This window comes from Halichoeres trimaculatus, unplaced genomic scaffold (genome assembly GCF_033239565.1).
Source record: "Halichoeres trimaculatus isolate MK-OKI-2021-1 unplaced genomic scaffold, fHalTri1.1 fHalTri1_scaffold_7, whole genome shotgun sequence".
Classification (NCBI taxonomy): Eukaryota; Metazoa; Chordata; class Actinopteri; order Labriformes; family Labridae; genus Halichoeres; species Halichoeres trimaculatus.
In genome coordinates this window covers 33,657,687-33,729,033 of record NW_027437185.1, presented here as the reverse complement: position 1 = coordinate 33,729,033, position 71,347 = coordinate 33,657,687, and the positions used below count along the sequence as shown (strand labels likewise).

The 71,347-nt window shown below is 40.2% G+C and overlaps 3 protein-coding genes and 1 non-coding gene across 5 annotated transcripts; 2 read left to right on the top strand and 2 right to left on the bottom strand.

Annotated features, from left to right (window-relative positions):
- Nucleotides 1-31,759: 31,759 nt before the first annotated feature.
- On the bottom strand, nucleotides 31,760-34,225 carry tmem216 (transmembrane protein 216). Of its 2 annotated transcripts, XM_074674563.1 has the most exons (6): nucleotides 34,171-34,225; nucleotides 33,579-33,592; nucleotides 33,386-33,479; nucleotides 32,996-33,088; nucleotides 32,085-32,286; nucleotides 31,760-32,002 (listed from the first exon to the last, which is right to left on the bottom strand). In XM_074674563.1, exons 1-6 carry the CDS (start codon nucleotides 34,178-34,180, stop codon nucleotides 31,987-31,989), a joined length of 429 nt encoding a protein of 142 aa, XP_074530664.1. In that variant the 5' UTR covers nucleotides 34,181-34,225; the 3' UTR covers nucleotides 31,760-31,986. The 2 variants fall into 2 exon arrangements, with proteins under 2 accessions (XP_074530664.1, XP_074530665.1); XM_074674564.1 differs by lacking the exon at nucleotides 31,760-32,002 and having other exon boundaries at nucleotides 32,081-32,286.
- A 1,089-nt stretch (nucleotides 34,226-35,314) lies between these two features.
- tmed9 (transmembrane p24 trafficking protein 9) lies at nucleotides 35,315-40,551 on the top strand. Its single transcript, XM_074674934.1, has 5 exons — nucleotides 35,315-35,503; nucleotides 37,991-38,091; nucleotides 38,172-38,297; nucleotides 38,387-38,533; nucleotides 38,621-40,551. The coding sequence occupies exons 1-5, from the start codon at nucleotides 35,356-35,358 to the stop codon at nucleotides 38,768-38,770; spliced, it is 672 nt and encodes a 223-aa protein (XP_074531035.1). The 5' UTR covers nucleotides 35,315-35,355; the 3' UTR covers nucleotides 38,771-40,551.
- Nucleotides 40,552-41,291: 740 nt separating this feature from the next.
- On the top strand, nucleotides 41,292-49,347 carry b4galt7 (xylosylprotein beta 1,4-galactosyltransferase, polypeptide 7 (galactosyltransferase I)). Its single transcript, XM_074674754.1, has 6 exons — nucleotides 41,292-41,891; nucleotides 44,115-44,438; nucleotides 44,517-44,742; nucleotides 44,918-45,001; nucleotides 45,105-45,209; nucleotides 46,299-49,347. The coding sequence occupies exons 1-6, from the start codon at nucleotides 41,839-41,841 to the stop codon at nucleotides 46,449-46,451; spliced, it is 945 nt and encodes a 314-aa protein (XP_074530855.1). The 5' UTR covers nucleotides 41,292-41,838; the 3' UTR covers nucleotides 46,452-49,347.
- A 17,372-nt stretch (nucleotides 49,348-66,719) lies between these two features.
- On the bottom strand, nucleotides 66,720-66,838 carry LOC141794010 (5S ribosomal RNA). The gene has a single exon (XR_012598457.1). It is a non-coding gene; the product is annotated as a 5S ribosomal RNA (ribosomal RNA).
- Nucleotides 66,839-71,347: the final 4,509 nt, after the last annotated feature.

Genomic DNA, 71,347 nt, shown 5'->3' with positions numbered 1-71,347 from the left:
AGAAAATCTCTGAAAAACAAAGACTCAGAGTTGAAGCACTTAATGATGCTGGGTGGTTTTCTTATTATTGTGACAGGTGGTCTAACAGGTGTTAAGAACTGTTTTTATATGTCCCTTAACTTCTCGAGTTGACAGAGTAACACAGGACAAAGTGTGTTTCAGATTCTTACAATTTTGATACTTGATTGGATATTTCATGTTTGGATCCGATTTTTAATTTTTATTCCATAAAAAGTTTTAAAAACTGAAATAATGAGTTGCATAAACTCCATAGTTTTCAATACAAGTCAAGTCTGTTGCGTTCCAGTTGCGTCCCTGCTGCAGCAAGTCTGAGTCCTTTGGACCGGATATGCAATAATCCTATTTTTGCTTTATGCTAAAGCAGTGACGTCTCAATTTCCAAAAACCAAGATCAAAACAGGAAGTGGTGCATGGAAACACCCCGTCTCACTTGTATTTTCAAACAGCTGTGACAGCCTTAATGAAATCCTGTAAAATCACAGACTCCACACTTGGATCGTCACGACACACTCAGGCTTGGAGCACTCTGTATTGACTCTGCTACACCAGAGTGCCCGGGAAGTTGGACTTCATTTCTGGAGGGAAATATCAGCTAATGATGCACAGTGGATCCCACAGTGGAAAAAATGAGGTCAGGAAGGAAAGAGGTGGCAGGAAAGGAGTCAAGGAGTCAGGAAAGGATGTGTATGTGTGTGTTCTTTCATGGCTGACTTCCCTCGCCGCTTTGAAACATCAAACATTAGTTCAGCTCTCCTGGTTTGTGTCCTCCATCAATTATCTCCTCTCATTAATTCTCTGCCCATCATCCGTCTGCCTGCCTGCCTCCATGTTTGTGATGTCATACCCATGTGACCTCGTCATGTACAGAAGCAGGAGGAATCAAACATGCATGAAGAATCTGCTGTACGCTGCACCTGAGCCACCTTTGATAAAGCGGGTCAGACGTCAGGTCAGGAGGAGACGCGTGTTTGTGTTTCAGCTGAGAAGAGGAGGTGAAGCGAGAGCAAGGGATGAGGAGGGGGTATGTAAATGAAAGGAAAGGAGGGAGCATGCACGGAGGTAGGAGGGTGTGAGATATTAACAGCGGGGACATGGAGAAATGCTGAAACAAGGACGACTTATCACAGGATGTTGAAGAGAAAAAGGAGGAGAGTTTGGGAAACTCACAGGAGAGAAAAGAGGATGAGGAAAAGTGAAGATTACATACAGGGTCATATTTAGATCCTGAACACCGAGGTCACGTCCACAGATAGATGCAGTCTCTGTGACAGCACTGATTTGTTTCTGAGGCAGAGCTTTACAGCAGTCACTGGATACAGAAATACTGACTCAAACACAACATAAATGTGTTTAAAACTATAAATGAACTTTCTTCTGTGGATTCTCGTTGTTTTCATGTCATAGTATCAACCCTTCTCCTTTATGGGATTTCTTCTTCTTTCTTCGTTATCTTTGCATTTGGAGCAGATCATTATTTGATCCGGTTTGTTTTTTGGTCATGGACACCAAACTTTTTTGTGTCTTCAGTGATATCTTTACTACTTTTGCTCCTGTGTTTGTCTGGAGATCCTACATGTAACCATGGCTGCATCGTTTACATGTGAAATCAGCTGTTAGCAGCCTGTAGCATGTCAGTGCTAACTGGTGCAAGGCCTGATGTTTCCCACAAGGCAAGGAGAAGGAGGTGAGGACGACATGCTGGTACTGAGGTGTGAGGTAAAAAGCGACATGGACCTGTCCTTCTATCCATCGTTATTGGGAACGTAAGATCTATCTCCAATAAGATGGACGAGCTAGCTGTGCTAACCCAGCAACAGAGGGAATACCAGAGGGCAGAGTAGCATCATGCTATTCACAGACATGGCTAACGGAGCTAACACCAGACACCAACGCCACTTTGGAGGAGCTTCACCTGCTGTGAGCAGACAGGATCCAGGAGACAGAGACTGAACAGACTGCTGAAGAAGCTCAGTCCTGGACCCTGTGGAGGTGGAGGCTGGCTGACTGGACAATGATGGACAAGTCCGTTTTTTTTTGTTTGTTTTGTTTTGTTTTGTTTTTTTTGTTTTTTTGGCTGGGTGTGTTCATGACTTCTGGTCTTTCTGCAGCCAGCCTCAAGTGGATTCTCAATGAACAGCAACTTTTACCACTCCCACATAGGCTTTACTTTTCTAAAACCTGATGATGTCCCTCGGGTCTGACCTTTTATGATACAATGTTCTATTTTCTTGGAATCTTGAGATCAAAGACAGAATTCCGTCCTTGTTCTCAGAGTTCTAGAATGTCTGCTGTTGCTCAAAGTCTGCTGACTCCTGATTGGTCGATACTACTTAGACAACAAACTAGCGATGTACAGATACCAAATAACTGGAAACTGTGGGAAGAATACTGAAAGCAGGATCCAAGAAGTCGCCATACGGTTTTAGATTTTTTTTATTTTTGTTTTTAAATCTAAAATACAGAAACTAGAACTTGTTTGTGACTCCTCAAACCCTCACTTTATCGCTTTACTTTCTTCTTCTATCATCTTTTGTTTCTTCCTGCCACTTTTCCTTTTCTAACTGGTACCTTAAACTTTTCATCTCCTCTTACTTTTCCTCATCTCCGCCTTTTCATACCTCAAAATTTCTGCCCTCCTTTAATTTTTTTCTCCCTCAGCTTCATTTAATTTTCTCTCTTTGCTTCTTTATCTTTAACCTCCTCCAACTTTACCAAAGATAAAAACCCACAAAAAGGTGACTTTTCCTGCACCACAGAGGAAGTTGTGAAGCTTCCTGGTGTGTGAAGTTTCCTCCAGTTGACGTAACTTTCCTTTAGCAGTCTTTTCTTCGCCTCCTTTAGCTGAAATCATTAAAACGAATCTCTCCGAGTGTCTTTGTTCACCTCGACGCTCCCTTCCAGCTCCGCGAGTCTCGCTTCTTTTCTCCTCAAACTGCCATTCTCTGGCTCGTCCTTTTTCCCGCCTTTGTTTAATTTCTTCTGTAAGCACATGAAGATTAATTGGGCCTCTCTTTCAACTTTTTCCTGGCACCTTTTTCCTCTCGCCCGCTCCCTCTCGCAGGAATGCCTCTCATCATCTTTTCATTAGCGCTACCTCTGCCCTTATACATTATTCAGCCCGAGTCTCTGCAGAGCTCGTCCTTTATTAGACTGTCGCCAGAGTGCATTCCACAAACTCATTAAAAAACTATTAAAGGCTGATGATTTCCTCTGATAAAGCAGAGCCCGTTTCAGGTTTGCTTCTCTGACTGATCTTCTGACGCCGTCAGACGACTATGTTACGACTCAAGTCAAGAGGAACATCTGCACGCCGGCTCAGCTCGGGCTTTTATTCAACCTTTTAAACAGATGTTTAATCCGAGCTGGATCTCGGGAAGCTGTGTGACACCCACATACATTCACCTCCATCACCCAGATTAGATTTACAGCTCACCTGAAGCTCTTTATGAAGACAAAGCTTCCTGTAACTTAACCTCACATCCTGTTTCTGTGTCACTTCAATTCTGCTTCAGTCCTGCAGCACCTCATTTCCATAATATTGCTAAAACAAGCTGAAAGAAAGACTTTCATCACCAAAACACTCGTACATTTAGTAGAGATCTTATTTCCAGATTTTTACTAGACTCGCTGAAATTCTGGGCTCATTGCATAAAGATCTCCATGACACTTTGAAAGGTCCAGCCTCAAACACAAACACATATCTTCTGATAGCCCCACCCCCAAAAGCCCCCTAAAGGGCTGACCAATCAGGGTGAAGGGGGTTTGTGGGGTGGGGAGCCTTAAAGAAACAGCAGCTGAAACAAAGTGCTCCAAACAGAGTTTTTAAACCAGTGAGAGGGATTTTTTACAGGGGCACCAGAGGGACAGAATAAAGATGAAAAAAGGTACAATACCATCTTTAAACATTATTTAAGCCTTCTTCTTTTTCTTGATCTAGTGGTGAAACACATTTTTACCTCCTCCTGGAGATGTTAACAGTCAAATTGGTTGGTCTTCATTAATCAGGTGCACAGAAAAGATGGTATCAAGATTTTGCTGATGAGTATAAACTCACAGTAACCTCAGTTTCACTATTTTAGGTGTAGACCTGAGAATCTGTCAAAGGTGGGTCCTAGTTTCACTGTATCTCGTAAATCATAAAAGCGTGCTGAATCCCGATAAGCTACAGCAAAAGAATAAATACAAATTAAAAATTAAGCAAAAGTTAACAAGAATTTAAGAGACAAATAACCAATTTTACTTTTCTTTAATAAAAATAAACAGATTAAGATGTGATTTTAGCATGAAAAAGTGACAATGATCATATTGACTGTGATTTAATTTTGATTCCAAATTGGTATAACTTAAATTCTACTGCAAATTTAAAGACATAAACTAGATTTTATTACATTTTAACTGAGATTTAATGACAAAAATCCAGCTTTTACTTTGATTTAAAGTTGCTATGAGGAGGATCTGTTATTATTGGACTGCCTCACCACCTTTTAGCCTGGAGTCTTACGCACACTGTCTTCAAGTCATGACTTTTAACCAGGCATGTGTTTGTTCTGAAACAAAAATCTTTGTCCAAGTCAACTTTTTACCAGATATAACGCAACGAGGTAAGGTATTTCATAGTTACATAGCGCTGCTGTTTGAAATGAAAACAAGCTGACCGAGTTCTTACCATAAGTCTGTAGCCATATGTAGTGCTATCAGCAGCCCGGTGCTATGATACGTGTCTGTAATGTGTAACGTTAGTGAATCCTGGTTATGTCCTGTCAGTCATCTACCAATCAGAGCTAACGTAACCTCACTCTTCATTTTATTGATAGACTCTCAAGTTTGAACAGACCACTGCAGAATAACTGCTGCAAACAGATTAGCCCTTTTAGCCTCTAGCTTGTGCTCTATCTCTCTCCTGTTTATTTTTCTTCTGCTCTTCTGTCCTTTTTCTGTCTGACAGTTAGGCTCCAGTGTCCACCATCACTACAAAATTAATCCCAGATATTGTTTTCAGCATGTGGTGTTGTCACAGAGACCTTGGGGTGCCGTAAATCAAGGCAGTCCTGCTCAACCTGATTGGGAAGCTGCGAAGAAGCTATAAAGTAGCAATTCGAAATAACCTATATTGGCACTGACAATCTCATTTTAAAATGTGGATTATGATCACTTTCAAACTCCTCACAGCCGCTTTAACTGTGGTTTGACAACAACAAACAAACTTTACTCTGGTTTATTAACAATTAACAAATTGCTCTGTGATTTAATGATGACAATCAGACTAAAATGATTCTGAAATAACTGGATTAGGATTCTTATTTTTTAAAAAGGCCAGGTCTTTTTGCAAGACAAGAAGAAAATACCTTTAAATTTGACTTATTCGTATAATGGAGTTTGGTTCCTGACTCATTCTCAAGAGGATCCAGGAGGCTTTCAGGTCATGTTACTACACTTTTATATCTTTATATGGAAGCTGATATTGTGATAAAGCAGCTGATTGAATAACACAAGCTTTCAATAGGCTGATTTTTTTTTTTTTTCATTTTATTGAAACAAACTAATTAAAAGTAACAAAAGAGGTCTGGAAACATCTTCAGGGGTTTATTAAGTTTTATTTTAGGGGGTTGTTTAAGTAGGAAGTTTTAGTCAAGGTGAGTGTCTTGACATACATGAGATGAAACCTGACAAAAGGTCAAACCCAGCACTGGGAAAGGTTGCATTAGACTGAAACCTTCCTGTGCGATCAAACGCTGAATCAAACCTCACACTTCCTCCTCTCCCTCCTGTTTCTGCTCCCTCTCAGTCTGATACCTTCAGCCGCTCAGTGATTCCTGACACCTGTTCACAGATGTTCTCAGACAGACTTTCTGTACTTCCTGGAAAACCCAGCAGAGATTTGAGCTGCTTTATATCCAGGGGGGATGTTGGGAGTATTTTGGAGATACAGGCAGCTCCTCTGCCTCCTCTGACATGTTAATTGATGCTTTTGGTGTTTTTAGCGCCTCTGTTCTCGGCTCTCTCTGGGGAGTTGCCTCCTCTCTGTGATTTGCCGTGGGAGTTTAACAGCGGCTGTGATCACACCGGCGCAGATAAGACGAGAGAAACACGCAACAATCAGGCTGGCAGGGTGTCGGCTGATTCGGCGAGGCCTGTTTTAGTTTCAGAGGAAGACTCCGAGGTGTAGAGAGAGTTCTTCATCCAGCACCAAAACAGCTTTCATCGCCTAAATGCTGCTGATGTTACCTTGAATCAAGGACTGCAGTTGCTTCAAACAGAAGACTTCTTAGTGGACTTTTTTATCCCAGTACAGAGCTGAAACACAGATACTTATAAAGTCCTCAGTTGAAGTGATTTCTTTATACGTCTCTCTGATTGATATCATAAACCCAGAATCTCTCTGAGTGTCAAACATGTGATCTTTTTCCTCTCCCAGTTTCTTTTGTGAGTCGTACTGCGTCCCCCATGCTGATGTGTTGGATGAGTGAGTGTAAGGATGTGAGCGGTTTTGACAAACACCAAACTGTGGCGTCTGGGATGAAAAGTCGCTGTTCGTCGAGAATCTGCTTGAGTCTGGCTGCAGAAAGACCGGAAGTCACGTACACATCCAGCCATAAAAACAGACTTTTACGGCATTGAAAACATATTTACAGCCTGGTTCAAAAAACAGCTTGGGTCTAAAGCGCTGATTCCACTATCAGCACACACTGTACGGTGAGTGATTTTTTTTCTATCTCTGCGGTTTAGAAGTTATTTGGATCGTTTCATTTTCCAATCAGGGGCACAGCTCAGGTCATGTGACCGCCGGGCGCCTTGTAGCTGCTTGAAGAAAAACTCACAACTGGCATCATAGCGAATGCTTCACAGTATTGCATTTCACAGTTTCAGGAATAGACGGTTGACATCCCGAATACTTCGTCCATGTTTTATACAGTTTATGGGGCAGTCCCAACCAAAAGAGTCACAGAAGGAAACTGGATCATCTGTGACCTAGTCCCCCAAACCACAAAGCTCAGAGTGATAGAAGAAGGTGGTGTGGAGTAGGGATGGGTACCTTTCACATCTCAAACGATACGGTACCAATTTTCAGTACTTTTGTGTGTGTTTATGTAGTGATGAATATCAATTGGCTTAATCATAAAATCTCAAAGATTTTCAATTTAACATATTTATTTCTCAATATCATATCTTGCAATGCTGTGTTCATGTCCAGCATGGAAAATCGCCTACTCTTCCTCTAACTCAGAGTCACAAGGATGTGTTTAGGTAGCACAACATGGTACCTTTGATTTTATGTGAATCAGAACCTGGTATTGCAGATGGAATTTGGTCGGTACCTACAAAAGTACTTATTTCAGTAGGTCATCCGTGGTCTGGAGGAACACCGTGATTTTGTAGTGCTGACTTGGTCTCCAGATCTCAGTCCAGTGCTGTGTCTGTAGGATGAGCTGAAGACTGATCCATGGAGGCTCCTTCTCATATTTTGAGTTTAATGACAGAATTCTAGAACTCTGATGTTCACAGTAGAATTCTAGAATTTTAACTTTGCAGTTTGAATTCTAGAATTCGAGCATCAAAATTAGAATTTTTTTCTTTTCTAGCTGAGATAAAAGTCAGAATTTTAACATTTTTGTTGTTGTTGTTGTTCTAGACATTCTTTAGATCTCATTCCAAAAAAGCATCCATAGGATTAACTAGAGCAGCAGTCACCCAACCTTTTTTGCACCACGGACCTGTTTAATGTCAGACAATATTTTTACAGACTGGCTATTTTTCTGTCTCCTCACTGGCTCTATTACCCTGCCTAAAGAAACTTTCTAAAGATGTTTGTCTTTTTGTCCATTTTTCTAGCTTGGGGGGTTTGGCGTCCAGAATGAGTCATGGACAGTATGAGAGACCGAATCCGATCATTTTTCTAAATAAAACTTTTTTCAGAATGAGACAATAAATCAAACTGAAAAAATGTAAGTTCAGTATTTTTTACGTGTGGCTCAGTACAAATTGACCCACGGACCAGCACCAGTTTGCGGCGACCACTGAACTAGACAACCAAATCCAGGAACAATGGAACCTCAGGCACCATTTACACAACAACAGTTTTAGGATGAAACTCAAAAGTATTGTCACATTTCTGCAACTCGCACAGAAATGGCGTTTTAGCTGACCTAAAACACAAACTTTAGAAAACAGCCTCCAGAGTGGATTTTTTCTGAAATGCTGGCCCCCGCGGTGTAAACAGTAAGCTGGCATTTTCACTGGAAATGCTGATGTTACGCTCCACTTTGCGCATGTGCACACAGCAGTACAACAGTGCCGTTGTTACGATCGTCGTGGACGACCGTGTTGTGCTTGTGCTGCTGAATCTGCTGAATGTCCTGTCTGTTCCTCCACTTTGGCCCAAATCTACTTCAGTAAAGATCTACTAAAAGCTGCTTCTGGACAAGACAGTTATAGTGCCATCTACTGGTCTGGCATGCTTACTACAGTGTTTTCAGTCCCTCTGTGTTTCTGAATGCACATATTTTCTTTTGCATTTCTGCGTTTTGGAGTGAAAATTTGTCATGTAAATGGGGCCTCAACTTCACAGCTTCAGGACTACCCCTCTAAGCCCTGGCCTTTTTTGGGGTCTCTGCTAGAATGACAAAGCCAAATTGAAAAGAGTATATTTCTGCGTGTAAAATGTCTACTTGAATCATTTTGATGGCATAATAAACACTTGTAAAATTTGTTCAGAGGTGTCAGTGTTCACATTTATGTCACTGAATTTTTCAACTCTGATTTTTTCCCCAGAATTCTGAGTCAGAATTTTAGTAATCTTACTTTTCTCAAAGGTGGCACTACGACACATCACTCAGGTGGGGAAAACTATGCAGCATGGCTCAGCTGACAACAAAGCTTGTCAAAGCTTCTTTTGAGACCTCTAAAATCTGGAACAAGACTTGTTTTAAGACATAATACCATCTTCTAAACCCAAACCAAGGGTCTGAAATATGTGAACACCTCCATTCAGGAAGATACCTCACAGGATGTTTGCATTAAGAGTTAATGTTAGGAGTATGTGATGGTCTTTATCTGAAAATAAACTCATAAGAACAGGAATTTTTCTGTGAATGGAGGAGATATTTCTGTAAATATGAAGTTTTTCTTAACACCCTTTAGATAAAAGTGGTTATTTGATGTTTTTTTGTTGCTCTGAGAGTTTTTTTTCCTGCTCTGAGCTTCATATTTAGTAAAAATGAGACAGAAGGAAAGCGGTCCTGACATGAAATTTGGAGGCTAGGCTGCAGAAAGTGCTGCGAGTAATGAGCGTCTGCTCCAGGTGTCAAATAAGAGGATTACCTCGTTTGTGGGCTTTCAAAAGATAAGTGGGCATCTGAGCGCTCATCCAGCCGCGCCGTCTGAACCCCGACCTTCACAGATGGAGGGGGGCGGGGCTTCAGGGTGGACCCCAAATCCGTCCATCGGGGAGCTGACATTTCCTCCGCTCGAGGAAAACAAACCTGAGTCCCATTCATATGGAAACATTTAGAGTAACCTTTGAGCCGTGTGCTAATCAAGACGGCAGCAGATAATCTGAGTGTAATCTGCTCGCAGGTTCGTCCCTTCAACGCAGGCCGAGCGAGGATCCATCTAATCTGTCAGAGTTAAATGAGATCCATCACAGATCGGGATAATGGCCCCTGCAGATTGTGAGCAAAAATCTGCATTAATAATTCAGCTCCGGGTTTTATTATTCATGAGAGGGAGAGTGAGAGGAGAGCAGGGCAAGCAAAGCTCCGAGGCCGGCTGCTGCTTTAAAGGAGCAGACCGTGCATTTCAATCTGCAGACGGATAAAGCTGATTCAAGGAGTCTGTGGCCAGGAGGTTGACAGAGCTGTTAGGAGAGGAAGGAGATGATCATCAGATCGCCCTTCTCTGGTCCCACCACGCGTTCTGCTTTTTCCACAGCGAATTTAAGTGTATATTGATGAAATGAAGCTGAAACATGTTGATGTTTATCTTACAGCAGCCATACCAAGGAAGGATAAAGAAGTTTGAATCTTGAAACGTTGTAAATACAGGAAACATGATCCCTCTTCGCAGACCAATCATAGGGATTGTTTGGCAACTTATTCCTGTGCTCGTATAGGAAAAGTGCTTGATGATCAGACGTGGATTATAAACCAGGCCAAACTTGCTACAACCATTAGAAAATCTGCTCCTGTCTTTTTCTTGCCAACATAAACTGGACAAACAATGTAAAAACAAAAAAAAAATGCGTAAACTTAAAATTTCAAGGCAACTGTCTGTGCTTTTTGACATTTAAGGCCAACTAAAACTTTTACATTTGATCCAACTAATAAGTTTTTTTTGGGGATAACTTTTTATTCAAATGTAATATAACTCAAAGAGACAGTGAGGACTTCCTGGACAAGCTAACATTAGCACTAGCAATGAGCACTCCACTTTGGAGCACTTGTTCCAAACTGTCACGAGGACATGACTCTTAATAAGGCGTTGTTTTTTTTAAACACTACTGTTCTTTGCTCGAGACAACTTTTTAATGGATACAACCCGATGAGGTAAGGTATTTATCAACAGTTACATGAGCTGCTGTTTGAATCCTGACAACAAGCAAACTTTGTCAGTTTGTACCGTAGTTTAGTAGCTGTCTATATAGCCGCGTTTCCACCAAGCAGTCCGGTTTGGTACAGTTTGGTACAGTTAAGCCTGATCCCGTTTGCGTTTCCACAGCTGTGGAAACTGTCCCTGTGTGTAAGCCAGATGTCCAAAGCCGCAGCTGTTAAATAATAGACTGACGCCGTAGCAGTGCAGCACAGTGTACCCCGCTAATAAATTCAACGAAGAAGAAAAACACAACACAGTAAACAAAGAGCATAGATGGAAGACATGCAGCATTTCATCCTCTCTGTGATTGTCATGTAGCTCTTTGATAGAAAGAACAATCAAGCTTTGTTTCAGAGAAGTCTGTGTGCCGCCAGGAGAAATGCAGCCACTGTCGCAGGGTAAGTGACAATTCTTTCGGCCAATCAACGGTCTGCAGTGTTGTTGCTCCACCCTCCAAGAGCGGATCGGTTCAGTCTGGCACCCATACGAAAGGGTCCCAAAAAGTGAGACGGCTCATCTCAGTTATTTGGGCACCAGTCCTGGGATAAGTCAGTGGAAACGCCACAAAATGCGCGCCATCACGAGACAAACCGAACCAGTCTGCTCATGTAGCTCTACTGACAACCCGGGAATGTGAGAGGTGTCTGTAATGTGTAACGTTAGTGAATCCTGGTTATGTCCTGCCAGTCATCTACCAATCAGAGCTACCGAAAGCTCACTCATCATTTTATTGATAGACTCTCAAGTTTGAACAGACCACTGCAGAATAACTGCTGACTGTGGGTTGGAGGCAACATTAGCACAAACAGTTTAGCTCTTTCAGCCTTTAGCTCGTGCTCTATCTCTCTCCTGTTTATCTTTCTTCTGCTCTTCTGTCCTTTTTCTGTCTGACAGTTAGGCTCCAGTGTCCACCACCACTACAAAGTTAATCACAGAAATCGTTTTCAGCAGAGAAAAACACAGATCTCTCTTCTCTCTACTAAACTTTGGCAGCCGTTGTGGTGTTGTCATAGAGTCATAGCCTTAGACATAGATAAATCCAGTCCTACTCGATGTGATGTGGAAGCTAAGAAGTAGCTTTTCACAATAACCTATAATGGTGAAGATAATCTTATTTTAAAGTGTGGATTAGAGAGAAACAAGCAAAAACATGTTTACAGCCTGGTACAAGAATAAGTTTCAGTCCCCTGTGCTAATGTCTTCATTTATGACCACTTAAAGGCGCTAAATTTATGTATTACTCAGTAATTTTGACCATAAAAGCTCTCTTTGAGGGAGAACATGTTTTTAATTTGAGCACAGCTACAGCTACTGCTTAGCAGAGACAAAGTCAACTACAAACTGTTATATGGCGCCCCCTAAAGGCCTGGAGTACTTATGATTTAAAGTCTCAGCTCTAAGTGTTTGTGTCTTTTACAGATTTTTTATTATTTCCTCTACTTTTGATTTGCATAATTGGTGTATTTGTTGTACATTTAGCCTCAACTTAGCAGCATCTTTTCTTATATCTAAGCTTTCTGCCGTTTTTTCTTTTGCATGTGTTCTTAAAGATGCATCACTTTGGCATTTGCTGCGTATTTCTCCTGATGAAGATCGTTCAGGTCCGTCTCAGGCCGTCTTTTTTTTTTAAAGAACATAAAATCAGATTATTTTCTGTTTCCAACAAGCTGAACTGTAAACTGAACTTTTGTGACTTGTTGTTGAAGCGGCTCGTACTTCCTCTCATCCTGTTCGTCATCGGAGCTGAAGATAATCGTCTGGACAGCTGAGTGGTCCTGTGGGAGCCTGTCTGCCACCTTCTCTCTGAGTCTCATTTGAAGATGTTTTAATCAGAGCTTCTTTAAAGGTGCAGCTTTTTAAAAATCAGCTTTATATCTGTATGTGTGTGTGTATGTGTGTGTGCAGTGATCTCACCTCTCTGCACAGAAGAAGAAGAAGTTTGAGGCTGATTAAAACTTTCTTTTTAATGCACTTTATGACTACAGGTATGTTTAAAGACTGCAGAGTGGAACTGACAAAGAAGAGCTATCTGTAAAATCCGTCCTTGGGATTAAAACCATCACACCTGAGCGCGGAGGCAGAGAGTCGGAGTTAACTGGGTTTTAATGCTTTCTGTTTAATCTGGGTGGCAGCAGCCTCTCACCTTCATCCGTCTCCTGTGAAGTTTCCCTTTAAAATATTCACAGAGAGGAGCGTGTGTTTAAACTTTCAAAAGCAGACTCTCACTGAGATGTCAGCAAAACTGGAGTCAGAGAGCCGCCGCAGCTTTGCGGCTCACATCCATCCAGACCTTTCTCACTTTAAGGACTTAGTGTAAAGACTTGCTGTGATGGAAAACTTCTCGTATTGACGGAGACACAGACGGTCTCTGTTAGAGAGTCTGATTCCTGCTGTAAAGGAAAGAAAAGTTTCACTTCTCTGACTGTGATTGAGTTTCACAGACGCTGATCATTTTCTAAAAATCTCCTTCTATTAAAATAAACGGCTCACTTTTCCGTGCATTCAAGGACACTTAAATGGATGTTAAGCTGATGTTGAACTGATGTTTAACTGACCTCTGTTGTGTCTGAGGAATCTGATGATTAGGGCAGAGCTCAAAGTGTTCGGTTTGTCTGATTCCTGATTGTGAAATGTGAAATCATGGATCTCTAGACAAGTTACAGGACAATACTGGTCTTTATTCCAGGGTCTTCAAACTTGTAGCTGATCAAAAAGGTTCCAAAAACTTTAAAAACAATTTTCAAACACCTGTCATCCGTTAAAAGACAAAATGTGTTGCTTTTAACTAATTTTATATCCCAGCTGTGTGAATTCAAAAATAAAATACTTTTAATTTTAACTTAATGACCACAAATTGATTCCTATAATTCCTATTATAAATAATTCCTCCCAAATTAAAAAAAAGGGTTCCTTTACTTAGTGTAAATTTTAATTTAACGTTTGTAACTTTCAGAAAGCTGTGCAGCCTTCCATTAGAAAATATCTGATATTAAGGTGTTTATTCATCCACTTTCCTCACCAGTTGGCTTGAAATGTAAAAATAAAAAATTGTTTTGAACTTAAAGACTTGAAAATGTTTGTTTATAAATGTTTTTAAAGTCTTTATTGATTAAAATTAAAAGGTTTTAAACTTTTAGAGAGCTGTAATTGGTTTCAAAATGCCCTCTTTTGAAATAAAACCGCAACTGTGGACTCATTTTCAATTATTTCTTATGATCGGTCACCTTTAAATGTATTAAAACATTAAAAATGAACTAAAACAGCTTAAAATGTTTATTTTCAAGTGTCAGTAAATACTGTTAAGTCCAAAATTAAAAGTGCTTAACTTTCATAGAGCTGTACCTATTATCTTTAAGCTTTATCTTTTCCTTAAGAGATTTCTTCATTTCTTCATTCGTTGGTTTTTTTAATCATTTCCATGGTCAGTCATTTTCAATTTTTTGCCAAATTTAAATTTTTAATTTAAAAAAAAATCCAAATCTGAAAGCTTTTAGTTTAAATGCGTTTAATCTATAAAAAAATAAAATAAAGATAAAAATAAATAAATAAATAATTTAAAAAAAAAGATATACACTCCTGCTGGGTTTAAAGTTTTTGTGATCAAAACTTATCTTAAAGTAAAAAGCTTTTGAGCATCAAAAAGGCTTTTAAAAACCTTTCGTGGATAGTAGATTTTAAAAGGAACCCTGAGTAAAAGCAGTAAAAAAGGCTTTTTTTATTCTTAAAAACTTCAAAGAAACTTAAAGGTACCTAAAATTACTTTGTGTTTATTTGAGGACAACGTCCACAAAATCTGTTGTTAGAAGTATTGTTTCCAATTAAAATCAGATAAGATGTTTATCTAAATTTGGTATATATATATTTTTTTTGTTTGTTAAATTTCTGTCTTACTCCAGGTTGTAAAAACTTAATCTTTTTCTGATATTTCTATTTTTTTTTAAAGGGAAAAAAACATCTTAAATAAAAGTCTTGAGCTTTCAGAAAATTTATGTTTAGGTTAATTTTCCTGGCTTTGGAGGTTAATCGCTTCTGTTCAGGCTCTCTGATTGGTTGGTTCAGGGCGGAGCTGACTAGGATCCCGAGTGGGTAAAACACTAATCATTGATGAGAAACTTGTACAAACAAACTTTAATGAAACACAGCTATCTTTTACAGATTAAACTTGAGAAATGACTGTGACTCAATGAGAGTTACTGAAAAGTATTTGATTTCAGGCTCTTCAGCTGATGAATGACTCACCTCTCTTTAACTGAATGAGCTGATAACTGAGCGCAGAGAAAGATAAATACAGACGAGAACAATCACAAAGCTGTCAGTGTTTGGAGTTCGTCCTGTCAGAAGCATCGTCTCTGACTCGCTGACAGAGTTCATATTTTTCTGACAGACTCTCTTTGGTCCGGCGGTGAGTTTTATTTTAATCCCTCTCTCTGAATAAAGCCCATTAGCAGCTGCTCTTTGTCTGCGCTGAGATGAAGCTGAATGTGTCAGACGGGGAGGAACATGAATTAAACATCGGTGAGAGACGGAGAGTTATGAGCGGTGTCCGGTCTAATAAGGCTGAGAATTAACAGCAGAGAGTCTGAACGCAGAGTGACACACACACGTCCGTCTTCATCTCTCTGAGGGGCCGCAATCAAACACAGCTTCTTTAAGACCATAAAAGAGTCAAGTGTTGTCAAAAGACTCCTGATTTCTCACAGGAAGTGAAAAAAAATCTACAAATACAGAAGAGAAACTATTCCACACAGATTTCAAACCTTTTCAATGCTTATTGTCGTACAAAATACAGTTATCTACTGTTTTAATCACTTTTAAAAAAAGAAGAAGAGGGTCATTTCTGTGTCATTTAGTTTTTTTTAGCGTAAAATGTACATTTAAAAACTGATAAACTCTAATAATGTCAAAAGTCTTTCACACCGTACTCATATAATGCATGAGTTTTCTGTGTTTCTCAACCTTTCTTACTTTATCAGAATCCCCATTAGCACTGACTATACGCCCTGGGCTCCACTACGCTCACAAACCTACACACCAACAAAAATAAAACCTTAGAAACAAAACAAAACAAAACCATAAAGGATAAAAAGCTCTCCTTAAAGGCATAGAGTCTAAAAATAAAAAATATCAACTTTTACAGGAATAATCCTGCTTAACCGTCTCCTATGGCTCTCTTGATATGTGTGTCAGTGTTTGTCAGCCTCAACCCCTTACTCTGACTGTATGCTGATGTTTTGGTTGTTTCAGGACATTTCTGGGCAGACAGTAAGTGTGTTTACCTCAGCCAATCACAGCGCACCTAGGGGCTGTTTAAATCACATTTTTATAACGGTTTTAGGGTGAAACGCAAAAGTATTGTTGCATTTCGGCCTCGTGTTTACATGGAAATGGCGTACTAGCCGACCTAAAACGCAAACCAGAGGTCAACCGATATGGGTTTTTTGGGGGCCGATGCAGATGCCGATGCTTTCCAAATTTGGGCAGCCGATGCCGATATTTCCAATTTGATATTCAGGCCGATTGTTAAATAAATATATATTTATCACATTTTTGTGAAACGCAGCAATTTCTGAGCAACTCAAAGAAATTTATTACAACAAGTCGTGTCCAGTCCTCTGAACATTTATTCAGCTTTCAAAACAATGAAATATTTTGTCTGAGTAAACACACAATGTAACAAGCATTAGTAAACATTCACACTCTTCTTAAAATTTCAAAAAAGAAATTTAAACTTATTAATATAATTTGAACAAAAGTATGTAATGTATCCAAGTGGTTCCACAAGTTTGAGGTGCTCATCTTTTTTGTGCCTGATCAAAATTGCTTCATTTTATACAACGGATCAAAAATCGGCTTTTTAAAAGAAAATACGGCCGACGGCCGATAGAGACAAATGTCAAAATATCGGCCCGATATATCGGCCGGCCGATATATCGGTCTACCTCTAACGCAAACTTTTGAAAACACTCTCCATGGTGGAATTTTTCCGAAACGCTGCAGCCGTGTAAATGGTAAGCCGGCATTTTCATTGGAAACACTGACGTCACACTCCAATCTGCGCGAGCGCATACAGCAGGACAACAGTACCGATGTTACGATCATAGCGGACTATTATGTTGTGCTTGTGCTGCTCAATCTGCTGAACCTGCTGAGTATCTTTCAACAAATTGAGCATCTGTTGCTGCACTTCTGCTCTTAGCATTCACCAATACACCAGATGATTGGCCCAACTCTACTTCAGTGGAAATCTACCAAAAGCGCCAACTACAGGCCTGACTTGCTTACTACAGAGTTTTCAGTCCCTCAGCATTCCCATTTAAATGCAGATTTTTTTTTTTACTGTGTTTTAGTGATTTTGGATGGAACGTTGTGAAATCAGAATCAGAATCAAGTTTTATTGCAGTACATTTGCACATACAAGGAATTTTACTTGGTGTGTTGGTGCAACAACTAACAAGAAAATAATACAGATAATACAATACATTACTCGCTGTATATTCTTTAAAATAGAATAGAATATAGGCAAGGCAAGGCAAGTTTATTTCTATAGCACATTTCAGCAATGCAATTCAAAGTGCTTTACAGGCAGAACAAATTATAGAAAACAATTAAAATTCAATTAAAAATGAGATCAATTAAAAAGATACAACAAAACAAACAACAAAAGACAAACAAACAAAAGATTAAAATAGATTTTAAAACAGATTTGAAAAACAGATTATAAGATAAAAACAGATTTAAAGATAAAATTTACAGTGCAAAATTAAAGACAATATATTTAAATGATATTAAAATGAACTGTTAAAATGCTCTAATAAAAGGCAGCTGTAAAAAGGTGAGTCTTCAACCTGGATTTAAATGAGCTTAGAGTTTCAGCAGAGCTAAGAGTTTCAGCAGAAACTATAGAGAATATAGAGAAAGTTAAGATATAGAATATACAAATATACAAAAAAATAATAATAATGAGAAACAGAGGATACAGGGTGCAATGTGGAGCTGTGCAATTTAAAGTTCAGTGGGTGTTCATGTAACGCAAAAACGGAGCCCCAGTGCACAAGTGACTTTGCATGTTGATGATCAGGAGTGGAAGAAGCTAATCAGGGCAGCTACGCTAACGGACGTAGCACAGTGGAAGCAAACCTCAGCAATAAAGACAAAGAGTGACACGAGTTAGCTTTCTGCGAACCAAGTATGTGTCAAAAACCCGTGATTAGCTTGTGCTAACATGCTAAGTCAGGTGCACGGCTCTCGAGTCTCTCCCACGCAGAAATGTGATGCTGCAGGTGGTTGCTAGGCTAGTGACTGTGTTCAACATTAACAGTTCACAATCCAAAAACTGATAGCAGCAGTGTGCATCTACTCTGAAATGTACAGCAATTCCTGATTATTTTCATTTTTTTAATCCAAACAGGGATTTTAAAAAAAGAGTTTGTGTTAAGTAAAAGGAGACAGTTGGTCTAGTTATCGAAAATAATTTGTGAAAATCTTTGTCCTCACTTCATTCCAGCTTTCAAGTGTACAAGCAGAAAGTTATTTTTGCAAATTAAGCAGGCAAAAAACAAGAAATTTCTGTTTAAAGTATGAGCAAATGTATTATTCATGTCCAGTGTGAGCAAAATTTTTGCTTGTTACAGAAGAGGTTGGAAATAACCTCTGTAATCAACAGAATAAATTTTCCTCCTTAAAAATCCACAGCATTTATTTAGATAACACATCTTAAAAGTTGAGATTGTATAAAGAGTTGATTTCATCGATTATGTTTCCTTAAAACTGAGTTAAAACTGTTTTAAATTCCAAATAATTGAGTTTCAAACACCGAACCGAAAATATGTTGAAAAGAAATTCAAAAATTATCATTTTCATCTAAGTTTGTGACACAACTGGAATATTTTCAGTAATTAACGGTTAAAGAGCAGAACAATCAGACTGAAAGTGGTATTTAGTCCTTTTCAAGGGCATGAATTTTAAAACCGAGCTAACAAATGACTAAATTAGAGGACAAAACGGGTCAATTGACTGCAGTAATGAGCAAAATAGAAGAATGTCGTGTAATCAATCTGAAAACACGACACCAACCAGGCGGCGTGTTGTGATTAATTCGGCACATTTTAGATCGTGTGCACACATCCAGATATTTTCACACACGGACCGCAGGATTTATCTCATGTGAGGAAACAGGTGAAGGGAGCAAGTCAGAGAAATACGCCTTCGTTATGTCTCCGTGTTGCTTCTCTTATAGGTCAAACAGGAGATGTTCCCTGGGAGGGGTGAAAGACACGAGCCTGAGGATTCAGCAGAGAGACCAAATGAGGGAGGAGGATCAAATTCTGCAACGGAGAGCGGTGATGTAATTCAGCTTTCCTCCGAGCAGTGCAGAGAGAAGTTTCTATTATCAGTGCTTTGCTTCAAAAAGGGAATAAAGACAGGAATAAAGCTGTAAAAATAACATTTGGATTCAGATTCAGGAAATGCATCAGTCTGTTGTGGCCTGTATTTGTTTTTCAGCATCAACTAGCATTGTTTTCGGAAAATGTCCAATCAGAATCAAGTTTTTAACATAGCTAGTCGTAGTATGCTGCTTTCCCCTCTGCAACAGACATCATTTCATGTTTATAAATGAGTGACCATCTAGGTCAGCCCTATGGCGTCCCTCAGGGCTCAATGCTTGGTCCCCCCCATTTGGCCTTTCCATCGGATCCTGAGTCACCACACTGCCAGACATAAACACTGGAGGAAATGAAGTCCAGTTATTGTTCAAATATCAAGATGGATGGATTGTCACCACATCCTACATTACCTAAAAATGAGGCCAAAATTCCTCCTTGATGGAAACTCAGACACTGATGAGTCAAATCAAGCAGAACAGTCCATATGGAAGTCCAGCCAGAACCCACTGTTGACGTCCACTTGCTGTCATAAAGTGGTTGGACAACAAGCCAGTTGTCAAGGTATCCTCTTTCTCTGGCACTGAACCTCAGGACACATTCAGGGGGTGGTCGAAGGAAAGCAAAAGTTTTATCCAGGTGTTGAAAACAAATGTGATGTGCATGTTCTTTGTTTTTCTAGGCATTTAAAAAAATATTCAATCAATTACAGGAATTTTAATTAATCTAATTAATCACATTTTAATCGCATAACTGTTTAAGGTACCTAAATAAAGAATCTGAATTTTAGGACATTTCAAAATTGTAGAGCATGACTAATCAAATGAATACATGAAGATGACAAGATTTGTGAATCCACATTTTTTTCAACTGGCCAATATCAAAATGTCTGTGTTTGCTGCCATTGATGTACATAGATGTCAATTTGATTGCAACTGTTTACTGAGTCTATTGAAGTAATCTATGTTTTTCAGCTGGGGGAGACGGGTCAGGCGAAGCTTGTCAATCAAAATCCTGCTTGTAAACTTCTTTGGGTGAGAGCTCAGCATGGATATGAGGAGAAGATGTGAGATGACAGAGACATAAGCTGCGTTTCTATTACACTTCTTCACAAAATAAAAGCGGCATTTCGGGAGTTTCAATAAAGAACAATTTTGCCTTGCTGGTGTTTCCATGATAACCAGAATTGCGCACAACCTGAGTAAAGTAAAACATTATGCCCGTTCGGACGCTGCACTCATGATGATGTCGATTCTTTAACATTAGTGTTTTTATTCACTGCTCAAACTGTTGGTCTTGATCACGCTAACTGAAAACAGGCAGGAACAAAACACTGAGGACGCGGTCACACTGGCCAATCGTGCCGTGCCTAAGCACGCTTCAGCCGTAAAGCACGTTTGGAATGGCCAGTATGACCGCAACTGTACCGTGCTCAAGCACGATTCCCTTCCGTGCTTCGGCACGCTTCGAAGAGGTGGGCTTCGGCACGGTTTACTTCATGCACGAGCACAAGCACGCGGACAGCGCGTGCGATCCATTATGTATAATCACCGCGAGCGCATCCCTCGACAATCATTTTAAATGAAGCAGGGTGTTAGAGGGCTGTTTCGGGCAAAAACGACTTAATATAAGTCTAAAAGTCTCTAAAGTTGTAGCAGTGCTCTCTGTGTCTCATTGTGTTGACTCTGAAGAGATCGCTCTTCATGTAAACAGATGCTTCACAATGACGTAGGCGGGCCGTGCGCGTGTGTGATACCTGCTAAAGTCTGGTTGACATAGGGGTAGTGTGACCGCCGGCCGTACTCTCCAGCTGGGGAACAGCGCTGCAGGGGGGCAATCGTGCTTAGGCATGGCACGTTTTGGATGACCAGTGTGACCGCGCTCTGAATGAAGATCATCATCTCCAGCTCACATACTCTCACTCACGCACACAGACCTCCACCCCTCCCTCCTGCTGCTCTCTGGCCCACTCACAGCCGTCCTGCCAGAGTCCATTTGTGTGGCAGTGGACACGTATAAGGAGGTGAGGGAGGTGCGTTGCTATGACAACGTGATGTTTTTGCAAAAAAGGTGTTTCCATTGCACTTTTGCTAGAAACTTCAGTATCCAAACTTCTGAAAAACCACCTCATGAGAGCGTAAAAACTTTTTATCAAAATTTGAGAGGTTTTTTCGGAAATGTGGCGTTTCCAGTACCACTTTTTTATTTTTACGTTTTGCGCAATTCTAGGTGTAATGGAAACACATATATTTTGACTCTGCAAGTCAGAAAAGTTCAGGCAGCTCACGCTCCAACTGAGGATGTGTCGCGATCGTTCAGAGAGTAAGAGCGGCGCCATCATGAGAAAAGACGATGGAGATCATGGAGAGGATCAAAGGATGGAGCGCTGAGATGAACGTGATCAAAAAAAGTGCGTTTTGTCAGTTCTTTGGATCAAAAACAGTCCACTCTTCTTAGGTAGCTCTGAAAATGACTGGCAGCCAATGACTTAATCTTAAGTTAATTTTGATAACTAGATAGATAGATAGATAGATAGATAGATAGATAGATAGATAGATAGATAGATAGATAGATAGATAGATAGATAGATAGATAGATAGATAGATAGATAGATAGATAGATCGGAAAAATATACCAACAGTTTTTTTTATTATTCAGACAGTCATATTCTTGTTTTTCTCTTAATGTGGTTCAGTCAGGAACACTCTTGTCATGGATTTTAACCATTTACTGCCAAATGGATACAGTTTGAATTGGCGTTAAAGCTCTGCTTTTCAAAGTACTCCCTGGGTTAGCCGAGCAGCCTGCTCCAGCTTTCCAGGGAGTGCATAGCAAAACCCCAACACGTATAAACAGATTATACAGATTAATAAGGATACATACAGATCAATAGGATACATACATAGAGTCTTAAAAGATGGAGGCTGGGGTGGAGGAGGAATTATCAAGACAGCAGTTAGTTAGACAGGCGCTGTGATTGGTTGAGAGGGGTTAGCGGTTCAACATCAGCCTGTCAGCTGATCAGCTGACCTGAGAAAAATAGCTCTTTCTTTATCTCAAAAAAGTTATGGTAATTCCAAGATTACTTTATAGATAATTCAGAATGATAGAGATTTTTTTCTGTTTGTTTAATCCAGAAAGATGAGGAAACATTTTCTTTCTTTTCTTTGGATAAACAGTTTCTTGCAAGCCCAAGATCTTTTTTTTTTTTTGTAATCCAGAAAAACAGCAGAATTTGTTTCATATATGAAAGAAACATGAATTCATTCTTTTTCATACTCCTTCAGATGTTAAGCGTAAAGTCACATTTGGCAGAATAAAGCAAATAAAGGAGCACTGTGTCTTTTCTGTCTCTAATGACTCGTTGGGATGAGTTCCTGAGATAAAAACAGGCAAACAGGAGATGAATCAGGGTTTTAGGTGTTTTGTGAGAGTCAGAATCAGCTGATAACCTCCCTGTGTCATCAGCTGATTCTTCTTTTGTGAAAGGACGAAGAAGAGTCAGACATTTCAGCTGCTCTGTCTTTTCTTACACCTGTTTGAGTGACAGACAGGTACCTCTCTGTTTCTCCCTCCCTCCGTCGGTTCATGTGGGCCTCGGCAGCATCTGTGTCATCATTAGTATCATAACCCCTGTAAATATGCATCTTCCTCCAGTGTTTCTCTCTGACTGATCACATACATTATGGATGCTCCGCAGGCCTCTCTCCTTCCTCCTCCTCCTCCTCCTCCTCCTCCTACTCATGCTCTCCCTCTTTCTCTCTCACCACCTTTTATGACAAATGCATTTTTTCCCCCTCGGTTTCCTCCCACATTGGATCCACGGTGCTTCACTGCCACCAAGTGGCGGCAGGTTTTACGCCCCTGGTGTGCGACGTGATTCTTCCTCTCCATCTCTCTGAGCTCTGGTTGTTTCTTATCTTACAAACTAAAGCTGTGAAGTCTGAGTTTTCTGCTTCATAATGATACTTAAATAACATTATGGTGGAAATTTTGCACTGGAAAATCACCTTCAAGGGATAAAACCCCTATGAACATATTGATCTATGTTTACTTTATGTAGCAGCTTAAAATGCGTTGGTATGCTGATGTTCAGCCTTGACTTTAGGAAGAACTGTGAAATATTGTGATGCTAAAAACATCTAGGTTCAATAAAATCACCTGCTTTTTAGAGACCTAAAGCTTTAATCATGTAAGAAAAGGGACTGAATATCACAGTTTTAAATCCTCAAGCCTATTACATTTTGTTTTTAACATTTTTGTTTTCTTGTATCGACCGTATAATAAAAAACAGCTTCTTCCTTGCCTGAAAACATATAGTACTGTGGTAATTCTAAAGCCCAGCCCTGAGAAGATAAAGGCACAGAAGCCTCTGCATCGTTTCTGCAGCCTCACTTGGAAAACTCAGCTTTGGATTTGCTCCCGTGGTGATATCAGGATTTCATTTGCATTGACAGACATTTAGAGGTCCCATATCCTCCTCCTTTTCTGCAGTTTAATATGGATCATTGATGTCTTCATGAAATAGTAGTAACATGTTTTGGTCCAAAAAGCCAATAAATCAAGCACAGCAGCATTGTTTCCAGGCTCTCATAGCCCCTCTGTTCAGAACGCTCTGATTTAGTGGGCGTGGCCTTCATATGTAAATGAGCCACCGCTGATACCGCCCCGCTCTTCCACGTCACTGAGAGCGGGGCCACGAGCTCCGAGTGCACAATGTTTAGAAAACAGCGAAGCTCCTTTACCGTAACATTACAGGCTAAAACAACAGGCTAACCGCAGCTAAAGTTAGCATCCTGAAGCTAACACAGAAACAGGGGAGACACTGAGGAAAAGCTCTTCCATCTGCTCCACAGCACACAGCATTTAAAATACTCACATTTCCAGGGTCCCAGGTTTGTTGGAGGATGGTTGGTAATGCACCTGGATTCAGGACCAGTCTATTCTCTAGCCCTCTGTTAGCCCTCCATCCAAAGTTGGAAAAGCAGTCGGCCGTGAAGTGACTAGCTCACACATGCACAGTTTTACTGAGTGTAGCTGGAACATTTCCTTGATAAATGAACTCTCGCCACTTAGCCTTGACTTCTTCCGAGATGGGAAGCTTGTGCATGGAACTATGTGGCTGTTTACAGCCAAAAACCGAGCAGTGATGGCTCTTCAACTTTGGCATTCTCCTCCCCGCTGCTGGAGAGATTTCTCCCCAGCAGCAGGGAGGGGGTTCGAGGGTATCTGCTCCAGTGGACCAATCAGGTCAGACTTGCTCCTGATTGGTCAAAAAAGAGAATTGCTGACGTCAGCAAATCCCCAAAATCCAAACAGCTCGTTTTAGATTAGGATTTTCCTTTCACAATCACTACTAAGTACAGTTTTTCTCATTAAATATCACGTTTTGTGGGCTGGAAGGAAAGCCAAAGACCCACAAATTTCACTAAAAGACTTAAAGTGATTTTTGCGTAAAATGGGACCTTTAAGTTTGGGTGTTTTTCTGCCTCTGCATTTGTCCACAGAATCCTTTTGGGAAACTTTCAGGCAGCAAATCACTATTAAAGTGTCCTCAGATCTAGCATTCTGTTTGTTTGCACTTCATAAACAGAAAACAAAACAGCTTTTAGAGTTAAAAACAGTTTAACTGTAACACTTTAATCCTGGATGTTGGATTTGTTAATGCACCATTAGCGCTGATATGTGAAACAAGCGTTTTAGCGACGTCCCTCCAACCATCTGCTGCTTAATTCAGGTTTGATAATGAAGTAAAGATGTATTTAGGTGACTTGTTATCCAATCTTTGTAAACACAGCTCTTTTAGGCTATGGTAACTGGAGGGACAGGAATAAAAGGAGAAAATGGGCCAAAACAACAGGTCAGGTCAAGTTACATTAGGATGTGGATGAAAAACAAAAAGCAGTCTGTGTTTCTAAGTTTTATAAATCCAAACTGTTTGATAGAGGAGTTTTTACTTCAGTTTCTCAAAAGATGAAAACTCAAACTAAAATGTTTCCTAACCTTATTTTTGTTGGGGATCTTTGAGGTTCAAGCATCTTTTGAGCTGAAACACAAATCTTTAACTGAACCTAACCACCAGGTTTCTACCAAAACATGACCAAAGTGACTCCCTGTGTGTTAAAACTGTGATGAAAAGGAAGGCGTTTGGTTGGATTGAGGAAAAAAAGATCACGGTTTCAGCTAAGATAATAGATTGAATTTTGATTCGACACGGGGGATGAACCACAGCTTTGAGGGTGAAAGAGATGAATTAAGTGAATTGATGCAGGAGGAGCAGATCTACGGTTAGTCATGACCCGACAAGCGACACCTTTATTTTCATTCAATGGAGAGAAGAGGGAGGGAGACAGAGCTGAATGAACTAAACCCTGAAAGTTGCAAAGTTTTAATTAAACTGGTGGATTTCCAATCAACAGAAAGTGGGCTCCATCATGGAGGTGACGCCAGCTCTCTGCTCTTCAGATCTGTGTTTAGTCAGAGTTAAAAAAGGTCACACACCTGCTGCGTTCTCTGCTGGAAAATCAACGTTTTTTATTGGATCTCTCACCTTTAAACTCCGACTCCCATCATGCCTCTGTGCGTGTGTTCTGCTGTTGACAGAGCATTAGAAAAGCCAACTTCATTTGTTTTTTTATTTATTATAATTTATTTATTTCCTCCTCCTGCACGGCTGTAAACATAAATCAGAGCCAGCCAGCGCAGCGCTCGTATAAATGTCAGGACAGACAGCCGAGCTCATAAACCTCTAATTTGATCTTTATTCAGCGGGGACACGGCGTGAATAAAAGCTCACACACTAAATCATCATTCTCTGCTCTCTGTCAACACCACTCACACACACATCCATCCGCCTGTCTCCTTGGGCCCCGCCCACAGCGCCTCGTTAGGCAGCGCCGCCTGTGATTGGCCGCCTTGGCCTCCTAAGTCATTAAGAGTTCAGTTAAAAGAGCGAAAGAGATTTTTCCTCATTAGAAAGGATTAAAGCCTGATGTGAAACATTTTTAAAGTTAATCATGATGTAATTCAAACAATTTACTTTAAATGATGGATTCACAAACTTTATTAAATTATTATCAAACGTGCCAATTTAAGACCGGCTTCATTATTCTGACTTTAATTGGACAGATGAAGGTTTGATAGAAGATTTTCTGCACTGTCCTCCTCCTTCTCCTTTTTTCTTACCTTTTGCTCTAAATCCTTCTTCTTTCTTCTTTTCTCAGGTCCTCAACGCTTCTCTCTTCTCATCCTCTTCTTCGACATCTCCTCCTCCCTCTTGTTACTTTTTATTTATCTCTTCATCCTTTACTTTCTGACTGCTTCTTTTCTTCTTCAGATATGCTTCTCTGGCTCTTTCCTCTGGAATAGAATAGAATTTTATTGTCATTGTAACAAGTACAATGAAATTGAAGTCACAGCGGCAATCAAGAAAACAAAAGTAAGAAAGTGTATAGAAAGTGCAAAAAGGTCCATAAGAAAATAGATGCTGACAGCCCGTCCATCATACCCCAGTTCAGCCAGTCTCCACCTCCACAGGGTCCAGGACTGAGCCTCCTCAGTCATGCTCCATCTCTGTCTCCTGCATCCCGTCCGCCCACAGCAGGCAAAGCTCCCCCAACACAGCCCCGGAGTCCTATGTCAGCTCTGTTAGCCATGTCTGTGAAAAGCATGATGCTACTCTGCCCTCTGGTATTCCCTCTGTTGCTGGGTTAGCACAGCTAGCTCGTCCATCTTATATGAGATTGATCTTACGTTCCCAATAACGATGGATGGAAGGACAGGTCCATGTCGTCACTTCTTAGCTCACACCTGAGAACCAGCACATCGTCCTCACCTCCATCTCCTCACCCCGTGGGGGAACATCCGGCCTTGCACCAATTAGCATTGACATGCTACAGGCTGCTAACACCTGATTTCACATGTAAACAATGCAGCCATGGTAACATGTGGGATTTCCAGACAAACACAGGAGAAAAAGTAGTAAAAATATCACTGAAACCACAAAAAGTTTGGTGTCCATGACCAGCAAACGAGTCAAACAAAGTAATGATCCACTCCAAATACAAAGATGACGAAAAAAGAGACGAAAAATCACAAGAAACGGAAAAAGAAGAGAGAGCTGCTGCAAAAGGCAGCTACAGCCAACAGGACAGCGCCTAGAAACTCCCCTCTTTAACATCTCTCCTCCTCTTCTTTATTTTCGTAATCTTAGCTCTTTATCCCCAACCTGTCTTCCTTTCATCTTTTCCTTCTTTCTTTCTCTTTCAGCTCCTAATCTTCCTTACCTTCCTTGTGCTTCTCTTTTCTGTAGCTTCCTCTTCTCTAACATCTCCTCATCTTTGTCTCTTTCTTCCTATCCTTAAAATTTCTCACAAATGCCTTTCTTTTCTTTTCCCCTCATGCCTCTTATCTTTTCCTTTCTTCTTCAACATCATTTATCTTTTTTTCATGCTCTATCTGACTCTAAATCTTCCTCTTTTTTAGACCCTACCCCTCCTTGTCTCCCTCTTCTTGCTGGCCTCTTCTTTTGCATCTCTCTCTTTTTCCTCTTTCTTCTTCATATTCTGCATCTTTCTCTCTTTTTTATCATTTCTTTCCCTCTGTCAGCTTTCATTTTCCTGTCAGGATAAACAGCTACTGTAGATCTGACTGGTGGAGTTTTACTGACACCTACTGGCTCTCTGTGGAACAGCACCTGATGCAGCGTGACCATAATGAGCTGTACCGAAACAAAAATGCTGTTTGTTCAATGAAAGTATTTATTTATTTATTTTAGCAGTATGTCCTTTCTCAGATGAAACAGAATAAAATCTGATGGCAGAGTTAGAAAACAACATAATGCCAATAAACAACACAAATAAAAGAGAATAATGAGTACCTGCTGGAGGCAGAGGAACGCAGAAGATCTCTCTGAGGTGGAAAAGGCCAGAAAAACAATCTGAAAGAGAAAAGTAAATGACTTGTTTTTTAATTGCTCAAAAACATAATGAAGATATAGTTAAAGAAAGTGCTTTCTGTTTCCAATTCTGGATGTTCAGACTGAGTGTGTGCAGATTTTCAAACCTCCACATATTCATTTGTTGTAGAAATCCCTGAATCTGTCAGAAAACGTATCAAAATGCTCTGTTCTGAAAAAAGCACCAGATCTTCACCAGAGATCACGGAGGGCAGGGCCTCAAACACCAAGGTCTGCCCATAGCCCCGCCCCCTACAGGCCTCCAGAGTGCTGACCAATCAGAAAGAAGGGGGTTTGTAGAGTGGGGAGCTTTAAGGCTGTTATTCTTTCTGCACAAATGTGACACATGAGGCTTTTATGCTTCTGTTGGTGTCCATTCCCAAACTGCAGGGGGCGGTGTATTACAAACATACATCTATTAGAGTACCAAACGAGAGTCGAAAAGAAGTTTGCTGTTGTCAACAACATGGCATACCTGTCCCAGAGATTTTTCCAGGTTCTTTTAACCGATTTCTCTTCTCTGCCGAGAGTGGCCGCAATTTCACGCCATGAATTATTTACCACCCTGTTTTCACAGTGATCTCTGTGTGAAGAGTCATACAGATGCCTGCAATTCTGTACTTTGACCACTAGGAGATCCCGTTCTTCCGCCATCTTGTTCACATGTCTCCATCTGGCCAGTTAGAAATTTCTGAGTGTGGGCAGTGCAGAAATTTTCCACGTGAAAGGGACCACATGAGGGGGCTTGGGTGCGAAAATGACGTAAGGAACGATGCATGAAGCTGTACGGACCTATGGACCCGTCAAGCATAAATCAGCCTTTAAAGAGACAGCAGCCTGAAGAAAGTGTTTCAGGCAGAGGCTGAAATAAGGGTCTACTGAAACACCAGGGAGGTAAAAACAGGGATTTTTCTGAGCTATAAGTCATGAGCAGGTACTCAAGAGGCACCAGAAAAAGAAAAAAAAAAAAGTAAAAAAAAAAAAAAAAAAAAAGAAGAAAGAAAAAATAATAATACCCCTCTTTAAAATCTGTACATGCAACTGTAAGCTTACCACCTTGTGTTTATACTGTGTGTCTTTGTTGCTCCAGAGAAGTCAACATCAACAGTGACTGAGCTTCCCCTCCAAGATTTGGTCAAATCATAGAAAATCTGGATCAGAGAGAACTCTTGGAGTTTTTCGTTAAACCACAAAGAAATGTAGTAATGTAACATCAGTGAACTGGCTTTATCCACCGTGCTCAATAAGAAACCAGAACCCTGCGCCCTGTTTACCACAGACATGAACAGGTCAGCATGACTCCAGTCCAAGTGGGGGTCATATTTAATTCTTTCATTACCAAAAAGACAAAACTGACTCATTCTTCTTGCTGTTTACTCCTATTTTAGTGATTCATCACTCAGCTAAGGTGGTTATCAGTCAGAAACCAGGGTAAGACGTACACGTGGCGCAGTATCTCATTTTCATTTGGGTTCGTTCTCCTGGTGTTTCAACACCCAAATGAAGGGTTATACCAGTTTTGGAACTTGTGATATGACATGAACGTACAGGAACATAAGTGTTGGCAAATACAATAGAATGGAATAGAACTTTACTGTCATTGTAACAAGTAAAACTAAATTAAAGTTACAGCAGCAATCAAGAAAACAAAAGTAAGAAAGTGTATAGAAAGTGCGAAAAGCTCCATAAGAAAATAGATGCTGACAGCTTGTCCATCATTCTCCAGTTCAGCCTGCCTCCACCTCCACAGGGTCCAGGACTGAGCTTCTTAAGTAGTCTGTTTAGTCTCTGTCTCCTGGATCCTGTCTGCTCACAGCAGGTGAAGCTCTTCCAATGTGGTGTTAGTGTCTGGTGTTAGCTCTGTTAGCCATGTCTGTGAATAGCATGATGCTACTCTGCCTTCTGGTATTCCCTCTGTTGCTGGGTTAGCACAGCTAGCTCATCCATCTTATATGAGATTGATCTTACGTTCCCAATAACGATGGATGGAAGAACAGTTCGATGTTGTCACTTCTTAGCTCACACCTGAGAACCAGCACATCGTCATCACCTCCTTCTCCTCACCCCGTGGGGAAACATCCGGTCTTGCACCAATTAGCATTGACATGCTACAGGCTGCTAACAGCTGAGTTCACATGTAAACAATGCAGCCATGGCTACATGTAGGATCTCCAGACAAACACAGGAGAAAAGTAGTAAAAATATCACTGAAGACAAAAACAGTTTGGTGTCCATGACCAACAAATGAGCCATACAAAGTAATGATCCACTGCAAATACAAAGATTATGGAAAAAAGACGAAAAAATTACAAGAAACAGACAAAGAAGAGAGAGCTGCTGCAAAAGGCAGCCATAGCCAAAAGGGCGGTGCCTGGCAACCAAAATCCAGATTTAGAAGCGTTGATTTGGCTTGGTGGTTATATTATGTGCCTCATCTGTAGAATGTACAGCTCCCAAACAAAACTTGCCTGAAAAAAGTCTTTCTTTTCCATATCAAGATGATGTTTTAGTTTTTTAATAACTATGAAACAGACAGACTGGAAGGCACAAATCTCTTGGTAGAAAGTTGATTCACTACCAGAATAAGAACAAAAGAAAAAGGCAGATTGATCTTCCAAATGTGATGATTATTTTTTACTTTTGCTGACTTCTCTTCACTTGCTTGCTTTTAAACTTTAAGCTGTTTGGTCTCATTGAGGTCTTCAAAATCAGCCCTCTTTTGAAAAAAAAGCTAAAAATGACAGAGAATCTGCAGTAAAACAGACTAATTAATGTTTCATTTCCATAGAGTCCTCCGACCGCAACGACAGAAATGTTTAAATCAGACTCTCCTGTCGACGTTTGTCAGAGAGCGCTGAACCGTCTCAGGTTTTAACCCATGTTTTCTGATGTGACACCTCTGCGGTTTAGACGACTAAACGCAGCTGAAGTTTGATCCTTTTATGGGGAGAGGAGTTCAAAGTTTGTGTTCTTTCAGCTCTGGATCAGAAAGGTTTGTGGGAGGTGAAGTATCATGTGAGGAGCCTTTCAGATCCAGCCTGAACAGAATATGTAAAAATGTAAATCTGCTCTGTGCTGGAAGTTTCCGCTCGCTGATGAAACTGCAGTTATGAACGGAGGTCGCTGCTCAACAAAGTGGCACAATTTAATTTGTGTGGCAGAACTGCACGGCTGCGATAGACTCAGTAATGAAACCTCTCAGCTTTAAGTTCTGTCTACTTTATATTCACAAAGGGAAACGAGCGAGGCAGCCATTGTGGAGACATGCAAATACACTGATCTCTTTAATACGGCCTTCACCCAATCGGGCGCTGACTTTGACAAGCAGAACAAATGCCCCGCCAGCACAAACATGTGCAGGTCAGGAGGAGCGGCGCTGATGGCCGAGGCAGAATTCAACTTTCTTTATCCTCTTTTCAACGCCGGCGGTCACATTCTGCCTGTTCGCTAACTGTTAAATTAGTCATCTGAGATTAGAGACGGCTTAAGGAAGAAAGTTTGCTCGGAAAAGTTGATAAAGCTCGGCAACTTTATGTAAACCCGACATATGCAAAAACAAAATGTGAGGAAGAGTTTGGCTTTGATGAGGAGACTCTGATGTTTCTGAACTTCTCTGTACGAAAAACTGAATCCCGTGCCTTTCTCTTGAGAGAATTTAATTTAAATTCATTAATTTCATCAGCCTAAAAAAGTCTCCTCAGCTTCAGTTACTCTGTACTTCTTGTGCAGCCAAACTTAAGCAATAAAACACATTGTTTGCAGTCTGATTAACAGCTGCTGAAATGAAATTCCTCCAAAGAAGTGACTAAAAGTTTCTTTTATTTCAGCTTTGATACAATGTACATTTCTCCGTCTGTTATCGGGAATTGTTTAAAAAAAAACTACAAACGTCCTTTCTTATAATTCCCTTTCTCCAGTAAAAAAAATAATTGGTAGCAGACATATTTACATTTCAAAGTAAGAAAATAAAGATGTTTTATGTACAGAGTAAACAATCCTCAGCTGATCCTCCTGCTTCCTCAGTGTTCAGGTGAGTTTCCTTCAATACACTTTGGACCTAAAGAGACAAAAACAGATCTATAAATGAAGATATTTTCACTAAGCTGAGGATTTCTGCCCCAGACGAGAATTTGTTTTACCTTGAGAAAGCAGACACAGACAGCAGTCCGAGCAAGAACTCCAGGGCGTAGAAGCAGAGCAGGATGGCGTTTAGGATGAACTCCAGCCTCAGGACGAAGGTCTGCAGCAGCAGGTAGTAAACAGCCAGCGCGGCGCAAGGGAAGAGGATGAAGAGAGATGCGCACGAGGCCAGAGAGCGCTCGCACAGGTTCCCCTTAGAACCTGAGAGAGGAGGCGAGGTCCATGCTGAGGTTATAACTGTCTTTTTCATGAGATCTGGTTCTCCTACTGGACAAGGTGCTCTGTTTTCTCTTTGGATACCCAGAACAGGATTCAGGAACCATGGAGGATTCAAAGAGGCATTTACAAGATACTAACTACCTGCTCAAATTTGTGGATTTCTTCTCTTAAAAGAAAAACATAGGTTAAGCTCTCCTTTTAAGCCATATATTCACAGGTCAACAGTTTAAGGTCCTTGTAAATAAAGGTTTCAAAACTGCTGTCTAAGATAAAGAGTTTTGTAAACCCTGTTCTGTCGTTACATGGATGGCAACACAGGAGTTTTGAGAAACACTGACACATCTGCATGTATCGTTGCCGGTTGTTGTGAATAAACATAAAACACTCAATCGTTTTTATTTCTCTGCTTTGTGAAAATTTAAAAAAATGCTGACTGCACTTACTGCTCACTCAAGAAAACCTGGCAAGTTTATGAAGGTGTTTTCTATTGTTTTTCAAAACAGAGAGAAGAAAAATCTGCTTTCAGAAATGGTCATACAGGCGTGGACTTTTGGAGTAATAGACAAAAAAACAAGAAACAACACATGCAGGAAGAGCTTAGTGTAGATGAGATCTTGTAATGTGAAGCTGTAGTTAGAAAAGTGACTAACAGAACAGAGGAAATGTTGCGTTTTCAGATTATTCTGCTCACCGTAAAAGATCCTGAGAATCTCTAGAGCGAGGAAGAGCAGCAGCAGAACCACATCCAGAACCAGATTATCAGATGGGTAGGGGAGAATAATCCCTGAGAAGAGGAATTAAACAAATGTTGAGGTTATCAGTGCATGTGCAGCTTGAAGCATTCAATCAGCCCTGGTATGCTGACGGAGATAAAATATCCCTATTCTATTTGTTGTTTGTGTCAATCGAGACATTTTGCATTCAGCCTTTAAAATGAATGCAATACCACCGTTCATCCAGGAGATGTCACTATACCTGCTGAGAAAATGCCCTGAAACATGAACACTTCATTCAGAGTGTTTGAAGATAGCTTTAGATCTGTTCTTGGAAACGTGTGGATGAGATTAAGAGTCTCGCTGACCTTTATAAATGAACATCAGCACCTCAGCCAGGTAGAAAGCAGCAAAGTACCAGCTGTTCAGGAAGAAGAGGACCTGAAGAGGAGTGGACGACAGCTGAAGAGACAGGGTCAAGGACAACAGAGTGGGACATGTGTCTCTCATACATTTACACACATTTAAAGACACTTTTCACAAGTGTGATGCAAAGGATACGATTGGTTGGCCTCCTGTAGAGAAAAAAGGAAGAAAAATGAGATATTAAGACGATTGAAAATGAATACTATAGATGAAGTTTAAAAAATTAGGAGTTAAATTATGACGAAACTAACCCCGGGTGTGACTTCAGACTGCTCATTGAAAATCCCAATGAGGACTAAATTTACATACAAAGACTATAATCTATATGAAAGTTCACAGAGGATTCTGTATTTAGTTAAAACAAGAAGAGCTATTCTCACATCTTCACGAATCGGTAGGCGCCTATACCTTTAAGGACAAACTGATAAATTCAACTCAATTGCTCAAAGATATTAACCATCTAACAGAAACAAAACTTAACGTGACTCCCTTTCTGACGTTGCTTTTGCTCTGAATTACCGCTGTTATGTTTGTTTTAACGTTTTACAACAGTGAGCAATTTTGAGGATTTTAACGGTAGCGGAAGTTACAACGGTTTTTTTGTCCAGCTGTTGAAGTTACGCCCCTTAACGTTTACTTATCAGAGTTTGATTAAACCCGTGAACACGCATTGAACACCCTTATCCACGTTATATTTGGGGAAATGATGAAAACGAATGAGTCTTACCAGGCGCCATGTTTGATCACCATGGAAACAGCTTGGAAGGAAGTTCTTCCTCGTGTTTAATTGAGGGAGGTTGATTTGACCTGCTGCCACCTAGAGGGTATTTGTGATACTACTTCAATTTCTGCTTATTTGTTACCTTCTCCTCTACAGCTTCATTTTTTTTTAATCAAAATTTATTCTTAAGTATTTTTCCATACATTTGGAATGTAAAGCAATATTCTATACATTAGATAAATTATTAAAAATGAAATAAAACAAAAATAAAAACTGATGTAACCACAATGTACTCACAATGTACATGAAGGTCATTCTTGATGTTTTTATTGTGAGCGTGTAATTTTGATTTTCATTTATATGTGTGTATGAACAAAGATAAGAAAGAGAGAAAAAAAAGCTTGTGAACTTAGCATGAGATGTAAATGAGGAACAGGCATATAGAATATTGAAAAATATAGGATAAACAAACTGACATTAAGACAAGATGACAAAACACTTGGGCTGTGTGATTGATAAAGACTGGAAAAAGAGAAGAGTGAATTATCATAGAATTATTTATTAAAATAAAAGTTAACTTCTTAAAAAAATCAATAGAGACTATATCAAACAGCGCAATAATTAACTTAAATAAAATCATGTGAAGTTTTACAACTACTTGTACCATTTTACCTTTTCTGATTTGTTTTATGTATTCTTTTGCAGCTCAATTGCATTTTGCCTGGATTTACTCATTACTGTACTTTGATAGAGAATTTAAAATAAAGAAAGAACTATTACTACTGCTCAAAAAGTTGGGTGAAGCAGAACGATAGACCTGGAATACACTTGAGAAAACATAAATGACAGTGTGTCTGTGGAAAATGTTTTGAACTCTTGTTTTCTTTTGGTTTAAATGTAAAAATATGCCATTTTATTTGTGATGAAATATGACAGGACATTTTAGTTTAAATTGCATTATTTCATCTGTGAAGTAACTAAATACTAAGGGGGTTCCGTCAGCTATTAGATTAATAAATTCAGATTCTTTAATTTCAAGTTATCGTTAATGATAAAGATGTACTGACAATCAATAAAAACTACAACACCCAGATGCCACGTCCTTCATGCTGATTGGCCAGAGTGGTACCATGGTTTACGTGGCATTGCAGCTCCCGCGCATGCTCCGTCTCGCTCTCTCCCTGCTGGAAGATGGTCTGTGTCAGGATGAAGTCGAGTTTGTTATCAGTTTTACTCCTGAATTTTTTCTACAGCTTCGTCTCCTCTTTGTACTTCCACATTGGAGAGACGGAGAAGAAATGCTTCATCGAGGAGATCCCAGACGAGACGATGATTATGGGTGAGTGTTTCCAGCGACAGGAAGCAAGGAGCTAACGCTAACGGCTAACTCTGTTGGTTAACTTCAGTTAGTGAGCTAATCGGCTAAGTGGGCTAAAGTTGTCTGTCATGTTCTCACACACTCGAATCACGGAACAGGTGACAGAGTTGCTGACACGTAACGTCAAACACACATTGAATGTTAGATTATGATGTTGTTTTCCTCCGTGTTAATCATCCAAACCTGTTCATTTATTAAAAACGCTTCATTTGTAATACACCGGAAGCAACATACGCTAGACACAATATAATCTATTATATAAGTAACATAAAGCAGTTCTTATACATGCGTGTGTCATGTAATGTAAGTCAGGTCATTAGTCTAAATGAATAGTAGTGAGATACCTTAGACTGTCCTCTTCCCGGCTCACCTGTCTGTGCAAATACAGCTCCACCTGTAAGACTGAGACTGGCTGACATTAACCTGAATATCTGGTCTTCAGTGTCTCCTGTGTTGGAGCTTGCAAAGAGAAACATAAGAAGAGAAGCAGTCCATAAAAGACAGCTTGAAGTTTGGTAGTTTTCTGCTAATTTTACACATATGTCTTGAAGCTTTTCGGTTTTCAACTGAAAGAGGCTGTAAAAAATATTTTACAAATCATATTACAGGATCCTCATGAGGTCAAATAAACCAAATCAAAACAAAACTAAAAGGTCACCCAGACTTTTTGGTAATATGCCACTGGGATGGGATGCAGAGCTAGGTCTGACACTCCTCCGCGATTCTTAGGAGTATTTGTGAAGTATAAGAAGCACGCTGCAGACTGGAGTCTGCGATAATAAGCTGCCGCACCAGTGTGTACAAATGAACACCTCCCTACACTGCAGAGGGATCAGATCTAACTCTGTCCTCGCTCCTATAGGTATGCCTGTCCACCTGTGACCAGGAAGCTATCAAATGTAAACAGACTCTAAGGTGACATATGGCTAAATGCACAAATATGAAATCACTAATTGTGTCGAAGAAAAACACAATATGTGATGACTCCTAAAGGATCATTTGACCAACTTCACAAACTTCAGCTTGTGACAGTGCAGTTCCTGTGTCCCCCAGTCTTCATTTAACAGTTCATTTTGCCAGTTTTGAGATGATGTGACACTGACAGGAAGTGACATTAGTATCTCATCTTGCACTTCCTCAACGTGAAGGCTGCAAACAGATGAAAGCTCAGCACTGAACAGATATTATGAAACAGAGTATAACAGAATAGGCTACTTTAAAACTTTTGCATTATCATGTTACATTGTTAATATTGTGCAATACCACTATGTCACTTTGTCTAGGTACTGGTAATCATGTTGTAGGACAAGAGGTGATGATGCCATGTTATCACTTCTTGGACTACTATTTATTTACGTAACTAACTGATTATCCTCATCTGACCACCCATCACCTTTTTTAATTTATTCATTTAGTAAATTTTTTCTCTCTCTCTTCTATTTACTTATCTTTTTTTTTCTCTCTCTCTTTCGTTACCTTACCTGGACTTGCATTGCTGCAGCCCCATTCCATCTCCACCCACCTCTCCCTTTTGTTTTTTTTTTTTATTCCTCTCTCTCCTTTCTTGAAATTTATTCACTGCTCATTTATTCAAGAGACCTGGCACTTTAGATATCAACTTCAGCACTTTAATTAATAACTCTGGCACTTTCTACTCAACTCCAGCACTTTACTGCCCAAATCTAGCACTTAAACATCTGCTACTGACCACCTGTGTACAATAAAAACTATGATTGTAATGTATTGTAACATGTTTTATAATGATAATGTTTCTCTGTTCTTTCTTTTCCTTAAAAAGAAACAAAACAAGAAGAACAGAACCCTTTAAATATTTTACTTGTATTTTTTTTTTACCTGTTTGTTTTTATAATTTAACTGGAAGGACCACCAATGGAAATTAGCTTGGTAGCTAGATTTGGGTACAATGACATTTTAATTATTTTTTTAAAGTGTGTATGAATGTACATTGTCCCTCCTTATCAAATAAACTAAATTGAAATTGAAAACAAAGTGTTGAATATACTTTAACATGACACTCAGAGAGGAGCCAAAAAACAAAACAGCATTTAGTTCCTTTGAGGGAAAATCCAAATCTTTATATTTTGTGATCCAGCTGTTCACGAATAACTGACAGCTGTTCCATCATAATAAGAAAAAAGTTAAGATCTGGAAAAGATGTATTTAATCATGACTTTTTAGGGTTTTCGTACCTTTTTGCACTTTGGAGACATTGAATATTTTTGCTGTATGTGAAATGTGTTTGCTGTTACTCAACCCTGCATTTAAGTCAGACTCACTTGTAAAACAGATTTTGTGTTTCAAAGTGAAAGTCTCCAGATGAAGTAAAGGATAAAAAAAAGATGAATGAAGTGCTGGGAGGGATTTAAACTGATATGTGTCCATATAAAGTATAATTGAAATGTGACACCTCTGTGTCTGTGTGTGCAGGTAACTATCGGACTCATCTGTACGACAAACAGAAAGAAGAATACCTCCCATCCACTCAGGGTCTGGGGATGTTTGTGGAAGTCAGAGATCCTGATGACAAGGTGAGGAAACTTTTCATAGCAGTGTGGTTGTGATCTGTGTTTTCTTCATCATTGTGTAACTGTGTGTGTTTTTCCTGCAGATGATTCTGTCTCGACAGTACGGCTCTGAGGGAAGGTTCACCTTCACCTCACACACACCTGGAGAACATCAGATCTGTCTGCACTCCAACTCTTCCAAGTTCTCCCTGTTCGCTGGTGGCATGCTGGTGAGGAGACGCTTCACACTCCTCAGCTGTAGTATTCAGGTCTTAATAACACTGTGAGTAACATTGTTAATGTGTGTGTTGTGTTGCAGAGAGTTCACCTAGACATCCAGGTGGGAGAACACACCAATAACTACGCTGAGATCGCTGCCAAAGACAAACTGACGGAGCTGCAGCTGAGAGTGAGGCAGCTGGTGGAGCAGGTGGACCAGATCCAGAAGGAGCAGAACTACCAGAGGGTGGGTCGATGTTTTTATTCAGGTCTTGGCTGAGGTGAAAGATCAGCTGGCTCCAGGATTTTAAAGTGCCTGTGTCTCCTCTTTCAGTATCGAGAGGAGCGTTTCCGTCAGACGAGCGAGAGCACCAACCAGCGAGTCCTCTGGTGGTCCATCGTGCAGACCCTGATCCTCGTAGCCATCGGGATCTGGCAGATGAGACACCTTAAGAGCTTCTTTGAGGCCAAGAAACTTGTGTAAACCTGAGTGTATGTGTGTTTGTCTGTGTGTGTTTGTTAGAGTGTGTGTATGGGTATGAGAGTGTGTGTTTTGTCTACTGAGTGATGCAGTACTGAGCAGCGGCATGGCTGCTGTCTTGATGCAGATTCAGCTTGAAAACATCTCCGGATTATCATTTTTTATCATCCCTGTTTGTTCCCGCCTCTCTAACTCGCAGTAGACCATCAGGGAAAATGTGACAACTATTTATTTCACACATTCAGTCGATTTTCTTCTAAAAACTTCACTCTGTCCTGTCGATGTTTCTGTAGCAGACAGAAAAAGTTGCGTTATTGATGTGTGTTTTTATTAATTTGACCTTTATGCTTCCTTCTTACTCACTGTGATGAGTACATGATGTGTTACTGGCCACTGGAGATGTTCAGAGTTGATTATGAAGAAACAGAGTACATTAAAGGTTTGAGGACGGATGTAAAGTTCCAGATGGTAGTGAAATCTTTAATTTGAATAAATCTGTATCATAATTGAGCTTGTTTGACAAACAGACACTTAAGGGAAACAGAAACAGACGAGGGTTACTCTCTTTAAATTGCCACCAAACCCCTTTTAAAAAATTGCTGATTTTATCTTACATAAAAAAGGAATTGGCTGATACTTATCCTGCTCTAGTTCTAAGTTCCCTCTCATATTTTTGTCTTTAAAAGCTGTCAAACAAAGAGAATTAATCATTTAAAGCTCTACAATCGAATCAAACTGAGGACGATCAGTGCAGAGGTCAACCAACAACTCCTGCGTTCTGGGAGGCAAAATCAGAGATTTTCTAAATGAGGTTTGGAAGTGTTGATAAAAAGTGACTAAAAAGATACTTTTGTTTGAAAATCTTCATTTTAACTTAAAAGCCCTGTTTTTGTAGATATCCTTTCTCTCATGTTGACACAGAATAACAGTCTGAGGCAGTCAGGGACAACAGTTTAAAGTGGTCGCACTTCTGTCAAGAGTTATGCAGCAGACATTTATCTGCTACGGGATGTAAGAATCTAACGAAGCAGTTGGAAAATATATTTTTCTAGTCTTGAAAACTTCTTGTTTCTTAGTTTGTTACTCAACTTATTTGTTGATTTAACTCATAAGTCTGTTTTCACATCTAATGAGCTATTTTGACTTCCTCTAAAACTGCCAAAGATGCCTCCCTTTTCAACTATTCAGCTGTTTGACTTCACGAAAAATAATCGACCATTAAAAAGTCTTTGGTTCGAAACTTTTATATTCAGAAAAGATGGTTTAGAAGCCTGTAAATTGTCTGTTAGCAGGTGGGAAAAGGAAAAGGCTATATTTAACATGTATTAATATGGACCCTACCATCTCCAGTTTCTGCAAAAAATCTATGGATGGTCCTTAACGCAGTACTTTGAATCCCAATTTTGAGTGGAAAAATCTATTCTCAGACCCTAGTAGGGACCTTAAACCTCCAAAAACCAGCTTTCATATGCCAGTGTAAGTGACAAGCTCTGTCTCGAATCCTTTGAAGTCCTGTGAAAAGAAGAAAAGTGGAATATTTGAAGTGCGTACACTGTCAGATGGAAAGGAAATTGCAAAAAGAATGAGGCAGATTATCATTTTTATCATTTTCATTTCTGGTGGTTTGTTTCAAAACTTAGATTTCATTTGTTTTCTGGGTTAGCATTTAATTCAATGGGTTATGGCTGAACGAGGGGCTTAGATTCATTTTACTTTGGAGAGACTGTGTGAAATCTGTCTCAAATTGCACTCGAAATAAAGTTTGTCAAATTTGGTTTAAACAGCTGAAGTTTGTTTTCTGTTTCTTTGCTGCTTTTGTACAAGGTCATACCGCATGCATGCAATATGTTTTGTCTGCCTACACTTTAGATATCTCTTTTAATTCATAGGGACTACAAAGGCTCTTTAAGAGTGTGGATATAGGGGTTATAATAAAAGAATCTGATTAGAAAAAAAAAAAATCAGTATATGCCCTCCAGAATTATGAGTATTATAAAATTTAAAGCTCCTGAGAGAGACTTTCTGTTTCCCACACCTAAGGACCACGTGTTACCTGTAAAATCTCTGCTAAGTTTATCACATTAATGTCACAAATTTTATTCAACAGTTAATGCAACTTAAAACAGTTGCATTGGATTTTAGCCCTAAGGAAGTAATGTGACACCTACCCTCCTGCAGCAGTTTCGGGGAATTGTGGTAACAACATAGAAACAATCACCCATATCGATGAGGGTCTTGTTCAATTTTATAGTCCAAAGAGATTTGTTAGTCTTCATTTTAATCTGTTCCATCACAAGTTACAAAAAAAAATCCTCACAGGAGCTTTAACGTCTCAGGTCCAGCAACATATGTCTGTAAATTACAAGAAGTTAAATGTGGGGTGGAAAAAAAAATATTTTAAAAGAAAGACATTTTTAGAAGATTTTGAAAGACAAACTGGATTTTGCAATAAAATGTGGCGTTTTTGCATATTCAGAATAAGGTAAATGCAGACTAATGTATGCACAACGGCATTACACAGAGAGGAACCTTCAGTGATCACTTCCGTTTGCAGTCGACTCCCTTAGCGGTCGGACAATATCACAATCGGCTTCTGTTTTATTTGCCAACGTGAAATAATCTTTAGATAGCTCTCTTTTCGGTTTTTGTGATATTTATTTGTAATTTTTACCTAATTTAAACATTAACTGATACTCGGTTTTGTGCAGTGACGCAGATGAATTTAAATTAACGGCTTTAAACGTTAAACCCAGAGCGGACCGCTACATGCTAAATGCTACATGCTACGTGTACAGTCAGAGCTCGATAACAGACATGGATCCAGAACAGACCGGCTGAAGGATGGATTTTAACGCTTTATTTCACGACTATAGCGTTTCTGAGCTCTTAATTTATCGTGTTTGAGTGTAAATGTAGTGAATTGGATAGCATGGAGGACTATTTGGTGTCTGTTAACACTTACAAATGAGAAAGGATGGAGATAAATTAAGGGTTTCCTGAGCTGTGTCCGTCGATTTTACGGCAGTTTGATAAGTTTTTCATCCTTGTTGTGATTAAACTGGGTTTCAAAGATGATGTACTCATCGAGAAGAAAGCCTGTCCTCTACTTCAAAGAGGAGAGAAGGTAAGATATCAGCTGTTATATCAAACTTTTCAACCTTCACCCCCTGCAGCTCATACTAAGTGAAAAATAGAGTATATTCAGAACTTAAAACTCTCTTTTTTGGTCTATTTAAGAAACGAAATCTCTAAAGTTCCTCGTCCTGGAGAGAAGTGAGTAGATGTTGATGATTTATGTTTAATGCAGAAGTTTCCCAACTGTGGACTGGGGACTTTTGAAAGCCATTCAGTGACCTTTATTCAAGTTTGATAGATTAGTTAATAAATCATATGCTTAAAGAGCCCAAATTGGTTGTACATTGGTTGTTGTAAATCATGTAAAGATACCACAGGGGGCACAGTATTGCAATACAGAATATTTGTCTTTTAACCATAATCTTATCAGCTGTTATTATAGGGGTTTCTATCATTGGGACATCATCACTTCCAGGTATATACATGACCATTTTAAAGGAAAAACACTCATTTTTAAGCTCTGACAACTTCCTTTTTCTGAGACACAGTTTGGAAACATCTGTGATTGAATTTGATTTTCAGTTTGTTGAATTCTGGCTGTGCACGATTTTAGTTTTAAGAAGAGATCTGAGGCTGTAGCTACGTTCCCACACATTGTTCAGACTGTTATTCTGAGCAGCCGAGTTGGAAAACTGATGCACTCAGGATGAATTTCTGAAGACTCCAATATCCCCCACATTTTGAGAAGAAGAGAAGTGTGATACTAACACTGGTTACTGAGAAGTAACTCAGCCAACCATCTTATTTTGGGGATCATATTCAGTTACAAATGTGAATCAAACTCAAAAAGAAACTCAAAAACTCAAAAAGAAAAGTAGCATGGTCCCTTGTTTCTCTCTTGTACAAAAATGAATTTGTGTGCTATATTTTTGTGTTTATCTTTATCTTGTGGCAGGGTCTTGGAACAAGTTGCGTCCTATCACAAGGTTTAGGGCAGAAATTACCCCTACAGCAGTGTTTTTGTGCAGCAGAAGCCCAGAGCGGTCACACCAAACACCCCCTCCCTGCTCGTCAGCCGGTTTCCTCTGCACTCAGACGCGGCCATATTTTACTTGACCAAAAACACAAATAAACGGACTCCCACCGAAAAAATCTGATATGGTTCTGCATTCACGCTTTATTTAGAAAATTTTCAATGCGTTACTTTCACACAAAAACACCGCTAAATAAGTCTCTAGTTCTTCTTGTGTCGTAAAACGGCGCTTCCCTTCGCTGCAGAGCCACAGCTGGCTTGAGGCGCTCGCTGCTTAGTGTATCAGTCCCCGCGCGCGGCGTGCCAGATATAAACAAACGCATGTAGTCTGCCAGGACGAAAAGACACGATGAGAACTAGAGCCTTATTTAGTGGCCTTTTTTGTGAAAGTAACGCGCTGAAAATTCTCTAAATAAAGTGTGAATGCAGACCTATATCAGATTTTTTTGGTGGGAGTCCGTTTATTTGTGTTTTTGGTCAAGTAAAATATGGCCCCGTCTGAGTGCAGAGGAAACCGGCAGAGGAGCAGGGAGGGGGTGTTTAGTGCGAGCGCTCTGGGCTTCTGCTGCACAAAAACACTGCTGTAGGGGTAATTTCTGCCCTAAACCTTGTGATAGGACCCAACTTGTTCCATCCCGGAGTATCACTTTAAAGAGTAATATTTTTACCGTTTTGTATTTATAACACATCATATTTATGAGGCTAAAAAACAGAATAGGAACAAGAAAACTTCAATATAGTAAAAATAAAGTCACTAAAATGAGAGTGAATTTGACCCTGAAGTACAGAAGTTTTAATTTTGTGTGTTTTGCTTTTTTTACTCCCTAAAAAAAACAGATGTGAGTGTTTCACTAATAACTAATGGATGCAGCTTTAACATGCTAAAAATGTGAGCCTGGTTTGTGTTTTGTAAATCATTTCTTCAAGTTGACTTTTTCCACAAAGCAAAATAAGTATATTATAAGTTTTCACAACTGTATTTTTTTAATTTAGAGTAACAGAAGTCTTTAAAAGGCATGAAATAAGGATTATGTGGAAAAACAAATCAATAAGATGAAAAATCCATCCCAGTTTCCTTGTTGTTTCCAGAATTTCTTCTTTTTATGACATTTCTTTATTTCTTTGTTTCTCCGCAATAAAGTGACACCTTTGCCTGACACCTGCAGTATATGTTGTTGTCTTAATAAAGACTGTACTTATCAGTCTGAACCCTCTCTATCCCCTCCTCTGTTTCCTCAGGTTCCTCTCCGGTAAATGTACGATCTACAAGCTATTCGGCCTCTGCATGGTCCTGCTGCTTGTCTCTCTGCTCTGGCTGCAACTCACCTGTTCAGGTGACATGTCCTCCCCTGTGCGTTCCCTGCCGCAGGCTCCGCCCTGCCCTGACACTCAAGTGTCTTCGACGGACGATCCGTCCTGGGGTCCTCACAAACTGGCGCTCATCATCCCATTCAGAGAGCGCTTTGAGGAGCTGCTGGTGTTTGTTCCCTTCATGCATACGTTCCTCAACAAGAAGAAGATCCGACACAAGATCTTCATCATCAACCAGGTGGATCACTACAGGTGAGGACGCCTCGTTCAGACCTACTGGGGGTTAATCTAAAGAGATGTAATGTTGATTCCAGTTGTCTTTTATTCCAGGTTCAACCGAGCATCTCTGATCAACGTGGGTTACCTGGAGAGTGGGAACGACACAGACTACCTGGCGATGCATGATGTGGATTTACTGCCTTTGAATGAAGCCCTGGATTACGGTTTCCCAGAGGACGGGCCGTTCCACGTGGCCTCACCTGAGCTGCACCCGCTGTACCACTACAAGACCTACGTGGGAGGGATCCTGCTGCTCACCAAGAAACATTACAGCATGGTACGGAGCTGCAGCACACAGGGGGGGTCGTTATGGTGAAGGGTCTGTTGACACAGTCGTGTGATGACTCAAAGTGTCCACTAGATGGAGCTGTTAACTCGTAGAGCTGAACTGTGAAGGAATCGCAGTGTGTGAAAGTGACAGGATTAAAATGTTGTTCTCTTTGTGTTTTCAGTGTAACGGCATGTCCAACAGGTTCTGGGGTTGGGGCAGAGAGGACGATGAGTTCTACAGACGGCTGAGGAAAGCTGAGCTACAGGTAAACCCCCCCAGAGACCACTGGACTTCTTGACTACTTTCCTTTCTGACATCCTAAGAAACCATATTGTGGGTTTTTCACATCCTTTTATTTTTCTCTGCAGCTGTTCAGACCCAGCGGGATCACAACAGGATATAAAACCTTCCTCCACATCCACGACCCAGCCTGGAGGAAGAGAGACCAGAAGAGAGTCGCAGCTCAGAAACAGGTACAAGAATCACACAGTTATCAGTGGATATTAAAGATGCTACAGTTTTTACTACAGAAGAACCCAAACAAGTCTGTGCAAAAAGACTTGACAAAGGTTTTATAAACTCTTATAGAAGTTATAGTTCCAGGAACTTCTCCTTAAGTAAGTAAATGGTTCCTGTAGCCAATAGTTGTAGTCGGTGCAAATTTATTTGGTGAATAAAGTCACTTGCATTGCTCTTTTTTGGAGTCTCTGAAAATTATATCTCAGGGAAGTTTGCACATATTGAATTGGCTGCAGGAAAGCAGTATTAACCTCAGGTTAGAGGAAATACTTCCTCTTGTGTAATCTCCCTCTCGTGCTTCCATCCGTCTGCTCCTCTCTCTGCTCAGTCTGACAGTAAATGAAGCACCTGTTACAAGATTATTTTCTGAGTTCTTCTTATGTGGGAATAAATGCACAGAAAACAGTGTCATTATCATGTAGGCACTTGTTTCAAAATAAATTAAGGACCCGTTTTTAACACAAGATCATGTCTGAGATAATAAGGGTCATCCTCAGCTTCCTAAACCCTTCAAAATCTCTACTTTCCTTGGAGGAACTTTTCAGGGGTAGATCAGTTACCCTGGAATCAAATTCAGACCCTCAGTTCCTCAAAGGGGCCTTGCTCCCTGCTGTTAAAAAAGCACTTTATGCTTTGCCTAAAGGCTTCTGCTCCAAGAAACTGACATTACCAGAGCCATCATCAAGGCTCAGAGGCCACAAATGGGTTGAAACCAATGAAACTACAACTATTATTTGACTTTCTATGGTATTAATGGTGAAAACTGGTTCACAGTGGCATCTTAAAAAATATAAAACACAAGTAGATTCAGTAAAGTGTTAAAAATTAGACTTGTTATATTGTAGTTAGTGTCAAAAAATTGTTTTCTGCACGCAAACAAAGGGGAATTTGCATGCTCCTCTACTCAGAGCATTACGGTAAATGAGACAGACCCCACCCCACCTCCTCCTCACCAAAAACTTCCATTTCTAAATTATACAATATGAACATCTTTATAACATCTGAACTGTGTCGTCCCCTCCCCGGTGTCGTCCTCCCTCTAGGAGCAGTTTAAGGTGGATCCTGAGGGGGGGCTCACTAACCTCCACTACCAGGTGGAGTCTCGACAGGAGATGACTATTAGTGGGGCTCCTTGCACCATCATCAACACCAAACTGGAGTGTGACCAGAACCAGACACCCTGGTGTCTGCTGTGATAGAGGCCAAACATGTGGGTACACTGCTCTGACTGCAGGATGTGACGTTTAAACTCTACTGAAGAGATCGTCCTGCTTCTAGATTTTTGCCAAAAGCTGCTGCAGCACTGACGAATCTGCGGCTCGAGGAGGAATAATGGTACAAAGAGACTTCTTTAACACTGACTCACTTCTGCACTGAACAGAAACGTGCTGAAGGCTTCCTGCGGATTAAACTTCAGCAGCAGAACTTTGAAATAAGACTGTTAAGTTATTACAGAGAGACAGACGGTTACACTTAACTGGAACTGAAAAGCATGGCCAAACCTGAGCTGTTTTAACTGACCGTATTTTAGTTCTGGTTCCTGCTGGCACGCTATGAATGCTGACGTTTTTTTTACTCTGGGATCGTGCAAACGGAGCAAGGTGCTTCAAACGGGAAGATAAGAGACGTCAAACACATCTACCAAACAAGCAGCACATCCAAACATCACGTCTTCTTTCTGGTTTTTGATCATGAGGGCGAAGAAAGTTCAAGAGTTTTTTCAAAGTCTGCCTAATAACGTCAGTTTCTCTCTGATTAGGGATAAAATCATACCTCATTTGACTTGAAATTTGGTTGTAGGGGAGATGTTAACACCCTTCTTTGACAGCAGAGGGCGCTTTCTACCTCTGACTTCTTTCTTCTGTCTGGAGCTGTATAGAGGTGTTCAGTCATGGCAACAGCAGGTGAAGATTTCAGAGACGAGACCGGAAAGGTGTAACAAAAGGGATTTGACAAACATTGGAACAGTTTTATCCTTTTTACCCTGGTTTATGCTTCTGTGTCCCACCACATTTCCTTCTTGTTTGTCCACAGGGAACTTTGGCAACCCTGAGAATTTTATGTTAAATTAGAGCAAACAAATGTTGCCTTGCAATTAAGACAAAGAAGAGTAGAGAGGAGGAGTTTCAGGAGGATTTGGAATGTTTTGCAGTCAACTTACGGCTAATTTACGGTGAATTTACGGTGGGTTTTAAGTTTAATTTATGGCCGATTTACGGTCAACTTATGGTGCATTTGCAGCATCATACTGTCAAGTTACAGCTTTATTGTAAAATTAACAGGTGATAGTAATTTAATTTTCGATTTTAAAAGTAATTTACAGTCAATTCAAAACTGATTTAAGATTAACAGCTCAATTAGGGTTAATTTATTGATTAGGATTTGGTTAAGGGTTAAAGGTTATGACTCATTTACAGTTAATGTATGGTACAGTTAGGGTTATTTCAGATCAAATTACAGCTGATTTACTGTCAATTCATTGCTGGTTTCTGGCTTATTTACAGCTGGTGTGTTACCTATCTATGGTCAAATTATGACTTGACTTGTGTACAGTCAGATAATAATCCAGTTGTTGCAGTTTCAGGTCAATGTACAGCTGTTTGACATCCAGTCTACAGCAGATTTTCTGTAATCTACGAGCCAATCAGGCCTGTTTAATGGTCAATTTATAGGATGTTTGCTGTCATTTACTGTTGATTCACAATCTTTTTTTTTGTAGATTAACAGTGAATTTGCAGCGATCCTGTAAATGTTGTAAAGAAGAACTGTGTCGACCAGCAGACAGATCTCAGGGCTTGTGGTTCATCTCCTTTTATAGCAAAGGTTCATTTGTGATGGAGTTTGGTAATGTAGACTTACGGTGGGATTTGATGCAGAAGTACAAACCAGGGTTAAGTTTGGTGTCTGTCGGTGAACTGACGGTGAGTAGTGTCTCCAAACCTACTCTGCTGTTTACGAGGCAATTTCAAAAGCTTGGTGGCGTGGTGACTCACATTTAAAACAAAAAAGGCTTGTACGGTGAGACCAGCATTAGTAATTTAGAGTGGACTGTTACTTCTCTTCTTTTGACCTTTTTGCACGTCAACAGAAATCCTCTCATCATCTACCGGCCAGTGTTTTTTTATATATAACCTCCTCTAACAGACACACTTTGGATTCACCTCAGACCCTTTCTTTGGATTTGTTTTCTGCTGTGACTTCAAAGTGTTTCTGTACCTTACAAAGAAAACTGAGCCAAACCGCGCTGAACTATACAGAAATATAACTTTATCTCAAATGTGCCAGTACTTTTTCTGCGAATTGATTTTAATAAATGACAAATTAATGACACCAAGGGCCCGATATATGAATAATTCCTCCCTGACTTTGACCTCTATCTTTCCTACTGTAAAAGTTAAAACACTTGCTGATGAAGATCATGTGGTACATAAAGATCCAGGACAATGATAAAAATAATTATTGATCATTCCAAATTAAAAATATTCTTTTTTTTTTCTTTTAATATTTTTCTTTAATTTTCAAAAATTCTTATCTTATAAATTATCAGCTTTCTATTTAATGAATTATGTAAGAGATGGCTGTGAGAAGAGTAAAGGATCTTGAGATCTGAGTCAACATGACAACATACTGACAGAAACTGGATTTTTTTTATTTATTTTTTCTTAGTATTTTATTTTGAAAAACCTTTAAAAGACGATGCCAGGTGTTTGAAAGTCATTGAAACAGATCAGATGTTTGTCACTTTAAATGTGTCCCAGCGTTAACGCTCTCTGCTTCAGTCTGTCTTTGAGTTTTTAACCAGATGTCTGCTGTAACTGTCTTCATCTCTACTGCTGTTATGAGCTTGTCGGCCTCTAGGGGGCAGCCTGGAGTTTAAAGCTCCACAATTGAAGGTTTTAACGGCCGAAACCTGACCCTGATTTTATTTTTCAGACAAAATGGTACCGTGTATTTGTACAATATTCAGTATTTATATAAACAGAGCCTATGAAAAACGTTTGGAGGTGACTTTTCTTTCCCTCAGGTGTGTGTGTTTAAAGGTGTGGACACAGCGCGTTTCCCGCTACAATAATATGATAAAAGTGGAATTAACTCTTCAAACTGATTGAAATAAACCCCCTGGAGGTGAGCTCACACCTTTAAATATCATAACTTATAACCCTCTGTGTGCGTGTATGAATCTTTACGGTATAACTACAGGTAACCCCTCTACCTGTCACTCCATCTTCTCTCCTCATTTTCGTGTTGCGGTGCGACTTTTAGCGCGCCGACAGGAGTCATCAGTGGGAGGAATGCAGGTAAATGTAGGTGGATGCCCTGAAATAGAGGTGTGCAGGTACCCGAGCGATGGATCAGAGGTTAGGGAGCCATTAGCGGGTTCAAACAGCAGGCATTTACTGCCGCTCAGCCTGTCATCCTGCTCTGGCTAATGAGCCACCGTGGATCTGCTAATGAAAGCTCTCTGCGCTCATTAGACTCAGAGACACCATTCACAGAGAGGAAACAAAGAGTTTTCAGCCAGTTGTAACTTTAATATCAGGAGGGGCAGAGTTCAGCAGTATTTAATTCAATCTGAAGTAAGAAACAAATCTGTTTTATTAAGACATTTAAAATATCAAGAAGGAGATCTCAATGAAAAGGTTTAGTTTAAAGATGCTATGAGGAAGATCAGTTTTTATTGGGCTGCCTCACCACCTTCTGACCCGGAGTCTCTGCCCACTGTCGTAAATTACTTTTAGCGAGGCGTGTGTTGGTTTTGGAATTAAATGGAGATCAAATCTTAACAGACTTCCTTTGTTCAAGACAACTTTTTATATTAGGTAAGGCATTTATTGGTACAGTTACATAGCAATACGGTTTGAAACGTGACATCAAGCAAACATTATAGTAGCCGGCTGTATGTAGTGCTATCGGCAGCTTGGTGCTCCCAGACAGGGGTTACCAAACTTTACTATGCCAAGGCCCCCCAAACTGGCCTGGGACCCCCTTTGGAAATCTACAGACAATGCTTCAGAAAATGCAAAGAAATGTCAATTTTAGAATGTATTCTCAAACTTTTATTCACTTTTCAATAATTATTACATTTGCTTAGAACAGGAAGTTATTGACAAACAGCCAGACGCACACAAGTAAGTTGCTGCAAAAAGGGACAAGGCATTTCAGGGCTCTGTCAGCCAAGGTGGGATTCTCCTTTCTTACATGTAGCCAGTAGTTAGACAGGGTTTTGAATGCTCAGGACAAATGGTTATATAAAAAAAAAAAACTAGAAATAAATGTAAATTAAAATTAAATGAATAGATTCAAGTTTTTCCATTCCTTTCAATTTTCTGCATCCCAGTGACCCCCCACTTTGAAAATCACTGCTCTAAGACATGTCTGTAATGTGTAACGTTAGTGAAGCCTGGTTATGTCCTGCCAAGCAGAGCTAACGTAACCTCACTCTTTTTATTTATATACATTTTATTGATAGACTCTCAAGTTTGAACAGACCACTGTAGAATAACTGCTGACTGTGGGTTGGAATCAACATTAGCACAAACAGTTTAGCACTTTTAGCCTTTAGCTCGTGCTCTATCTCTCTCCTGTTTATCTTTCTTCTGCTCTTCTGCCCTTTTTCTGTCAGACAGTTTGGCTCCAGTGTCCACCATCACTACAAAACTAGTCACAGAAATCGTTTTCAGCAGACTGCTTAACCTTGTCAGCTGGTGTGGTGTTGTCATGGACACCTAGACGTGCCGTAAATCAATCAAGTCGGGAAGCTAAGAAGTAGCAATTTAAAATATCCTGTAACCTGTAATATCAGCACTGATTATCTCATTTCAAAGTACGGATTATAATCATGCATTTGTCTAGAAAGGAGACTTTTTCAAGATCACTTTTAAACTCCTCACAGCCCCTTTTAAATAAAACAGTTGAGATACTGATGATCTAATGTGATGTGGACTGAAGACACACCCGTCTGTCAGACTTTGGGCCACATCACCTTAAAAGAGGGGCTACTCTAGGGTTCAGGTTCTGAAAATGTTTTCTTAATCATTATCTTCATCGCACTCTATGGAAACGGGAAGCTTGTACTTGTCTGATTTCTTAAGCTGCTTGTAAACATACTGAGTGTGGAACCGTAACATCGAGAGCTCCCCCTGTTGACTGGCTGCAGTACAGCTCTTAAGCCCCGCCTCCTCGTGTAAACAGATAGAGCATGGGTATAAAATTTGTCATAGTTTCTGTCAGAGTAAGAGGATTTATGTCACAGTAGTCACATCTGATGGTTTAGTTTGATCTTGAGGTGATTGGCTGACAGCTGTGTTGACCAATGGGGCTCCTGCATGCGTGAAGCACAAAGTATAAAAGGTGGGACTCAGAGCTGTCCACTCATGACAGGATCAACAAGCCTGGAGTCTGTGTTTCCTCTTTGTTTTCTGCCTCAGCCTGCGTTGTGAACGCGTTGAGGAGATTATTAAGACATTAGCGCTCCTCGTTCCCCTGGAGGCCCTGCAGCCATCACAGCCCGGCTCTGTCTCTGAACCAGCTCTGAGCGTACAGTTGTGGATTTTTTGTGGGCGAGCCAAAGATGGAGACAAAGAGAGGAAGGGGTGAATCTACACCCACACACACCCACGCATACACACTCAAAGCTGTTTCCCCCAGGGTGCAATTTTCACCTTTTCTTGGAGGTGACTGTGACAGAAAAAAAAAACACCTCTCTGCTGCCACAAATAGACTCCAGCTTCGCTCCTGAGCTGCAGCTTTGTGCTAATTTTTTAATTCCCAGCTCGGTGATTATAAATCTTTACCTCTGCAGCGATCTAAGATAATATTAATGCTATAGTAATAAGCAAAGGGGGCCCGGCTGTGCGGTTCACACACATTTGCAGACGCACAGGGCTCGGGAGCAGATGTGGTGCCGACACTTAATTTTCAGCCTTTGTTAATGAATGTAGGGGATTATGCTTCTATTATGCAGCAATTAGCGAAAAATAAAAGATAAACTGGAAGAAGAGGGTGAGTAATCAGATTCACTACACGGCGAATAAAACACAAGAGGGAGAGAAACACCAGGAGACGTCTCATCTGGTGCTCTCAAGCTGGAAGAAATACAAATATTAACACACATGAGGCTGCAACAGGCCGAGATATGTTAAGGATAAATGCATTTTGGTGAGGTGAGGTGAGGCATCATTTGTTAAGTTTTTGGTTTGATGGAAATCTGAAACAGTTTTAGCAGCAAGAATCGAAACTATCGGTTGGATGGTGGATGTTAATTCTGAGGACGGACTTTATGATGGATGATAACAGAGAAAAAAAAACTATTCAGAAAGAGATGTCCAACTTATTTTCTTTACCCTGGAAATGAAAGAGTAAGGGGAGGTAGAGCATGCAGCCTTACTCAGTAAAACTAAGCTTAACTCCAACTCTCTGTTTTCGATCTTCTCCCCTTATAAAATGCTAACCTAGCATAGCTCTAGCCCCAACAGGACTCTCATTTCACCTCTTATTTGCATCTCCTCAGCATCTCTCCCAAAGGGGTGAAGGTAGAGCATACAGCCTTAATCAAAAAGGGTGAGTTCTGGACCCAACATGCCTTTCGTTTTGGCTTGATTTTTTGGCATGATTAAAGGAGAGTATGAGGTGTAACAGGTTAGTCACACTGATTTTGGTGGAAGTGGAGGTAGAGCATGCAGCCTTATCTGGCAGAAGAGAGTCAAAACTAAAAGAGGCTACCTGCCTTGGCTCTGCTTTCTCTGTACTCTCTACAGACCTTTCCTTCACTTTCCTCTCATCCCTCATGACAATGGAGTGGAGGAGGTAGAGCATACAGCTTAACCTAGTGAAGGCTCTCATTTTTGCTGATATTCATGCTCCCTTTCCAACATCTCTTTACAGATTTGTCTTCTGGCCCCCCTTAGACTCTTCTTCTCTCTTTAGTCATGATTAAAGAAGAGTAAGGGGAGATAAAGCGTACCGTCTAACTTATCCAGGATCCACCTTGACCAGGTTTATCAACCTGATTCTGAATTCTCTGTCCTCATTTTAACATCTCTACTAACGCCCTCCTCTTTTGCATAGATATGAAGAAGAGTAGAGGGAAGATGGAGCGTACAGCTTTCCTGGTTGATGAATTTTCTGTCACAAACAGGACTTCTCTTGTTTTGTTTTACAGTTCCTCTGAAGAATTTTCTCATATATAATTTGTAATGTATTTTTTCAGCTTTTATAAGGATGGAGCAGAGGGGGAGGTAGAGGATACAGTTTGACATAAAAGGAATGAACCCAAGCCCAAACAGACCCCTTTCCTTGGCTCTGGTTATCTTGTCCTCTTCACAACATCCCTCAGCACAGTCATTCCCTACTGCCTCTCTTCTTTCATAGTTTCCAGAGGACAGTGGGAGGTAGAGCATACAGTTGAACTCAGTAAAGGAGAACTCCTGCCCAAACAGGCTTCAGGCCTTGACTCTTTTTGTACATTCTTCTTCTGCAGACTTTTCTCTCATTTTAGGTCACTCCCCGCTTGTCCTTCCTGACATTAGAGGCAAGGGGGAGGTAGAGCATACAGCTTCACCAACAGGTGATGGGGTAACCTCCCATTCCTCTATCCAGCATGATTCATTGTCCTGTTTTGTTTTCTTCTTTCCTCTTTTTTTTGTCACATTAGAGTAAGAGTAAGGGGAGGTAGAGCATACAGCTCTTTCCTTAACAAGCTTCGAGTTGTGACTCTGCCTTCCTTTCCTTTTTCCTATTATGTCTTAACAAATGTATCTCATCTTTTATTTCTTTTTCTCTTGTTTTCAGTTACAAAATTGGAGAATTTGTTTAGGGTAGGGCATACAGCTTGACTAGACTTTTCTCTCTTCTTTTTAGCACATCTTTTATCAGTTTTTGTCTATTTTTTTGCCTCTTTGCACATGTGTCATTGTTTAGGACTATGTTTACAGAAAGGTATGAAAGAAAATAAAACTCAAGGTCTGTTTTTTACTAAAGTTTGTGAACGCATCTGACTGAACAGTGAACACAGAATAATCTGGTTTCAGTAAATGCACATTTTAAAATCCTCTTTATACGGATGTGACTGAGTGCTGTGCTGTTCAGTGTTTTGTTGTGCTGCATTGTGTGTGTGTGTGTGTGTGTGTGTGTGTGTGTGTGTGTGTGTGTGTGTGTGTGTGTGTGTGTGTGTGTGTGTGTGTGTGTGTGTGTGTGTGTGTGTGTGTGTGTGTGTGTCGGCATCAGTCCACCTACAGATGGTCGGACTCTCACTCGTCTGTCACACTCTGATTGGCTGCTTCACTGCTGCTGCTGGACGCGTCTGAACCAAACCTGACAGACATTTTACAGGACCACACACACACACAAACTAACACACATCAACACACATCAACACAAACACACACACAGGCTATATGGTACGTATACATACATATAGGAGGGACAGTATGGCAATAATAAATAAAACACATAAATAACAGACAGCTTTAGGTTTGCTAATGTCACAGAAAACACCCGGAGGTATAAAAACCTGTCAGAGAAAGACAAAATAAATATCATTTAAATTCAGAAAAACTTCACTGAAACTTTAAAATGTTATTCTAATAAAAAAAAATAATTTACTTCTTTTTTTCAGCAGTTTAGAATAAAAAACAGGACTATAACACTTTTTTAAAATTTAATTTATGACCTTGTTTTGTCAGATAGCCAAAGATGAAGAGCAGACATATTTGAATTTAAGAAACTTTTCTGAATATTTTTTGGAAATTAACAATAGATTCTCACATTTCTTGCATGTTTTGAGGGGATCTGCTGTACTGCAAAATAAAAAACAAAATTTCTGAGTGGTCAGACATCATAAAGATGGTAATTTTTCTCTGGTTTTCTCAAACCTAAGCTGAACATATAAAACAGATTCCATAAAAAACTGACAGGTGACAACATTCTTTATTTTTATAAGCATCTAAAATAATTTCAGAGTGAACAAACTGTTTAAAGTGTTTTGACACGGATGTTTGGATGTCAGCTTTTAGGATTCTGTGGAGTTGAGCTTGAGGAGGGTTGGAGTGGTGTTTGGTCTCAAGGGAGGCTCACGATGTAATCAAGACAGTTTTAAAATTCAATTCAGTTGAAATAATTTTATATTTTGTGAACTACATAACCTTAATGTGCTATATATTACACTTTGAAATAGATATTTTAACCCAATGAGCAGCTGTTGGGGCTCATATTGAAAAACTGATTCAGATGCAGAGTCTGAGTGAAGCCACTAGAGGGCGCAGGGCTGTTTGTTATGAGAGCTTGCACACATCCACATGTTGCCTGATGTCAGAGGATCCTTCAGAGGACAGATGTTGAAAGAAACTGAAGGAAAAACATTTGCTCTTTCAGGTTTTATCCATTCATTCTCAGTCAGAATCAAATCCACCAAAACTCTAAAGCAACCAAGTTTATTTTTAAAACTTTAAAATGCCAAACACTTCACTTTTTACTTACCCATTCTTTCTTACATTGTTTTTCTTACATTTTTTCTCAGAAAAACAAATCCAGATTTCTTCACTGATTATTTACAGCTGCAATATTGAGCCGACTTTCTGTCTCCAAATTATTCTGTCTTACTTTTAATTTTCTTACAATTTCTTTTTGAGTTGTATTTTTTTTTTCTCATCTTAAATGATCATTTAATTTGTTGCGTATTCATTCTCCTGTCTCTACCCACTTTGATGGTTGATCCTTTAAATTTATCATTTGGATTCTGCAAAGACTTCTGAAAGGTTTGCAGAAGTCAAGACTTAAATGTAGCAGACATCACCTCAACTAACAAAAAATATATATTAAAAAATTAAGGAAATTCAAAAAAAGGAAGAAAAAAAAGACCAGACAAATTGCAAGACCATCACACCCTTTCAAACACACCCTTTCAAAATAAAATACCAGACAAGTGCATTAAATATGAAACAGGTAAAAGGAGAGAAGATGAAGTATTTCAGAATAAGTATGCACTAATATTGAATTAACGACTAATAATGTCTTTTTGATTTAAAATATTATTTGTAGAAATTTTGTAAATATGTCTCCATCACAGTTTGATTTCTTTTCATCATGATATTAGAGCTCAGGCAGCGTCCAGTAAAATGAATAACTGGTGCTTTGTGCTCTGAGTTTTTTTCTTCATTAATGTCTGTTTGTGTGTTTTAGTGCAAAGTGTAATCTCTCAAAGTGTTTATTGCCATGGAAACAGCCCCCCCACCCTCTCCTATAAATCCCGTCTCTGGCCGCCGGAGGCCCGGCACTGAGTTATGACATTTTTGGCATAGCTCTGCTGCAGGTGAAAACACGTCGCTGTGAAATGCAGTTTAGCTAATGGTTCACCTCCTGCAGCAATTTGTCCTCCACAACAACACATAAATTACCGTTTAGGAGATGACTGCGGGCCCCCGGCGCTCCCAACGCTGACTGACAGTTTGGGTGAGCAAGATCTGGAGAGTCCCCCGGCGTCCTCCGGGGGATTCAAGGGAGTCCCCGCTTAAAATTTCAACTTTGATTTACAAGAATTTGTCCAATTACAGAGTGAAGGAGTCTTTAAACTTCACTCACAAATCTGTCTGCAGCTGTCTGATGTGTCTGTTCGTTTACGAGGAGAATGTTTCCCCCCACAGAGATAAACCCACCCAGCAGAGCCCCGATTTAAAGACTTTTCTGTGAAAATCAGGAGACTGACTCTGACTGCTGCAGCTGGCAGGAGACGACAGCTCTGCAGAAACAGGAGATCAAGTTATTTAATTTAATGATGCAATACCAGATGTGACCACTAGGGGTCAGCAGAAACAACACCACAAACTTTTACACGATGACTAACGGAGTATTTAGTAGAAAGTCCAAACTTTTTTCATGCATCAAATAACCTTTTAAAATATCAGGAACAAGATGCACACTTATATATGTGACCTCTAGTGGCCAATATGAGTATTACAACAGACGTGACAGAAGCTGAAAGTTAAGAGACCCAAAATTCTCACGACACAGGAAGGTTTTCTGTTCTTTGAAGTTCATAGAAAAACAACACAACTCTCGTATTTGACTCTTTGTCTTAGACTCTTGCTAGGCACCGCCTTGTTGGCTATGGCTGCCTTTTGCAGCAGCTCTCTTCTTTGCTCATTTCTTGTAATTTTTTTCGTCTCTTTTTCGCCATCTTTGTATTTGGAGTGGATCATTACTTTGTATGGTTCATTTGTCGGTCATGGACATCAAACTTTTTGTGGCTTCAGTGATATTTTTACTATTTTTGCTCCTGTGTTTGTCTGGAGATCCTACATGTAACCATGGCTGCATTGTTTACATGTGAACTCAGCTGTTAGCAGCCTGTAGCATGTCAATGCTAACTGGTGCAAGGCCAGATGTTTCCCACAAGGTGAGAAGGAGGTGAGGACGATGCGCTGGTTCTCAGGTGTGAGCTAAGAAGTGATGACATCGACCTGTCCTTCCATCCATTGTTATTGGGAACATAAGATCTATCTCCAATAAGATGGATGAGCTAACCGTACTAACCCAGCAACAGAGGGAATACCAGAAGGCAGAGTAGCATCATGCTATTCACAGACATGGCTAACGGAGCTAACATCAGACACCAGCGCCACATTGGAAGAACTTCACCTGCTGTGAGCAGACAGGATCCAGGAGACAGAGACTGAACAGACTGCTGAAGAAGCTCAGTCCTGGACCCTGTGGAGGTGGAGGCTGGCTGACTGGACGATAATGGACAAGCTGTCAGCGTCTATTTTCTTACGGAGCTTTTTGCACTTTCTATACACTTTCTTACTTTTGTTTTCTTGATTGCTGCTGTGACTTCAATTTGGTTGTACTTGTTACAATGACAATAAAGTTCTATTCTAATCTATTCTATTTTATCATAAACTTATAATTGCAGTTTTACTATATTTGGAAATGTTATTATCTTAACACCCCAATACAAGATACAATGAGCTGAATAAAAGAGACGTTGACCAAATCGAAGAAGACATTGATGACATATTTAAAAGTGTGGGGCAGAAGACCTGATCAGGAGCTGAAGTCCTTCCATTAGTCTGTTCAGCATGCTGACATAAATGCAAATATTTGGGCACTACCATGAAAAAAGTAAATCATTTTTTGATCAGTGAAATCATCTTTGCTTTTGACTTTTCAGTCAACTTCTGCTCTTCTTTAGTTTCTATCAGGGTGTGAAATAATGTATATTGAACAGGTTGTTATCACACTCACCCTGTCAGGGTCCAATCTCCTGTACCCACCGGCTTACTATACATCAATCCTTACTTGTATCTGCAGGAGTTTTACCTCCTCTGGTGTTTTCTTTTTCTTTTTCATCAGTTAAGTCTCATTTTTCTCTAAACTAAATCAGAGTTTTTATTCTGTCACTTGTTCAGGTTAAATCCAGGAAATGAGCTACATAATGAAAAGTGAAGCAGTAACTGCTTATCTGTCAGACAGCATGTCAGGTCCACATACTTCAGAGGGTTTTTTGCTGTCATCACTTTACTTCTGTTTCCTTCATTTAAAGAATAACAGATTGTGAGTGTTAGCGTCACACACACACACACACACACACACACTCAGTGACAGATATCACAGAGAGGTTTGTTTCAGGCTCCTGACAGTCGACTTCAGGACGTCTGTAAAGTGTCAGAGATGAAAGGAGCTGACAGACACGCGTGCTGTTTTCATTTGTTCTTTTTGGTGGGAATGTGGTCCGACCACATTGAGCGAAGGGTTTTTAGCTGAAAACAATGACACTCCACACTTTAAGGTGATTAATGCTGTTTATGTTCAACGTTTCAAACCAAGCACTTGAGCCATTGATCTCAGGTTTTAAACCAAAGATCACTCTTCTGCATTTTCACATCTTTGACCCTGCATAACTTTTTTACTACCTTTAACACTTCATCCATCTTCTAAAGACTCTGGCTGTGTACAAGAAAACATCTCCAACAGAAAACAGTAAATTCTGCAGTGGTTTAGTTTAAATTCAGGAGCGTTTTCAAGTTTCTAAGTTGTAAATGTTACAGTCCTCTGACTTTACAAGTTCAAAGTTTATAGGTTAAACATGTTAACTCATCAAAGTTGACCTCTGAGTGCTGAACTTCCAGCAGAACATGTTTAGTCATTGTGGTTTGGCTCTGTGCTGCCTCGTCCGTCAACTCCCATCGGATGCGTTTACAGAGTGCAGCACAGAGCCAGACTCCTGGAGTCACAGATTGGAGAATGGATCGGCTCCCTGATGACACTCTTCATCCATGTTGGTTTTATCTAGTTCTTAAAACATCAAACAGCCAAATCACACCAGATCCACCTTCTCTGTCACAGCACCATAAAATCAACCAGCTCTTTAATGTTGTTTTGGTGCCTGGCTTCTTGATCCTGCTCGATCTGCTCGGTGCTGATTGATGCTGCTGCAAGTGCTAACAGTGACTACTTTTGGAGTTAACATGATCTCCTGTTTATTCCACTGGTTTCAGAGTCCCTGTCTCGGCCCCCTGTTCCCAGAAGGCCTATTAGTCAGTGAACTAGTCTGGATTCAGTTGATATTCTTCGTCCTCTTAATATATTTGATTTATGATTCATGGTTCAAATAAAAGTGAAGCTATCACTTTCATTGCCACTCTGTTCCAAGTTTTTTCTACTTTAATAAAAAGACGTTATCCCTTCTTATTATCTGTACCAGAGACATCTTAATGACATCACAGGCCCCTAGGCAAATCAGTACGTTAGGGCTCCTTGCATGCCAACTTTTGTCAACAACCAAAAAAAAAAACTAACAAATGAAAAAAAAAAAACATTATTGTTGCTCTGTGGGCCTCCACAATTCATGCAGACAAACTGCCCAACACGCCCATGCGTGTAGATCTGATCTATACAAATATTAAAGGATTCATATTCTCTGAAATACTGGTCCAAATGAGAATGAAGAATATCAACTGATAACAAAACTAATCTTCTAACTAATAGGTCTCCTGTTTAAGGGGTCTTTTGATTTTATGACTCACAAGCCTTCTGACTCACTGGCCTTCGACTGATGGGCTTTCTGACTCACTGGCCTTTTGATTTTCTGACTCATGGGCCTTGTGTTTTTCTGTCTCAATGGCCTTCTGACTAATTGGCCTTTTGCTTTTCTGACTAACAAGAACAGGCCTTTGACTGATGGGCCTTCTGACTCACAGGCCCTTTGCTTTTCTGACAAACAGGCCTTTGACTAATGGGCTTTTTGACACATGGGCCTTTTGCTATTTTGATTCACAGGCCTTTGACTCGTGGGCCTTCTGACTTACAGGCCTTCTGCTTTACTGACTAGCAGGCCTTTGACTAAGGGGCTTTCTCAATAACAGGCCTTTTGATTTTCAGACTCATGGGCCTTGTGTTTTTCTGACTCACAGGCCTTCTGCTTTTCTGACATACAGGCCTTTGACTGATGGGCTTTCTGACTCACTGGCCTTCTGCTTATCTGAAGAACAGGCCTTCGACTAATGGGCTTTCTGACTCACAGGCCTTCTGCTTTTAAGACTAACAGGCCTTTGACTAATGGGCCTTCTGACTTACAGGCCTTTTGATCTTCTGACTAACAGGACTTGAAATAATGGGCCTTCTGACTTACAGGCCTTTTGATTTTCTGACTCATGGGACTTGTGTTTTTATGACTGAATGGCCTTCTGACTCATTGGCCTTCTGATTTTCTGACTTATGGCCCCTCTGATGTTAGTTTTCTGACTGTCAGGTCTTCTGACTAAAGGAGCCTTTAGACAGTAAGGTGGGCTCCGTTGCTGTTGCCACCAGACGTTAGGTCATTCAAGCACTCATTGTACTCTGTAGATGTTTTAGTGGCAGCTATCGTGGCCATGAGCAGTACCCAGGAGGCCAAACTTCAGCGGGTGAGTGAAGCTCTTTGGTCTTCTGGGTTCCACAGCCACACTTTTGTACTTTTTTAGAGAATAGAGTTTTGTGTATCAGCTATGGTCTCAGATTGCTGGAGCTTAGACAGAGCTGAAGTGCAATGGGACAAGGATCCAGACCGTTGTGGAGCAGAGACGAACTGGACACAGATCTGGTGGAATTTAGCCATAAATCAGAAACATTACGCGGAGCACTGTTGAAGAAAATCTCACAAAGTTTTGCTTCCAGAGATTAAAAATTGCAACTTTTATTCTTTTCTTTCTTTTTCTTCCAAGAGAGGCTTTTTCCTTTTCATCTATTTCTTTAAACTCTGTTTTAGCCTTCTGTTATTTAAACCAACAAATGGGCTTTTTCTTTCCTTTGAGTCCTTTGATGACTTCTTCTTTATTTAATTATTTTCTATTACTGTTTTCTTCTCTGCAGTATCCAACACCTTTTTTCTCTTTAGAGGCCTTTTAACCATTGCTGCTGTCCATTCTTCACTAATCTGAACTGAAGTATTTTTCCTCTGGAGTCCTCTTTCTGCTGCTGAAGCTGAAGTTAAGTGATTGAAGTTCTGTAGACACAGAAACAGGCTTCTTTTCCTGCTCCAAATCAAAAGCCTGCCTCTATAATAACTCATATTACACCTCATATATTCATGTGAAACACATGCAGCAGTCAGGCAGCGTGGAGGAGACTCTGCGGGTGTTTTACTGAGACTCTGATGGACTGTGTGTTTCAGCACGACCTCTGCCGTCACCCTGCTTTTCCTGATAATGACCTCGTGTCTCAGTGTTCAAAATGCTCATTTTGATCCGTAGCATTTCACATCAGGGACAAGCCCGCAGACGTCCGAACACCCTCGAGTGTTTGGTGAAGTCAAAGACGAAGGATGACGAGCGGTGAAACGATCCGACGGGATGTTTCTGTTCAGCAACACTTTCTTTTGTTCCTTCATGTCCTGCAGATCTGTCTCATTCACTCCCTTTGTTTTTTTATTTTAGAGGTTATTATCTGAGTTTTATAGTGAGACGGCTTCTTTGTACCGTTCAGTATTGTGTGATATTAGTCCAAATGATGGATGGATGACGTATAATTGTTTTTTTTAAACCCTTCGAGGTTCACAGCTCTTGAATTGTTTCAACGTGAGGGATTCATTCTCAGGCTGTTATGCTTCCTGTTATTTACAGCCTTATTAAGAGTTATTATCTGTGGCCATAGTTTTATAAAACATTTGTTTCTGAGTCAGGTTTTAAAAGCTGAAAGTCGTCTGTTCCTATATTGTAAATGCCTGAGTCTTGATCAACCCAAAGTGAGGTCAAAAGGCAAAGTGGAAGCAGGTTAGCAGGAGCTGAGCATGATCTACTTAAAAGACGCAGATGTATCAATTTGAAATCAAGCAGCCGTAACAAGAAGACCAAAACGACTACATAATTACACAACTATGAGATTTAAATTGTAAAATTTTAAAGAAAAAGGACTAAGAAGCTGTTCACACGACAGCAGTTTTAGGATGAAACTTAAAAGTTTTGTTGCGGTTAGGCCTCTTGTTTAGACAGAAACAGCGTTTTAGTCAACCTAAATCAGAAACTTTTGAAAACAGCCTCCAGAGTGGAAATTTTCTCCAATGAACTGGCTATTTTTGCAATGTAAACAGCAACAAACTGGAGTTTTGATTGGAGACACTGACGTCACGCTCCACTTTGAGCCTCACACTTTCATTGTGGAAACTCAAATTGCCATGTGCAAACCGGACAACAACAGTAAAGGTCTTTGCACACTGAGTCCGTTTTTCTTGTCCGGAACTGACGTAGGTTACAAAAGAAATTCGATATGTCAATTACATTTGTACACTACAGATACTTTAATCTGTCTTTTTTTTTTTCTCAGAGCAGGTCTGATTTTTTGCATTTAGTGAACCCCCCCCTCACCCAGCTTATTTCCTGGATAGTTTGACTTTTCAGAGACACTGTAGGCTACGTGCAAAATCACATTCTCACATTTTCCGACATATTTTATCTACACATCTCTGCCGTTGTTTAGATGATGAATGAAAAGTCCTTTTTTTTTCATACTGCAAATTTTTACAATTAATAAAAAACCAAAAGCATCAGATTCAGTGTGTGAGGTGTCTGTGAGTGACAGCTTTTTTAATTGCGGATGCAAAAAACGCATCCAATAAAACTGACTCAGTGTGCAAAGACCTTAACAATGTCAGTCTATCTGTCTGTGCTGCTGAATCTGCTGACTGCTTTTCAACAAAATGTGCATCTGTTGCTCCACTTCGGGTACCAAAAGACCAATAGCGCCACGATTTCAGTCCCTAAATGTTACCATGTAAATTCAGATATTTTTCACTGCTTTTGGGGGATTTTGGGTGAAAATTTGTTGTATAAACGGTGTCTTGCTTTAAGAAAATAAACTCACAAAACTTGTAGAAAAGACTTCTTCATTTAGATATAGGAAACTCGTAAAAGTTTGAGATCAAATTCGTGAGCAAAGGCTGAAAAAGGACGTCATTTTGAGGTCGCCACAAAAACTGCTCCCCCTGGTGGCTGGCTGCAGTATAGGTAAAAAAAATCCAGCTCCCCAGTCATTCCAGATGGGCTGTGCTCAAACTTTAAAAAAGTTATACACCTCGTAGAAATGTTTCTCACGTCTGATTGTTGGGGTGATTTGAACATATTATTTGGCTGTCTTGTATTCAAGTCCTCTTTTTTCTGAAAAGTTTTGTTGTCGTTAATTATGAGAGGTTAAAAACGAGGTTTTACGACACGTTTTACAATGATTGACAGCTGACGTTCTTGTGTGTTTTTCTCGGAGATTGTAAAATATGTCAGGAGGTAAAGTCAAGAAGCAATTAGACTCTCCAAAGAAAAAAAAATATTGTTTTTGTCTCCCAGCTCCTCTCAGATTTTCCCAGAATCCCTCACAGTCTGAATACCCCGAAAGACATCACAAAAATGATGATAAAAAGATGTTAAACTGTTATTTTATGTGAATGTTTGTTTAAATTTTGGCTTTAAAATAAATAAATCAGAGCAAACTTTGCTGATTTTTCTTACAGTCTCCCTCTGCTCACAGGTGGAGCTCTTTGGGGCTTTGAGGTGAGGTGATGAGAGTGAAACAGACTGCGTAAAAAACATCCGGCTGTGAGTCCGTTTGTCTGTATCTTTGTCTCATTTCATCAACAAACTTGTTTTTCTCTCTGTTTTAACTCCTCCACTCTCCGGATGTACCTCTGCGTTAAAACACAGAAGAGAACAAAAAGAAAACACAGCAGCGACATGGCGGGCAGGTAAACAAACAGCGGCGAGCAGGGAGGCGTTTAGCGGCTAATTGTCTTCACCAGGGAGCTGTTATGACCTCAGTTAATGCCTGTCGAGTCCCGGGGCCGGGGGGTGGAAACAAACGCTGCTACAGGAAGAGCCCCAGGGCACAGAGGAGGATCCACACACACACACCTTCACCTGGACACACACACACACTCAGGGAGAGAGGAGAAGAAATGCATGAGTGTCCCTCAGCTATACACACACCTGGAGACAAAGACAGTGTCTATCAGCACACACACACACACACCTGAGCAGCCCCCTCCTGACACCTGTCAACACATTAGGTGTGGAATAAACATCCTCTGAGCTCGTTCAGCAGGTACGAGCAGCAGATCAAAGAGAAACCGTGACAGGACAGATCTCAGATCAGCTCCCAGACCAGAGCAGACGATGGACGAGGTCAGATTAGAGCGATAGAAGAGAGACTAAAGCAAACAGCGGAGAGGATCAGGGATGAGACGGATCAACCAGATTCACTCAGAGTGTGTGACGAATCAGAGAGGATACCCAACAAACTAAAACTTTAACCAATGATGCTAAAACTATGTAATATCCACAAAAACAGTGCATGAGGATAAGTAATAACAGCCTCACTCGAAGCAAACTTAGTCTTATACTAGCAGTGATGATTGCAAGGGCCTGTGTCCACTGACAACTATTGCCCATGACCTCAATGAGAGCCCTTCTCTCGCAGTGCTTTGACTCAGAGCTGTCCTATGGCACCTCCGCTTCCTGTAGTAGAGACTGTAAAATGTGTTTAAAATCAGAGGATGTTGTGTCATAGCGTTAGCATCAGCTTTAGACCTCAAAAAATGCCTTCATGAGTCTGTCCCCTTCTTGATTTCTATTAGTTGCAGGCGTAAATGCGATGCTGACAAGCTCCAAAAGTTAGAAACAAAGAATTGCCAACCCTTAGGATATTTTTGTGCTCATGCTAAGCACCAAAAACACTCGTTTGCACTAGTTTTGTACAGAAAATAGGCCCTGTCAGCACAAAAGTTGCTGTTAGTGGGCACAGGCCCTTATAAGACAACATGTTAATAAAATAAAAGGCCTTAAAATGTCTTAAAAAAGTCTAATTCTCATGATGGAACTTAAATATAAAAAAGTGTGTGTATGTTCATTTCCCTATCCAGGACTATCCCCAATATTTGTGTACGTTGTTTGTTTACGCTCCACTCTTTGTGTGTAGCAAGCTCTTATTTTGAAAGGGAACATAAGAGTGATTTCCCCTCCTCATGTTTGGACTTCTAACAACTACAGGTGACCAAAATTGCTCTGGGCAAGGATTATAAGTTTTATGTCAGTGTTTGTCGAGTTTGAATTACACCTATTCGTTAGGTTATGCTAGTCCTGGCTTGTTTTGTCCGATTTTATGGAGGTGAGTCTCTGTTTTTTTTACCTCTATTCTACAAAAATGAATACATTTTTCTGATGTTAGATCTTCAAGGAGTCTTTAATGTGATGGAAGGAACCCTGTATCATTTTAGCAATTAAAGTCAGGCTGATCCACAACAGCACACCATCTAAAATAACAACCCAGAAAATACTACTACTACTACTTTATGTAAGACTACAGCAAAGAGAGGCATTATGAACAAATTATAGTCATCTTAACAAAATATTTAATGTCTTGTTTTCTCTCTGGACTTCACTTATTTTTGATCTGAACAAGAATGCTGTTTCTGTCTGACCAAAATTCAAACAAAATGTCATATTTTTCACTGTCCTATAACCTTGCAGTGAGCAGGCAACCGGTATCGGTACTCAACAGTACCAATTTTCAGTTCTTTTGTGTGTTAATGTGGTAATAAAATTTGATTTGTGTGATAATAAAATCTTAGCATTTTTGAATCTAACATATCTATCTCAATATGTAAACTTGCCATGCTGTGTTGATGTCCAGCCCGGAAAATGGCCTACTCCTCTACTTCCTATACAGTAACAAGGATGCATTTAGGTGCCTAAACATGGAATCGTGCGATTTTTTAATTCAGTACCTATCTCTACACACTGAGGACCGGGCATTATCATTTTACCCCCTCATCCCAAATACAACAAATCATGATCCCCACACCAAATTTCAAATTATACACATTATATAGTCTGATCAACAAACACAAAAAAATCCAAACAAAATGTCCTCTTTTCCACTGTCCTATTGCCATGCAGTGAGCAGGGCCACCTTAAACAGCCCCCTCTTGTGTTAGTTCTGAGAAGTGCAAAAGCTTACAGCACCTGGTATTCCCAGGCGGTCTCCCATCCAAGTACTAACCAGGCCCGACCCTGCTTAGCTTCCGAGATCGGACGAGATCGGGCGTGTTCAGGGTGGTATGGCCGTAAGCAAAGGAAGGAGGAGCATACAGCCCATATGAAAATGGCATTACGTGATATTTCCACTATATGAGAGGCATGTGGAGATCAAGGAAAGGAGAACAAATCTTCACACTGTGCGCCCTCTAAATTAGTCTGGTGCTGATGACTTGTGTGGTAATAAATATCAATAACTGTAATCATAAAATTCAAAGTTTTTCAGTTGAACGTATTTATCTTCAATATGTAAACTTGCAATGCTGTGTTCACGTCCAGCACGGAAAATGGCCCACTCCTCCACTCCCTCAAGGATGCAATTAGATCGCTAAACATGGTACCATTTGATTTTATATGAATCTGTACTTGATACTACTGACAGAATTTGGAGGGTACCTATGAAAGTGCCTAATTTAATGAATTTCCCTTCGGGGATTAATAAAGTATATCTTATCTTATCTTATTATCTTAATTTGGTACCCATCCATTTTCTGTACATGCAGAACAACGAGAAAAATACCTCTTTATCTTGACTTTTGGTAGCATTTAAAAAACAGGCTGTGCTTTGCTCCAACTCTTAGATCCTGATGCACTAAAGACCTCTTGAAAAAAAAAACTACTCTTGGATCCCAGGAACTTGCTCCACCTTCAGTCTGAGAGCAGATTTAGATTGATGTCTGAGCAGGAAGTATGTGTTGAATAATCCTAATTAAATTACTTAAACCTGGGAGGTTGTTTTTACTTCCTTTAGTCCCATCTTTCTTGATTTTGAACCTGATCTCTCTCAGCGTCTCACACTCCTCCTCGTTAAACCTCCTTGTCTCACTGCTCCATAAATGAAAGGCGTTCCCGGCTGTCGGCTTCACTTCCTGCCTGCAGCTGTCTGACAGCCCGGCCCACCTCCAGCGCTCGACCTGAGGGGGGTTTACGGCTACTTAGGTGGTAATATATCTACCTGGATACCACAGGTGTCTTCCTAAAGTGGTCTGGATCAGATAAGAAACAGCCCTCCTCCCCTTTCCCGCCTCCTTCACTCCATCACCCCCTCCTCCATCTCCACCTCTGAGCACTCTGAAAACCAAAGAGCTCCTGAAACCCTCAGGTGATCTGGTATTTAACTTATTAAACAAAGAGACTATTAACAGGTGACATTCTTCAGTCATACAGAATCTACTAAAAATTATCGATGCTGATGCCGCTGGTAGCCAATAAATCTCCCTGACAGGTTGGGAAGAGGTTAAAGAACTGAGGTTCAAAGGTCAACAAGGACAAATGTTTTGACACGATGACCTGTGATAAGAAACATGGGAAATGTTCCCGTTTGAAAGTGTTGAAATGAACTCAAAGAGGACCCACACCAGACCCCTGAGGCACTCCGCTGACATTTTTTTCCCAGTTAGTTTTGACATTATATTTAGTTTTCCAAAAGCAATTCACAAGGTCTTTTAACAATCTTTACTTACAATTCTGATTGGTCTAAATTCTAACAGTTAAAGGTGTAGTCAGTGGTCTGGGAGAAAACGAGTGAAGAGGTTGCTGATAAACAAATTTTGACCCGCCTCTCCCTTCATACCCCACCCCTGGCTCCACGCCCAAAAGATGATGGACGTGCATCGTCATGGAAATGACCGTAGAAACTGCGTAGCTGACCAACATGGCAGAGGCCGGACCAGCGAACGCTTGAGGGTCCGTTCGCTATAATACGTGAAGTCGTATTTATAGCTTTCAAAGTAGTAGTAGTGTGGCGAGTTTTAGTAGTATTGTAGCAAAAGATATTACAACATTTAGATATATAAATATTTTCCAATCAAAGACGATGTTCCACAATAGAAAGGCCCAGGTTGTTGAGCTTGCCTTTGAAAGAGACTTGACCTGCAGATGTGCGACGGAGTGGGAGGACGCTGTCCTCAGGAGATTTAGCTGCAGCACTTGGCGGCTCCAGCTGTTTTAAAGGTATTTCTATCTTAAGCTCGCTACTACTGTTTGGGTTTCGTGGTTCTTTGATTGTTGAATGGTGTTTGATGTTCACTCTAATGTTGGTGTGCTAAAGGCGCACGGTTGTGTGCGCACCGGAGGGAGAGAAAAGAGAGGGAAGGACGTGGCTTTCGTTGTGGTACAGTGCCTTGTTTATGTGAATTATAACTTTACACGATGGTTATGCATCCAGTAATGAACAAGAATTTGTGCCCCCCTGCTTAATTTTGTCTGACGCTGATTCTGGGTTAGCACACTTCTGAGCTGCAAAGCTAAGGTAACCCTGACTCGTCAGTCAACAGTAGCCACAACTCGACTGCCATAATTGATAACATCACAACAACGGTACATGTTGGCAGACAATAAGATGAATGCCCGACTGCTGTTACTGTGATGTGAAGCATCACAAAGCTAGTGTTGCCCACCTGTCCAGCAGAAAGACGGCAATATCAGCGTACATTTTCAACTCTGTTAAATCGTGGAGTTCCTTCCACCGTCGAAAAGCCAAACCAATGTTGACCCGGGTCTTCCCTCTATTATGGTCGTTTTTCATTTTATGCTCTTCTGTCCTTTTCTTTTGGGCTGTTTTTCAGCCATTGCTGCTGTTGGTACAACATACTACTCCCCTTCCTTCCTCTGTCTGATCAGCACAAGAGAGCACAGTATTTACCTGCTGAAATTCAGAGCCAAGGCTGTGTATTGAAGCCGGACTTTTTTTCAACATGCTGTCAGTGATGATATCTCGTGGATGGAGAGGAGAAATGTGCAATTTGACAAATAGTGCAGATTAGACGATCGCTGACTACACCTTTAATCGGGATTAATCGCATAGTGTCAGTGTGTTGATACACACTATATCTGGTTATATATTCATAATACAGTAACATAAAGTTAGACGAACATGAACCAACGTAACAAACTTAATTTTGCTTTAAGTTTAGCGCTCTCTTTGAACGTATGTGTCATGAACTTCTTCAACACTTGAGCAGTGACCAGTTAATCTGTTATTTCTTTAATGTTATTTTAAGTACATACTTCTCTTTTTTGTTGTTTTGGTCACATAGGGGCCTCTTCACGGAGCTTTAAGCCCTGTTTCCACCTAGTGGTCCAGTACCGATCAGATTGGTAAGGCTTGACACAAACATGACAAGTTTTTGAGTTGTTCTTTATTACCGCGGTGATATGGGAAGGAACACTTCAGTGTTTGTAGCTTTACCTTCTGGCATCAAAGCGGTATGTCTGGCACGCCAACAGAAGGGTACCAAAAAGTGGGATCAGTTGGTAATTTGGGGACCTGTCAGCTGAAATGCCACAAAATGCGTGCCATGACAAACCAAACTGAACTGCTTGGTGGAGTCTTGTGGGTCGCCTGATGTCTTCTTTATTCCTCAGAGTGTGGCACAGACCTCTCCTGCGAGGAAATGTAGAAATAATGATATATTTAAGCAGACTGGGTGATAAACTCACAGACACACACAGATGGAAAGAGACACAACCAGAACACCTCGAGCGAGATCAGCCCCAGAGGTGGTATGTTCCCCAACGTGAGCAGAGAGAAACTGGGTTGCAGGTCTTCATACCTGTAGAGGATAATAACAGGTATTTTAGCTCCAAGATGAGTCGATGAGTGGAGCAGAAGGCATTTTCTTTTACGGGGGGAGGGAGGGAAACTTTGGCATTTGGAAGTGTAAACTCGTCGTGACAAGTGGCCATAAATTAGCCTGTGAAACACCTATTAAAACTCATCTGACACAAATAGTCACTGATGCCATCCATCAACATACCGCAGTGACTGAATGAAGGGGTGATGAATGTGGAGGTTTGGATCTGACATGACGTGAAGAAGCCTGAGGAACATGTGAGTAAGATCAGAATCAGACCAGAACGTCGTAAATGACACAAGACGAAAACATAAACAATCCTGCAAGTGTTCACTGGATCAAATGTTTTCAAAGTATACGACAGCGAGCCTCCCTTCAGAGAACGTAAAGCCACCAGGGCCTCTTCTATTTTAATAAAAGGAATACTAATAATAGGTCTAACGGTCAATATCTGTTTGTGCACTTATTATAATGACTATATGATTTGAAACATAACAATAAAATGAGATGATAGCTCTTGAGCCAGGAATGACAAAACGACCACTGTGGCAGCAAAGAATGAAAGTTCAATCAAAATGCAATGATTAAAACAAAGTTCAATTACAGATAAATCATATACAGAGCTGTTTTTGGTATCTACAAAATTCTTGTTAATTTTCAAATGCAAACAGTACATCACAAATTCACAATCAACAAATCACACATTATGGCCTAGTAGTACAGTGCAAAATATGGGGATGGGGAAACTGAGAGCCTCAACTACAAAGTTTTGGGGGGCTCTCTTGAGAAGTTTATTTTGCCATATATTGGTTGACTGGGTTTGTATGTACATACGCCATGTGTATGTGTGAGCCTGTGCCCACAAAAAAAGGGGAAACATGAGTGTTGTCCGGTAGATGTGTGCATGGTCAGGTGTTCACAGATCTCTGCTTCCTGTATCATACATTACAAAGCTTTGCCCCATTGTGT

Coding starts and splice junctions, on each gene's coding strand:
- tmem216 (XM_074674563.1), bottom strand. Junction 33,089..33,385: donor GCTGATGTTCATTTATAAAG/GTCAGCGAGACT, acceptor TCCTCTTCTCAG/GGATTATTCTCCCCTACCCA. Junction 32,287..32,995: donor GATTCTCAGGATCTTTTACG/GTGAGCAGAATA, acceptor CTCCTCTCTCAG/GTTCTAAGGGGAACCTGTGC.
- tmed9 (XM_074674934.1), top strand. CDS start 35,356: ATGGTCTGTGTCAGGATGAAGTCGAGTTTGTTATCAGTTTTACTCCTG. Junction 35,504..37,990: donor AGACGAGACGATGATTATGG/GTGAGTGTTTCC, acceptor CTGTGTGTGCAG/GTAACTATCGGACTCATCTG. Junction 38,092..38,171: donor TCAGAGATCCTGATGACAAG/GTGAGGAAACTT, acceptor TTTTTCCTGCAG/ATGATTCTGTCTCGACAGTA.
- b4galt7 (XM_074674754.1), top strand. CDS start 41,839: ATGATGTACTCATCGAGAAGAAAGCCTGTCCTCTACTTCAAAGAGGAG. Junction 41,892..44,114: donor TACTTCAAAGAGGAGAGAAG/GTAAGATATCAG, acceptor CTGTTTCCTCAG/GTTCCTCTCCGGTAAATGTA. Junction 44,743..44,917: donor CCAAGAAACATTACAGCATG/GTACGGAGCTGC, acceptor TTGTGTTTTCAG/TGTAACGGCATGTCCAACAG.